Source organism: Nicotiana tabacum, chromosome 24 (assembly GCF_000715075.1).
Source record: "Nicotiana tabacum cultivar K326 chromosome 24, ASM71507v2, whole genome shotgun sequence".
NCBI classification, from domain to species: domain Eukaryota; kingdom Viridiplantae; phylum Streptophyta; class Magnoliopsida; order Solanales; family Solanaceae; genus Nicotiana; species Nicotiana tabacum.
In genome coordinates, this window is record NC_134103.1 from 8,524,728 (window position 1) to 8,596,816 (window position 72,089).

Genomic DNA, 72,089 nt, shown 5'->3' on the forward strand with positions numbered 1-72,089 from the left:
TTATTATGCATGTTAATTCCTGCTTCCCTGCATGTGTTAATTTGCCTCACGTATGTTTAATTGAAATAATGTATTCCACATTTCGATATATAATAACAATTTATCACAACGACAATTCAGGTGGATCCAAGATTTGAACTTTATGAATTCAGATGTGAAATTTTATCACATCACGTCTAGTTTAGTAGGTTTAAACTCTATTTTTTGCACTTATTTAGTTAAAATTTTAATACATATATGTAGTGTTTGTCATGATTTTCTTACTATATTTAGTATTCTTATCTCTTGAAGGAAAGAACAACATATTTATCATAATTGAGTTTTTCTTTTTCTAGAAGGAAAATATAATTCTTCCCAATTTGGATTGTCCCATTTCTTGGAGGAAAATGTTTTGACTTCTATAATTTGAGGATCCTTCTTTCTCATTCGTCAGCATCCACAATGTAGCCATAAGGGATTTGAGTGTCTTGTTTAGGGGGAGAGAACTTTTCAGGACAAGTATTAATGTGTCACTTGTATTTGCCTCTTCATGAGGTTTTCTCTCGATATTTTGTACTCTCTTTTATACAGTTGATCGTTTACCTCCAATGTGGACGTAGTAACTAGTAACTTTTTTATTGGATCCGCCCTGAAGACAACAACCATAATAGTCGTAGAAGGTTTTGCATAAGTAATTCGGAACTTGAATTTACTGACTCTTGAGTTTTGTAAGCTCAAACATAAACACCTCTCCCCCCCCCCCACGAAAAATAGAAGTTGTCCTTAATTTCCCAAACAAAAGAAAAGAGTAGTAAGAAACAACAAAAAAACCTCATGCACAGTAATCGAAATTGAGAGCTTCTCATAGTGTCGAAAAGACAATGAAAAATGACGTTAGTTTTTACTAATATAATCCCTAGTAATCGAAGATGCTTTCCTAAGTAAAATTGGGTGGAACACAAGAAAAAGAATATGGGTTGTACTGTTTATTTTACATTATAAATCATAATTTAATCTATCACTTAATTGGTTTTTGAGCTTTTCCCCATTATAGTTTCTTTTCTTCTTTTTGTCTGGAATCTATTTAACAAAAACAACTCTGGCAATTGGATGCTATAGTCGTCATACACTTTGAAAGGAGAGTTTTAATTTCTTGGAGTTTTAATTATTGGATTAAAATAATTATTAAATTAATAGGTATATTGGAGATTTCACGTGTGAGGAGTTTGACTATTATTTTGATCCATTTGTTTCGGCAAGTAGCGTAAAATTCTAGCAACAACAAAAAGCCAGAGAGAAATATCTACTCTAACAAAATGTGTAAAGTGAGGACTCCCAATGTATGATTCGTTATGAAATTAAATTCTCATGTACAGGTCCCATCAATATTTTTCATCTTTTTTTATTTTCTATATAATGTTCGACATATATTTTATCGCCTTAATTAGTTCAAATTTGCATCGTGTAAGATCAATTAAAGAAAAAAAGAGTTTCAGACCATTAATTTTTTTTTTTTTTAATTTCAGGGTTCAAATCTAAAACATCTTATTAGGATGGAACAAACGTCAAAATCTTATTTCAATTCTCATTTTCTTTTAATAATGCTATTTTCTAGTACTTTAGGGAAGAGTCTTGACAAATATTAGAAATTAATGTAATCAATGTGCGCCCCAGGTAAGGTATATAGACTTCTACGCAAATTAACTCCTCAAAAGCTCTCTTTATCGATCTCAGATTGAAAACCTCAACAAATTCAGGAAATTCTCCAAAATAAACTTATAATCTCTCGAAATTCATGCAAAACATAATTTGCTATTATATTTAATAGAACACAATAAAAATAATGAATTTATATAAGCGCTACCAATTATTTAATTAAAATTTAAATTGTTGTTACACGTATATTGTTGTCGTATTATCCTATCTGCTGTGATTATGCATTTTTGAGTCGATGATCTATCGAAAACAGTCTCTCTATCTCTTTAAGGTAAGGGTAAAGTTTGCGTACACACTATATTCTACATACCTCACTTGTGAAACTGTACTGAGTATATTGTATTGTTGTTGTTGTTATACCTATATTAATTTTTGCCGGGAGTTTTTTTTAGTTTGGTTAGAGAGTAGGATTTGTATAGAGACAAGTATGAGATTTAGAAAATAATCTCTTTAGAAAACTTTAAAATAAATTATTGCGTAATCCAGTGAATGGATCAGACCGTAAAGAGTGTGAAATGAAACTAAAAGAAATGAAATAAAGGATTCATATAACAGTATCTAACTAATTTAAAATTGGGGCATAACTGATAATAGTATTTTGAGAGTGAATTATATAAAAATGAATTTATCTCTGAGTCTAATACTTAATTCCACGTCCAATATCAAAGGGCAAACATTATTTTTAGCCCTCGATTGAATCTATTTATATTCGCTAGCCGCAAAAATATAAAAAATTTATATATATATATTATTTCGAAAGCGGTTACCTAACGTTATTTCTTCAATATTAAAAGCTAAAGTGTGTTTAGACTACTTTTCATGCAAAAGAGAGATAACATCATTAAATTGACCTTTCTAAAAAAGCTATAGTTATGACTAGAGTCTAGCTCAGCATCTTAGCCAATTTTCTTTTGGCTGAATAATTCTATGAATAAGCTGCTCATATTTGAAATTCGTATGTTCTGTGAATATGCTTTTATAACGTTATATCTAGTCTCATGTTTAATAGAACGGCAAATGGCCAAATATACCTCTCTAATTTCGAAAATAGTTTAAGAATATCATTCGTTATACTATTGGGTTATCTATACCCATGCAGTCATACTTTGGGTTCAAATATACCCCTCATTTAAACGGTGGACACGTGTCATCGTTCTGTTTGTCAATTCTAAATATCTCCTAATTAATTAAAAAGATACATTACCCACACCCGAAAAATAATTTTTTAAAGCAATTTTTTTTGTTGTAAAAACTAGAAAAAAACTGAAATTATTTTTACTAAAAACTGAAAAAAACGAAATTTTTTTTCTAGTTTTTACAAAAAAACTGCTTTAAAAACTGAAAAATGTTATAAGAAAAAATCAAATTATGATGGATGTCTACTCTTCCTCCATGATCTTCTCAAATGCTTAATGACATATTCAATGACATATTTCTATGCTTAATGACATATTCAATGACATATTTTTCTTCACTTTTCATGCCTATATAAAGGCCTTGTAATAGATAAGAAAATACACACAATTGAAGAAGAAAATCTCTTCCTTCTCTCTATCTCCATTTCTTGTTCATGTTTTACTAAATTGCTTTTATTTCATATAACAACATGCCTTGTTCATGTTTTACTAAGTTGCTTTTATTTTATAACACGTTATCAGCACGATGCCCTAATCAATTGAGTTACTTACATCTACAAAATTGTCCTACATCATAAAAGGCATGTTCCTGCCGTGCCTAATATTCATCTTGAAGAGATAAGCTTTTCTTTCTCATTTAGCAATTTCAAAAAATGGTATCAAACATAACTGAAGTAACAATAAGGTTGAGGAGATAAGGCATATAATGCTAATTCTAAGATACGATTTCTAATCCTTTTTAATTAATTCATTTTCTTATTCGTTTTTCTCATAGGTTCTTTATTTGTTATGAAAGTTTCCAATGCTAAGTATTTTCTTCTTATAAATCCATTCATATTCTTAAGTGTTTTACTTTATAAACGAAAATACTTAAATGTAAACTAATTACTACTCCATGTTTTACTTATTTTATTTTGTTGCATTATCAATATCCATTTCAATGAACGAGTTTCTAATATTTGTTGTAAGTTTGGTATGATCTTTTTCATCTCGTATCCTGGTTATATAGATCTTATTATAAGAATCAGAAGTATATAATGATGCAACCAAGCGTTACGTACTAAACCAAAGACCAAAAGAAGTACAAGAAATTGGGGAGCTACTATAGCTTTTGCAAAGTCATTTGAGGAACTTTGGTTCCTTAGTTAAAAAAAAAAGGCAAGAACCTTATGTAAAGTTTTCCTTAACTGAACGTTTTCCTATAAAATATATGCTTGACCATCATGCGCTATTCTGACTTTTGAAAAGGTAATGTGAGGTAAGTTTCTCTCGGGTAATCTTAATAGCATAACTAGCATACGTTATTGATAAATAAATATACGATCCAAATGGAAAAATATTTTGAATTACCATTGGCCGATCAAAACTTTTAATTCTCGTATATTGAAAAATTGAGTGAGTTTGTATCTCTGCAACCCAATATTTTATTATTTGTACACGATATTCTTAGTACACTCTATTAAATAAAAAAAAAGGGGTTTAGTTTTCTGTGACTTAAAATACATAACTGCTCCTATTTTATAACTGATGTGGGAGGCAACAAGATGGTAGAGTCATTCCATTATGGACTTTTTCATTAATGTTAAAAATATTGTCAATGATTTTTTCAATTAAAGGTTCTGCTATATCTCTTTGTTTTTCTAGAGAGCATAATACTTAGTTTCCATAAAAGTGCATGGTAACTAGTAGTACTATATTATTTTATTTGATACATTATTTTTCTTTAATGTTCTAGTCATATCACTTTCATCTTGAAGTAAGCTTATTGCAGCAAAGACCACATGTGAATTTTCAATATTATTTTGTATTTTTATATATCTGTTTGACACTAATTACTTAGCTGATTTGAGTAAACAAAAGTCTATTGTTGAGAATTATATCCAAATGACATTATGAATAGTTTAACTCAAGAGGTAAACATTGCCTTCACAATAATAATAATAATAATAGTTCTTCAAAATGTGAAGGCAATGTTTACCATCAAATTGGTATGCAAAATAATAAAGCATGCCGCCGATTATGATACATTCATTGAAGAGAATGTGACTTGTGATAAGCATTGAGAATGCAGACCCATTCCTAAAGGTGAATATTGTAATATGTGATAAAAGTAATGAATAAAGACATACAATGCGTGATTGGATGAATACCACACAACTCACCTCTGAGGGAGGTTTGAGTGAAATAAAGAGAATAAATATTATTGTGTGGTTACATGAATATGTCATTGGTCGCGTACATGTGATACGCCAAAAAATATTTTGTTATGCCTTCTCCATGAAAGAGACATTTACTATATGAATGGTGTGATAAAAGATCTTGTAGTACAAAAGTTGTTTAAGAGCTCCGAAAAAATTAATTTATTACTACCCGGATGAATAAAAGTATTCACGATATTGATATTGTAAAGTTTCAAAAGAAATTTTTTGAGTTTCAAATGTATAAGTCAAAGTGGTTGGCATATTGAGACTATAAATGAAAGGAATATTTAATATTTTCATATTTCTATAATCATAACGGATAAATATGAAAGATTACCCGATTTTTTTTTATTTGTACTACACAAATATAAGCATGATGATCGAATCATATGTCACAAGTAAACTAGAGGTTTACTAAAACAAATATTAGTTGGCATGACCGGCTGACCATCTCGGTTCAATTATAATGCGAAAAATTAATTGAGAATTACATTGACATATATTGAAGAAATATAATATTCTTCAAAAATTCTCTTGTGCTGCTTATTCTCATGATATATCAGTTAAAGTTGGGATTGAATCCTTTGATTTCTGGAACTAATAAAAGGTGATAAATATATGGGCCCAGTCACCTGCCATGTCGACCGTTTACTATTATATAATTTTAATAGATGCATCTATTCTTTGGTCACATGTGTATTTGTTATCAACTTGTACTTTGGCTCTTGCAAGATTGATTGCTCAAATTATTAGAGCATAGTTCCAAAATATAAATTATAATTATTTATCTTGATAATACTGGTTTAAATCCAAGTTGGTTTAGTAGAAATTGTATGCCTCCAATTATATCTAAACCATTGGTTATGAGAACAAAACTGCCAAAATAAAATTTGGTATGTGAGGTATTATTTAATATACAACAACACTTGTACGCATCTAGCCAAGTTATGATAAGTTCTCCCTATCACAATCGGTTCAGGGGTCAAGAACCAAATAATTTCCATCTAGAAATATGAATGTGCTATATGATTTAATTGTTCCACCACAATGCACAAAGATGGATCCCCAAATAAGGCTAGAGACATATGTTGGTGATCCCAACAATAGGGGGAGAAAATGGGCAGCTGAAAAAGTAATGCATATAATGAATTATTATGAGTACATCTAGATCCTCATACGAGAAAATATGAACTTAAAGTTCAAGTGATAATTCATTTGCAAAATATTGCCAGGCGTATTTGCTGACCCAAAGCTAAATGTCATATTCAACTACTAATGCTCCAAATAAAATAAAGTTTATAATAAATAGAGTCTATGGCATGCATTAAGCATAATAGACTAATCGGTTCCAAAGATAAAACTCCTCGAAGAAGGAGAGGAGTAAATGTTCAAGATGGTCATAATAAGGAGGCAAGTGCTCTAGAAGAGCACCACGACATAACACTTCATAAGATCTCATGGGAGAGGCTCAGGTACCTGAAAATAATAAGATAAAGAGATCTCAATATGTTATGTCTTTATTGGGTAATAGTAGAACCGATAAAAAAAAATGATCGTCGACGATATTGTTAATATAATGTAGTGCTCAATATTATTAATATTGACGAGGATCTTGAGCTCAAATCTATCATGAAATTTGAACAGATAAATGATTGGCCAAATGAAAAATACGCAATGAAAATTGATTTCACCTGAAAAATATGAAGTTGGACGGATAGTTCCAACACGTGAAAGTATAAAGCAGTGGAGGTATAAATGTGTTCTTGTGCAAAAAAAAAAAAGGTCAAGTCGATAGACATAAAGATGACTTGTGTCACAAGAAGATTTATAAATATCATGGCATTGATTATATAGAAACATGTTCTCCTGTGGTGGATGTCGCCATTTCAGGTTTTAATCTGGCAATACAAGAAAAATGTGATATGCGTATAATGGAAATCATTGAAGAATTTAAATTGTTCTGAAGCATATTAAGGTTTCCAATAAATTTATTAAATAAAGCTTCAAAAATTCCTATACGGATTGAAACAATCAGGGCACATGTGGTATAATCGCGTGAATGAGTACCTGTTAAAAAAAAGGGTACAAGAATGATTCAATTTGACCTTGTGTCTTTATAAAAAGATCTGAATCTAAATTTATTATAATCACCGTGTATGTTGATGATTTAAATATCATTGGAACTCCTAGAGAGCTTCCTAAAGAAGTAGACTATTTAAAGAAAAAATTTGAAATGAAAGATCTTGGAAAGATAAAATTTTGCGTTGGTCTACAAATTGAGTATATGAAAAATAGAATTTTTGTCCATCAATCAGCATACACTAAAATGATTTTAAAGCGATTCTATATGGATAAAGCACATCCATTCCGGCCTCATAAAAATAATGAAGAGCTTTTTGGTCCCGAAGTACCATATCTTAGTGTAATTGGTGCACTAATGTATCTTTCTAACATTACAAGGTCTGACATAACTTTTTCAGTTAATGTCTTAACAAGATATAGCTCTGCTCCTACAAAGAGACATTGTAATGGAATCAAACACATATTGCGGTATCTAAAAGGGACTACCGATATAGAATTATTTTATGGCAATGATTGCAGTCCCGATCTTGTTGGTTATGCCGATGCTGGGTATTTATATGACTCACACAAGGCTCGATCTCAAATATACTATTTGTTTACATATGAAGGCACTGCCATATCTTGGCGATCGACTAATCAATCAATCGTGGCTACTTCATCTAATCATGTTGAGATAATTGCTATTCATGAAACAAGTCGAGAATGTGTATGGTTGAGGTCTATAATACACCTTATTCAAGATAAATATGGTTTGAAGTATGACAAACTACCCACAATTTTGTATGAAGATAATACAGAATGCATAGCCCAATTGAAGGGAGGATTCATAAAGGGGATAGGACAAAGCAAATTTCACCAAAGTTATTTTTCACACATGATCTTCAAAAGAATGGTGATATCAATGTGCAACGGATCTGTTCAAGTGATAATATGGCTGATCTGTTCACCAAATCTCTACCGACGTCAACCTTCAAGAAACTAGTGTATAAGATTGGGATGCGAAGGCTTAAGGATATAAATTGATGCTCTCATCAGGGGGAGTTAATATGCATTGTACTCTTTTTTTTATTTAATGGAGTGTACTAAGAATATTGTGTACAAATAATAAAAAATTAGGTTGCAACGCGTATTAACTCCCCCTGATGAGAGCATTAATTCACATCCTAGAGCCTTCGCATCCCAATCTTGTACACTAGTTTCTTGAAAGTTGACATCGGTAGAGATTTGGTGAACAAATCAGCCATATTATCACTTGAACAGATCCGTTGCACATTGACGTCACCATTCTTTTGAAGATCCTTGCAAGGTTTTTAACGAGGCAACCAAAAGGCGTATTTCTAAACATGTGTACTCTTTTTCCTTCACTAGAAATTTTTTTTCATAGGGTTTTTTCCTAATAAGGTTTTAGTGATGCACATTATCTATGGACATCTAAGGGGGAGTGTTATAAGAAAAATCAAATTATGGTGGATGTCTACTCTTCCTCCATGATCTTCTCAAATGCTTAATGACATATTTTTCTTCACTTTTCATGCCTATATAAAGGCCTTGTAATAGATAAGAAAATACACACAATTGAAGAAGAAAATCTCTTCCTTCTCTCTATCTCCATTTTCTTGTTCATGTTTTACTAAATTGATTTTATTTCATATAACAACATGTCTTGTTCATGTTTTACTAAGTTGCTTTTATTTTATAACAAAAAATATTTTCTAAAACAATATTTTTGTAAAAACTGAAAAAAGAAAACTGAAAAGCAATTTTTGTAGAATTGACCAACAGGACGATGAAACGTGTCCCTCCGTTTAAATGAGGGTTATATTTGAACCCAAAGTATAACTGCAGGGGTATAGATAACCCAATAGTATAACAATAAGTATTCTTAGACCATTTTCGAAAGTAGAGGGGTATATTTGGCCCTTCGCCGTTAATAGAATTCTACACATGATAACAAAAATTTCTTTTTTCTTCTTTTCTATTCTCAATTGAACTTCTCATCTTACTATGATCAACTTAATTATTACATCACAAAAGGGGAAGGGGAGGAAAATGATCAACTTAACACCATCGGATCATATTTTCAGATGCGGGATAAGCCTTCGTGCTCTACAAAAAAAAAAAAAAAAAATCTCCAGAATTCAAATTTAATTGACTTTTAAGATTTTTAGTTTTAAACTCATTGTACTTTTAAAATTATAAATTCACATCTAATAATTGTTGATATTTGGCAGATTTTGACACATAAATTCATACTCCGTGTCGAAAGTTATGGTTCAGTTAAACTCGTAAACGAAATGCTACATGAGCACTGCATATATCATTCCATAAGTGCTTAATTTCTTTAATGATAATACACATCATCATGCAAATAAAGTACGTGTCAGTGTTTATATTAGTCAAAAAGCAGGATAAGATAATATGATTAGAAGGCATTAAACGTTAAGAAGGTGGTTAATATGTGCTTTTTTTAGTAGGATTCAACTGAATTATCCCCTCTTGCATATATGTACCTTAGGTGGAACCAACTAAAATTATTTCTTCCTTTTTTAATAATAATTATAATAATAATAATTCTTAGACACAAATATTTATTACACATAGGCAAGAAAACGACCTTATAATAAAAAAATTAATTATCATCTCATCATCAATCAACCAACACAAATACATGTTGTAGGGTAGCTCGTAAACTAAGGACCTGTGCTACCTTATTTATGTAATGGTCGACCCATTATGTTGGTAGGTTTTGCCTACACTATTTGTCTATAGACTATGGCATATTGTATAGCATTTACAACCAAAGTTTTGACTTAAATAGTAAAATATGGATGAATTCAAATTATGTCGTGGCTTTAAAAAAAAACTTAATTAGATACCACTCGTTGGATTTTATTACTCCTAACAGATAAATTGAAAAAAAAGGTGAAATTTTATACAGTATAGCATCTTCCTATAAATACTTTTTATAGCGTAAGTACATATTATATATATATATATATATATATATATATATATATATATATATATATATATATATATATGTTATAACGAAGTGCTGTTATAAAGAAATATATTATATTATAGCATAAAAATTTATTCCATTAAAAACTTAACTTTATAGTGAATGTATGTTATATAGCGATGTTGTTATAAAGAGATATGATTGTATATATATATAGTCAAACCTCTCTATAACAACCTCATTTGTTCTAGATTTTTTTGGTTGTTATAGCGAAATGCTGTTATAGAGAAAATATATTATAACACAAAATAAAAATTTGTTCCATTAAAAACTTGACTTTTGTAGTGAATGACTGTTATATAACGATGATGTTATAGAGAGATCTGACTGTATTTATATACACAATCAAACTTTTCTATAACAGCCTCATTTGTTTCAATTTTTTTTAGTTGTTATAGTGAAGTGCTATTATAGAGAAAGTATATTATAACACAACATAAAAATTTGTTCCATTAAAAACTTAACTTTTATAGTAAAAGACTATTGTATACAATGATGTTGTTACGGAAAGATATATATAACTTCATAAGTGTGATTGAATTTGAAAAGTGGATAATACATTATGGGATATGTAGTTTGTATATGTAATTCTACTAGTATAAGTTTTAAATGTTACTTTATTTCACTTGAGGTGGTGGTGTGTGTGTGCGGGTGGTGGGGGTGGGGGTTGTGATGTGGGGTATGGGGTACCAAGTGGAAAGTAGGACCCACAATGGACTGTCTGGTGAGCTATAGGAGAGGCATTGCACATCCTTTGATGCCCACATAGTTGCCTCTTTACTCGACCATTACAAGTTTGGACCACTCCTCAATCTCCCCTATAAGAACTCCTCTTTGCTCTCTCCCTTCTCACATTCAAACTTCAACACAAAATCTCAAAGCTCTAAACCAAGAAAAGCAAAAGAAAATCCAAGAATCTCTTCAAAAGACGCTCAAATTTTCATCATTTCTTGATTTTTATCCTCTCATCACAATTGAGTTAAAGATGAAGATGAGCAGCACAAATATGGGAAGTTCGAAGAGGAGAATTTCAAGCAGAGGAGTTGGAGGAGTACTTAGAGAACAAAGGGCAAAACTTTACATTATTAGAAGATGTGTAGTGATGCTCCTTTGTTGGCATGATTGAAAGAGCAAAAAATAAAACAAGAAAAAAAGGGAATTAATTAAGGGGTTTAACTTTCTCTATATTCTTCCCTATTTTTCTTTTCCCTCTTCTTGGGAGTGTACATATCATGGAGGATATTAGCTAAAAGGGGTTTAACAATTTTGTACTAATTTAGCTTATTAAGGTTTCCTGTATACATATCGGATAGTGTTAATTAAGGAAAATGATTTTGATTATATTGTGTCTAAATTCTCTTCCTTCCTCTTTTCTTAGATCAATGGTACTTCATGACTTCAACTTTCTTCTGTATTAAATTCTAGTATTCCTATGTTAAATTGTGGGGTTTAGTGATCTATGATTTTGTTGATTCTTTCCCTTTTGATCACTTAATCCCTACAAGAAAAAAGGTTCAAATCACAATTCAATTGATGTGAAGTGTTTGAAATTCAAAAAAAATTGCACAATGATATTGATCTTGGGAGTTTTTTCCTTTTTTTCTGTGTGTTATGTGTTTCTGCAATTAGTTGAAAGGAGGATTATCAAATGTAATTTAGACCCACATTCCAAAGAAACATAGTAGGAAATGTGTAATTCTTTCCTTGTTTATTTTCTTCCATTCTTCTCTTCTTTTATTTCTAAGTGTTATATTCTGCGTTTGGTTTAGTTCGGATGATTTGATGGGTTATACGACGAAAGCTTTACGTTTTGTCAATTTTTTTATCTTTATTTTATTATTTTGGAATTTGATATGAGACCGAGATAACTTTATCATTGTTTATCGGAAAAATCGGATAACGTTAGATTTGTGGATGGTTTTAAGGATATGCGATACAATTTGATATAAATCGCGTAGAGAGATGGAAATATGTGTATTGTTGACTGTAAGAACGAAAATAATAAGCAAAAAGAATAAATAAGTAAAACAAGCACAAGGGGATAACTATCAATATAAGAAGTGATCTTTTTTCTCCCCCCTCTCTAGCTTACAAGGATTCCTCTTCTTTTACAGAAGAGAGTCATTACCAAAAAATAATAAAATAAAACATGTAGTCGAAGACCCATGATGACTTGTTTCTTCCTTGATTCCCGCTAAGATTCTCTCTCTTGGTGTGATTGCAACGACTCTTGTCTGTGAGCTCGATACTAGCTCAAACTCGTTACTGGGTTGGGCCCTTCGGTCTTTGATCGAGTTCGACCTTCGAGATAGGCGTCGCGCATTTTCGACCTCGAAGCAGTGCCTTGCGGATCGATTCGGTCACGGGCTCGATAGGATTATAGAGCCGCCTCCTCGAGCGACCTTCGGGCTCGAGGTCCGTTAGTACCGATCTCAGAGCTCACTCCCAAAATCTCATTCTGACTTCTTAATACTCGAACTCGATCGAACATAGGAATGCCGAAATCTATTTCGACCGTATACAGATAGTCCCCTCGTTTCTCGGAAAAGGATGTGGCGAGAAACGATATGATTTCCCAGCAGCTCGATCAGATATACACTGATGTTTTTATCTATCCCGACCATGATGTATGTAATGCTCGATCATCTTATGCGTTTTTATAGTCCCCAACTTTATCGAGGATACCCTAATTTTTTCTTCCCCGGTGGGAATTGCCAGTTACCTTCGGTCTTTGGTGACCGGAGAATATTAATCAGTGTTGAATGCGGAGGGGCTTCTTGTCTTTTCAACGAGGCCCAACATGCTTCGAATCGGATAACTTCTGATGGCGTTTTCGCCGCTTCTGTACAAAATTTTTGTAAATACAAATCTTTCTTCTTCTTTAAAAAAAAAAAAGAGAAATGGCCTTTCAAACTAAATAGACAGTTTGAATTTACATCTTTGTTGCCTTCGGGCCTCGTGGGTAGTCCCCTTTGCTTTATCGGGCTCGAGTGTCCTTCAGCTTAAATAGTCAAGTGTTTGTTTTAATTCAAAAAAATGAGTAGTTTTGCTCGAAATAATGTAGCCCGTAGGCATAATAGTCGAGCGAGTGATGGCCCGAACTCGAAATAAAGGTAGCCCGTAGGCTTAGCAATCGAATGAATGATTCAAACTCGATGCAATGTAGCTCGTAGGCTTAATGGTCGAGTGAGTGATTGCTCGAATTCGAAATAAAGGTAGCCCGTAGGCTTGGCAATCGAGTTAATGATTCGAACTCGATGCAATGTAGCCCGTAGGCTTAATGGTCGAGTGAGTGATTGCTCGAACTCGAAATAAAGGTAGCCCGTAGGCTTGGCAATTGAGTGAATGATTCGAACGCGATGCAATGTAGCTCGTAGGCGTAATGGTCGAGTGAGTGATTGCTCGAACTCGAAATAAAGGTAGCCCGTAAGCTTGTCAATCGAGTGAATGATTCGAACTAGATGCAATGTAGCCCATAGGCGTAATAGTTAAAGTAGCCCGTATGCTTAATGGTCGAGTGAGTGATTGCTCGAACTCGAAATAAAGGTAGCCCGTAAGCTTGGCAATCGAGTGAATGATTCGAACTCGATGTAATGTAGCCCGTAGGCGTAATAGTCAAAGTAGCCTGTAGGCTTAATGGTCGAGTGAGTGATTGCTCGAACTCGAAATAAAGGTAGCCCGTAGGCTTGACAATCGAGTAAATGATTCAAACTCGATGCAATGTATCCCGTAGGCGTAATAGTCAAAGTAGCCTGTAGGCTTAATGGTCGAGTGAGTGATTGCTCGAACTCGAAATAAAGGTAGCCCGTAGGCTTGGCAATCGAGTGAATGATTCAAACTCGATGCAATGTAGCCCGTAGGCGTAATAGTCAAAGTAGCCCGTAGGCTTAATGGTTGAGTGAGTGATTACTCGAACTCGAAATAAAGGTAGCCCGTAGGCTTGGCAATCGAGTGAATGATTCGAACTCGATCCTGTTTGCATAATAAATCTTGAACATAGAATATCCGTAAAGAAGAGAGCTTTCTTTGCACGTCATTACACATGGGTTCATGTTTTGCGTCAGGGCTCGGGCCAGCTATATAAGTATGGTTCGTTTTGACCGTTTGGCCCTTACAACGTTTCCCGTTGAGACACTGTTTGTCATGAAATAACGAAGTAACTTCCTTTGCACCGAACTTGATAATTATCACAGATGCGTTTAATGATAAAGCCCCCCTGTGTACGAGGTTGATTTTAAAGAGGTCTCGGATACTCAGTAGTAGTATCGTTCCCGCTATATGACTGGTATCGATCTCTGGTTGACTTTTGCTTTTTCGTAATGGTCCTAGAAGTCAACTGGTCATCTTCGACTCTTATTTTGGATTGATATCGATTGTGCACATCGGTCCAAGTAATAGCTAGGTACTCGATCAGATTTTGCTTCAGCTGCCGCGAAACCCCCGAGCTCCGCTCATTTAGACCTTGAGTGAAAGCTTGAACAACCCAATCGTCTGTGACTGGTGGCAGATCCATTCGTTTCATTTGAAAACGAGCTACGAACTCCCTTAGCATCTCGTTATCCTTTTGCATTACCTTGAACACGTCCGACTTTCTGGTTTCGACCTTTATGGCTCCGGCATGAGCTTTTACGAAGCAATCTGCAAGCATAGCAAAAGAATCAATGGAGTTAGATGGTAAATTATGATACCATATCATTGCCCCTTTTGACAGGATTTCACCGATTTTTTTTAATAATACAGATTCGATCTCATCATCTTCCAAATTATTTCCCTTGATGGCACACATGTAAGTAGTGATGTGCTCGTTGGGGTTGGTCGTTCCGTTATATTTGGGTATTTCGGGCATACAGAATTTTTTGGGGATTGGTTTTGGGCCTGCACTCGAGGGAAAAGTCTTTTGAATGAATTTTTCCGAATCTAGCCCTTTTATCATTGGTGGAGCCCCCGGGATCTGGTCGACCCTGAAATTATATGTTTCTACTTTTTATCGTTGGGTTCGACTCGTTTTATGAGTTCCTCGAGCAGTTTAGTAATTTCGAGAGTAGTCCCCGATTCTTGCTCATTTGGCTTCTCTATGGCTGGTTCCGTTCTGTGGGTGACTTCTCGAAGCGGATTGGGCTCCGACCTACTTTGTACCTGAGTTTGGCTCTGCAACTGAGCTATCGCTATTTGCTGGGCTTGCAACATCTCGAAGATCATCCGTAAGCTGACTTCGATCTCCTCCACGTTATGGGTGTCTCGAGCTACGGATCGAGTACCATCGTGAATGCTCATTTTCGGTTCGAAACGCTGATTCGCCTCTAGAGCTATTTGTGAATTGACATCCAATGATACTTCGACTCGAATTTCGGGTGCTTCGATTCGAGCCTCAGCTGGCGTGTACTTTAGGTTCGTGGTCAATAGGTGAAGCCATTGCTGATTTGATGTTGCAAGCTGGCATGTACTTTAGGTTCATATCAAACGATCACTGTTACCCTTTGCCCCACCGTGGGCGCCAAACTGTTTACGGGAAAAATCGGATAACGTTAGATTTGTGGATGGTTCTAAGGATATGCGATACAATTTGATATAAATCGCGTAGAGAAATGGAAATATGTGTATTGTTGACTGTAAAAACGAAAATAATAAGCAAAAAAATAAATAAGTAAAACAAGCACGATGGGATAACTGTCAATATAAGAAATGATCTTTTTTCTCCCCTCTCTAACTTACAAGGATTCCCCTTTTATAGAAGAGAGTCATTATCAAAAAATAATAAAATAAAACATGTAGTGGAAGACACATGATGACTTGTCTCTTCCTTGATTCCCGCCAAGATTCTATCTCTTGGTGTGGTTGCAAGGACTCTTGTGTGTGAGCTCGATACTAGCTCGAACTCGTTACTGGGTCGGACCCTTCGGTCTTGGATCGAGTTCGACCTTCGAGATGGGCGTCGCGCATTTCCGACCTCGAAGCAGTGCCTTGCGGATCGATTCGGTCACGGGCTCGATAGGATTATCGAGCCGCCTCCTCGAGCGACCTTCTGGCTCGAGGTCCGTTAGTACCGATCTTAGAGCTCACTCCCAAAATCTCATTCTGACTTCTTAACACTCGAACTCGATCGAACGTAGAAATGCCGAAATCTATTTCGATCGTATACAATCATCTTTGAAGATTAAAGTTTACATCACTAACTATGATTACAGAAAAAATGCATGATCTAAAGCGACTTCTTTTTATGATTACAAGGTTGAATTTAGCACCTAAGATTATGAAGTAGGCCCAAAAATAATTAATCATTTGAAACAATGAATGGTTAGGACTTAGGATCAAATATAAATAAAAGTTTGTCAAACTAATCCCAAAACTTTTTCGGTACTGCTGGAAAGCACGCTTGATAAGTGGTTTTAGCACATAATTTATGTTGTATAAATACGTTGTTGTGACTCCTTTATCATTTCATTAGGGAAAAAGAAAACAGGAATAAAGTAACCAAAAATAGTATGCATATTAAACCAAGCTGAGAGATTTTACCTTGTGTATATCACATAACTAAAGTTAAGGGTGTACATGGACCGAGTTTGTTCGGTTTTTATCAAAACCAAACCAATTATATCGGTATGAATTTGTTCTATTTTGTTGGGTTTTTCGGATTTTTTTGTTACGTGAATATTTTTCAACCTTACTTTGTTAAAGTTATAGATAAAGTTTTGATAAGTGAATATATGTTTAGTAAAAATTAAAAAAATTGACGAACATATGATGTATTAAAATATTTTTATGGAAAAATTTTATTAGTAACACATAATAATTATTTTCTTAGTTATCTAATAATAATTTTTCGTTAATGTACGCTTTCATGATTAATCGAATTTAATAATAAACATAAAAATAAAAATCATAGTCAAATAATGATATATTCTATTTAATTTTAAATTATCGAAATACCATTTCAAATTCGGAAAGATATAAGAAATCTTGATATATGAATACGGAAGAATAAATAGATGATTTGCGCATTTCAGTAACATCTGATAAGAAAGTGATACAACCCATTATTTATGGTAAATAAAAATGAATGAAGTTCATGGTTCTATTAAATATTATATTCAATGAGAGAATCTAAAATATTTTTACATATTTTTTAATGAAAATTTAATATAAAGTCTTAAAAGTATATATAAAAATTATATATTTATATGTCGGTTTGATTCGAGTGTTTTATTCAATACAAAATCGAATCAAATCAAACCTAGTTAGGTTTTTTAATCGGTTTAGTGCGATTTTTTGTTTCGGTATGAACAATCCTAACTAAAGTAATAACATGCCTATCTTTAGGACCTCAAAGTTTTGACTTTTGAGTATTTAATCCAAATGGTGTCTCCACAATTAAATTCTTGAACTCATCTTATATGGCTTTTAATTTTCCTTCAATTCCTATGTGCAATTCGCTAAGGCAAGGTTTATAGAAATTTATTTCGAGTTCCATCGCAAGCAAACTGTTGGCTGTTCCAAAAGACACCTCTATTTTAAAGCAGTGCATTTTACATTAGTATACTCTATCTCTGAGTTCAACTGTCAGCAACCCATGAATCGGTACAAAAAATGTGACGCCCGTGATCGAGGGCGGGTTGATGAGGGCGAGTCAAACAGGACTTCATGCTTTTATAATGGCAAATTTCTGAAGAAGGGATGCCGTGTCACCTTAGGCGAATCTCAAGTCAAAATGAAAGAGAAAACTAAATAGTTTTATAAGGCATGACACAAGGTCACATGGTACGTATATTTTTAGACTCAATTTGGCATAGCCGGAAAGACAAATCCGAAAAAGACCAGGCCCAAAGCGAACAATACGTGTCATGAATTTGAAGCGCAACAAAAAGATACTTTTATTTTAATGCATCCTATCTTACTTACCTTGTAGCATGATACAAATAGTAAGAATTTTCTAAAGTGTGATTTATTTTTTATTACTTTTTCCTTTTTACTGTGGGTTATTTTTCCGAACGCTTTTTACAGTTGTCTTGTAATGATATTCTAAATGTACACATTAACATTGCTTTAACAGAAAATTAGATGATAATATCTTGATTGATTTTCTTGTCGAGAATCAAACAACATCGATTACTGAAATATTGACGGCTTTTAGAAATTAGGAAAGACCTTAGGTCTTCACAAAACCGAATTTCTAAGCATGATTAATTGAATGATTAGCAGTACCCAAAAGGCAAGATATTATGTTGAGGATCTAATAATTTTAATTAATATTGAAAATGTACCAAAAGGCCATTTTTTTCTTCAAAAAAGCAATTTCTTATTTTGTTTTCTTGCCCTTTTCTTTTTGGTGGTCAAGATTACATACAAGATACATAAAAGTGTTCTCAATTAGTCCAATTATTTCTTCACTTTTGCTACTATTGGAAAAGCACTTCTAAAAAGTGTCTTACAGTATTGTCATATGGTCGACCATGCTTAAACTAATTGAATTTTTACATAAATCGTCAATTAGATTCACTGTTAATTTTTTTTTTCCTCGGTTTATATACCTTATACATATATTATATATTTGCTTACAATAACAACATATCCAGTATATTTTTATACTTGGGGTATGAGAATGATAGTGTTTACGCAGACCTTACCCCTACCTAATGAAGGTAGAGAAATTTTTTTCAGTAGACTATATTTGCCTACTATTTTTAATTTAAGTAGTTAAACTTTAGGTTAATTCTTCCAAAATTAATTTAAATTGAATCATAAAAAATGGAGATCCTACAGCTATTAATAGACCTTTCATTAAATTACTACTAGATCGAGCACCAGTGACTCATACTTTGATCATAGTATCTTAAATGATTGATCGAAAAAAACAATCAAATGTTATTTTTCTAGTTTCGAATTTGAGTTGTTCTTACAATTATTATTGAAGGTTGCTACAAACGTAAAACTTCTTTTAACTTACAATTAAGATGATAATGACTTGATATAATATTTGATTGGATTTCTTTGTCCACAACCAAACAACGTGGATGCATTTTTTTCCCTTTAAATTATTAGAGTTGGGAATTTGTCTTTCAACTAGAAAATATACCATAAAAAATGGGCTTCTAACACTTTTGGCCGGCAGATTGAAAATAATTACAATCCAAACCAAATATTCAAAATATTCACTGATTATGCATAAAATATATATATATATATATATATATATATATATATTTTATATAAATACTAATATTTAATATATAAAAATTATATATTTAGCCATCATTATTTTAGAGTGCGACTATACCGTGTAGATTTCCCTAAAAAAAAATGTGTGTTTCTAAGTGGTATAGGCTTATCTTATCTAATGATCTTTTTAGGGTTGATGGTCAAAACTAGTTTTGTGGGCCCATTGGGTTTGGAGTCCAGCCCATATTCACGTGTGCGACGTTTACTGTCAGAAAACGACTTCCACCTAACAATATTATTACTCATTTATTATTTCTTAATTCTTAAGGTTTGAAAAAGTGAAAAAATTTCGAGAAATGAGGGTGAAAATTTATAGCAGGACCACTTATGTTATATTTATTTATATATGTATTAGAAGTACGTGGTGTTCAGTCTGGTACAAGAAGTAAAGTTATTATCAATGACAAATTCTGTAAAGTTTGACTCTTTTTTTATTTTATTTTTTATTTTATAATTTTGACAAATTTTAGAAATTACCATTCAAAATATGCAGTGACGGAGCCACCTTACATGAAGGGGTGCTTCGTGGGAAAAATAACTGTGTAGGTAGGTAAAAAAATTGTATATGTATATATATACTATGTATTGACTCCTCTTAATTTTTCGATATTTCTACTTTTATATATTTTGATGCCTATTAACGAAAATTTTGGCTCCGCCACTGAAAATATGTGTTCTACAATTTCCATTATTCCATATGACAGAAATCGACTGCTCTATTCATTAGAAAAATGAAGGTGTTTGGAATACGGGAGTCAAATATTCTAATTTTAGGTTTCCATTTCTAATTTCAGTTCAAACGTGTATGGAAACGCTTTTCTTGGGCCTAGGATCATCGAAAACAGCCTATCTATCTCATACAAGGTAGGAATAAGATCTGTGTACACTCTATTGGGGTGTTTATCGGTCGTTACGGCACGATATTTAAATATTTCGGTTCGTTATTTTCGGTATTCGATTTCTTAAAATATTATACCAATATTATTCCCCTTCTGGGGTAGGGGTAAAATCTGCGTACACTCTACCATCTCTAGATTCTACTAGTGGGATTTTTACTGGGTTATGTTGTTGTTGTTGTTGTTGTTACTATACCAATATTATACCTAATTAAATTCGGTATGGTTCGGCTTTTTTCCTTTCTGTTTCGATTTATTTGGTCTGGGAACTTCGGTTTGTTCGGCTAGAATATTAACTAGTGCATAAAGCCATGGATTATAATATTTTTATGTAAGGTACTCACAAATACGAAAACAAAAATATTGGAATATAATGGGAAAAAAGATGAAAACCCAAAATGCTAAACCTAGACGGGAGAAAGGTTGAAACGTAATTAAGCAACCAAAACAATTTAGAAAAAAACAAATATAGTGAGAAAAAATGTGGTAAAGTTTAAAGAAAACTATAAAAATAATGGAAAGTAAAATTTTGAACATTAATATTTATGTTATAATCAATAATATATGTATTGTGTAACGTGATATATATTTCGGTACGATATCGGTATTTTAGTATTTTATGTTTAAATGGTGAATACCATACCTACTGCCAATATTTCAAAATAATTAAACCAAATACCATACCAACTACCAAAATATTGAATACCAAATACCAAATTTTTTTTGTCTTTGTATGGTATTTTAGTATTTACCAAATTACTCATAGCTACACTCTATCTCTCACAAGACCCCACTTGTAAAATCGCACGGAATATCTTATTATTGATGTTGTTATAATCTTTTAAAATTTTACAATTATTTTTCAAACGAATAAAGCTTCGTATAAATTTCGAGGTACCAAATCTGTAAATATAGATAAGGAATCCTTTTCTATCAAATATTCCAAGTACCACAATCCATTGAATACTGTCAAAAATAGTCATTTTAACCTATGGCAAGAAAAAGAAAACACAAATGACAAAATCAAAGTAATGTTACATTTCAGGATGGACGTATGATCCAGTTTTTTATGTTTGCTTTTATCTATTTTCCCGATTCTAGACGGCAAGAATTGTGAATAGAGCCAAATTCACAATACAAAGTGCAGACCCTAAAATAAGGAACTAGGACCAAGAAAAATCATAAAATGCACGTGATTAAGAAAATTACTTCCAATTTATTATAACAAATTTTATACAAAAATGAGTATTCGTGATTTTTTAGCTAGTTTTATATCGGAGTAATTTTTTAAAAAAATTCTAAATTATCGCACCTCAAATCGACTAATAGCTAAATGGGATGTACCATTGAAAAAAGTTATCTCACCTTATGCTTACGTCCAATTAATCATTGAAACACAATTCGGAAACGTATTAGTCTATATTTCCTCTAATGTGATCTCCATTACTGATAGGCAAATCTGTTTGAAAACAGAGTTCGACTTTCTTCTGTGTTCGACGAGTCGGTCTCACAATTTGGTAGGCTTCACGAGCACAATTTTAGTTTGAGCCAACTTTCGCACACCTTCATTACTCTTTAGGAGGCATTCACAAAAATAAAGAATATATGTATTTTTTACTCACTCATATACAGTCAAACTTCTCTATAATATCGTCGTTTGTTTACATATTTTTTGGTTGCTATAGTGCTATTATAGAGAATATATATTAAAATATAGAATATATGTCTTTTATATGTATTTTTTTTTTACTTACCCTTATATATATAATTGTGAAAGTTAATTTTTTTAGATTTATATAAATATTAAATATGAATAAATATTTTCTAATTTACACTGTGAAGAGTCCAAATGAAGTGGGGCAAGGGGTGTCAAGTAGCACAGGAGCTGAATCCCCAATCTAATATTCTGTTGTCGGCCATAAATTAAATAACCCAAATTTACAGCCAAACCCGACACTATGTGATCAGTCAAAACGGCAGGCCTTATCCATCCCCACGTGCACTTTCCCCTTCTTATTCAACCCTGGGGTAACCCCCCCCCCCCCTTTTATTGCCTATTATATTGGACCCATAATAAGGCCACCCCCCCCCCTTGTGATTCCACCCCTCCCCCCATACCCCTCATTCATATATATATATATATATATATATATATATATATATAAAATTGGTGGGCATTTGTGTATACGGAGGAGTACACAAGTTATATCCGAGTCGCAAAGGCAGATCTAGGACTTATAGCTTGTTTTGGATGATTGTTACCTATTGTATTGTATCGTATCGTATTGTTATTTTATATATAATATTTATTTTGATTGTTACTTAAATTTTATTGCATCGTATTTTTAAATCCGTCGTTACGTAACGATGAAAAGTGTCATTTTATGTAACGATGATTTAATGTGGCGGCGTCGCTACCTTGTTTTTTTCCTCTCATCTTGACCTTTTTATTATTAAATAATCATATTTTATCTTTTATCTTATTTTTTTATATAATAATTTTACTCTATATCTTTTTTTTTTCTTAGTAATGTTGAAAGTTTATTTTTCATATTGTTAGTGTATGACATCATGAAACGACGATAACTGATATAATTTATCCAAATATTATATTTTTCAAGCAATACAATACAATGCAGTATAGTACATCATGATACATTATAAAAAGACATGTAACAACCATCCAAACAAACTGTTAATATTTATGAATTACTCCAATAATCTCAAATTTATATACATAACAATCGGATTCACAACTTCATGAATATTAACAACATGTAAATGTTTAATGAATTTAATATATAAAAAATATGAATAAAAGCTATTGAGTTTCGATAAACTATTACATAATGCGTTTGATTTGCCCCTGCCGAGCCGTAGGGAAAAATGACCATATTTGCTAGGAGGACTAAGACTTATTGGCGAGAGGAGAGGGTGGAGCGGGAGAGCGAGATACCTAACAGTAGGAGTGTATATAGGTCGAATTGATTCGGATTTTTCAATTACCAAATCAAATTAATGGTGTCGGATTTTTTAAATCTATAAACCAAACCAAACCAACAAAATCGAGTTTTTCAATCTCGATTTTTCTCGTGTTTTTGATTTTTTTCGGGTTTTCGGATTTTTTTCCAGTAAAGTCTTTATAGGTAAAAAATATGTAACTTGTGCTCCAAATATTTCTTCAGTCCTATTAAGATACAACTATATATTGTATTTTCCAAGAAAATAACACAATAATATGAGATAAGTCTTAGCATTATACTAAAATATTCAATAACAAAGATAATAAAATTGCATAAAGCAAAAATTATTAATTAATAAGCCTTAATAAAATTTAACATAATCTAAATATACTATCATGCTAAAATAAGTATAGCTAATAAGTACTATTAATTACATAACTAAGCACTAAAGAAAAAGATAAACTAAGATATGTATTTTCATTATAAACCAATGTAAAACTAAAAAATAGATATCCAACACTATCATCATTCCTAGTGTTGAATTGAGTTATTATTTTGTTAGCATTAGTATTGATTTGAAGCTTGTTTGAGTTACTACATTTATGAGCTATAAATTTATTTATCATTCAAGAATGTTAAGTCCAAACTTAAAATAATACCGTAAAAGATAAAATTGTGAAAAAGTTTAAGAAATATTTATAAATTACATTATAATAAATATTTATATGTATAAAATATTTTTAAAAATTGTATAAATGTACTCTCGGGTTGGTTTGGTTTCGTTTTGACTTTTTTTAGTTAAAACCAAACCAAACCAATTACGGAATAAAAGAAATAATCTTACAAAAATATGTAATGAAAAAGAATAAAGTAACAAAAAAGAATATTATAACGGGACCATAACACTGATCTCCCTTTTAAACCAACATATATGCTCTATAATATTTTACATTGAATATCTCTTTACAATATTTTACAAGTAATTGCCTTAGATAAAAATTTAAAAAAAAATAGAAAGTAGTCGTTGGGCCCCCATAGGCCCTTTTTTGTTCAAACGTATGTAGTCCATATGTAGGCATAGGACCACAAAGGGACAGAGCAAGTTGGATTAGAAGTTGAAGGTGCATACTGCATACTGTAAAGGGAATGTACTTTGGCCTAGTTCAGACCCTCTTTGTTTCTGGGCTAAAATACTCATTTCCTTTTCTATATATGTATTATTATATAATATAGATTCAAAGGTACTGATTAAAGAGGCAATAATTGGTGGATTGAATGGAATTAATAAATAGGGTAAGGTTCAGCAAGTGTTGTTTGCGACCTATCATTACAATATGGTAGCTCCTACTATTTTTTTCACGTGTAGTTGCATCTAGCTATGTCTCTTTCATTTACCATATCACATTCCTATTTCAATTTTAATAATAAGGTGTATATATAACATCAAATAGACCTGCATTTCTCCTAAGAGGCAGACTTGTTTAAAAGTTGTGCAGTCTGTTATTGCCTAGCGGGATCAGGTCACCATTCGGTGACATAGTCTAGGAATGAATATCCGTAACTCTCATTTTTGTATTTAAACTGACAAATGGAATAAATAATTAAGACGTGACTTAAGGTTAATCCCTCAACACTCAGGGTCAGGAACAGGAAAAGGAGAATGAGAGCAGTACTTAGGTAATAATATTGCTTGACACATTTTGCCAAATTAGAATATTGAAGTCTATGAGTCGATCAGAATGCCCTTGTAGCTTATAACATCTCGCGTTTAGAGACAAGATTCAGGATTTAAAATTTATGAGTTTTTATACTAACCTTCAATTAATACTACAATAATAACTGGTTTCATAATAAAAAATTAATAAAAATTTGGTGAATTCCATTATAAAAAAGCATATCCACGCAAAAACTAATGGGTACACGTGAATCTGTAACCAGTACAATATATCCGCCCCTACTCAAGTTATAGTTTCATGATCAGAATCTTATAAAACATGCATGTCTATATATCCTCGTTGTTACAAATGAAAAAAGCTTTAAGTAATATATACTAAACGGTATAAAAATATTTATGTAATCAAATCATTTCAAAATTGACAAGAATCTTATTTAAAGATATACTGAGAAGTATAACAGTTAATGTCTTAAAATATCAGGCGGTGATTAGTAGTTAAGGTTAGGTATGAAAAACAGTTGCATCATATATTCATATGGTTCATAAAATAAATCTAAGTTTTTATTATATACTAAGATTTGATGCTTTAATGAAACCGGATATGCACGAGACAACAATATCGGTTGGTTGGTTCTTGCCTTTCCTCTTTCTCTGATTCAGAAATCACTCCTATGAAAATATGAACTAAAGTATTTTATCCATTTCGCACCATTATTTTGTGACCCCAACTAATCCAACTTTGCGTTACATAAAGTTCATTAAAAGTGAAAACGTTCTCAAGACCTCCGGTTAAGGATGGAGGAATCCTATCCGTCACAACACATTTCATTATGATAACTAGAGTATTTAATACAACTACCCTTTCTTAATTTAGGATCTCTCCAGGGTAAAATAGTAGTTACATGCATATCACTGCATATGGGCACCTGCCACAGATCTTAAGTCAGTATAATATTCTAATATAGTATGCTTATTTTTTACCATCCATGTGATCTTTTTCCAGAAAATTTTATTCCAAATATAAATTTTGATTACAAAAGATAATTGGTGTTGTCATAATCAAGAGTTTACAACTATTATGTTTGACATCTGATAGAATTTCATTTGAAGAACCAAGCTACTTTTGAACTACTACAAAAATATCTTTGGTGAATAAACTTTTAGCAACTTTATAGTAATTTTTTTAGAATACTTCTGTTCTACAACATACTATTTGATGACACAACGGGAAAAGAAAAAAAGTAGTAAAATGTGTTGTTTCTGGTTTTTCATGTATAAAATTGTTTGCAAATTTTTAAAATGTAGTTGTGAAATCTTGGCATGTGTTTAGACTCCAAAAAATGGCCAGAGTGTCAGATACCCTTTGTGTCTATTCTTTCAATACAATACATCATGGCATATGGGAAGAGGGCAATTGCTAGACTTAGGATCAACCTCTAGATATAGCAAACAATGGCCCATTTTTCATTTCTTGTACAAAAGACATTTGGAACATCAGGTTGAATATTACCTTAACTTGTATACACTGAACAGTAACTAAATTATTTTTGTACTATCATGTCATTTAGAACAATCAAGAAGTGAAATTAGTAACCTAAAAAATAAGGCTAGTAACCTTTTACATCATTGATTATGTAAAAATTCATTTATATTGTAGCTACAAGTAAGATCCAGATACGATAAAGGGTCAAATATACCCATGTACTTTCGAAAAAGGTTTAAATATATTCTTCGTTATACTATGAGTCCAAATATACCTCTGCCGCTATACTTTGGGTTTAAATATACCCCTCATTTAAACGGAGGGACACGTGTCATCCTCCTATTGGCCAATTCTAAATATTTCTTAATTAATTAAAAAGACACATATTCATACCCGAAATATTTGTAAAAATTGCTTTTAAAAAACGGATATTATTTTTTGTAAAACTAAAAAAAACAATTCAACAAAATATTTTTTTTTCCAGTTTTTACAAAAATATTGCTCTAAAAAAACTGAAAAAACTGAAAATAGTTTTTTGTTAAAACTGAAAAAAAAGACTTTTTCTAAAGCAGTGGACTACAAGTGCATTAGTTTTAAAAAAAATAATTTTTTTTGTTGAATTTGTTTTTTTATTTTTACAAAAAAAATTCAACAAAATACTTTTTTTCAGTTTTTACAAAAAAGATGCTTTAAAAAAACTGAAAATATTTTTTTGTAAAAACTGAAAAAAAATATTTTGTTGAAATATATTTTTCAGTTTTTACAAAAAAAAAATTTCTTCAGTTTTTTCATTTTTTTAAAGCAATTTTTACAAATATTTCGGGTATGAATATGTGTCTTTTTAATTAATTAGGAGATATTTAGAATTGGCCAATAGAAGGATGACACGTGTCCCTCAGTTTAAATGAAGGGTATATTTGGACTCATAATATAAAGAAAGGTATATTTAAACCTTTTTCGAAAGTACAAGGGTATATTTGGCCCTTTACCGATCCAGATAATGCAAAGTGATGAGTTGGTTATTAGTTTTATATATAGTTTTGAGTTCAAACTATGTGGGCCGGTATTTTTTAATCCTAACCCTAAAAAAAAAGGGTCGTCGGTTCCTGTTATCAGGTCACCAATTTTCTTGACCTTCCAACAACGGGCAGGCGTCAGCCCTCTATATATGATCTTACAACTATGCGGAGACCTGTATTTTTAGTAAAAAGTTGCCCGGTCCTCGTCACTACGGCCCCCTTTGTGAAGAGGCACCCCTTATCCTACCCTAAAACTCACTTTTTCTCAAACATGTTGCCAAGATGCAAGACATAGCTAGGTGACTACTGATATGAGGTATTCAAATTACAATCATGCTTTGAATAAATGAACACTAAATGGCCCCTCCTATAATTTAAAGGCCTATAGATTCAAGACATTTAGTGGCTCTTCAGATGCATGCATACTTAAAGTTATCCAACCTGTGCTTATCTCCTAGTTTCCAACAGAACATGTACATGAAATCAACCATATCTCAGTCCCAACCAATGCTACGAGAAAAGAAATATTATCTTTTATTATTGACTTAGAGCATATGATGCGAGTGTGAGATGGCTCGGGCATGTTAAAAGGAGAAGCATAGACGCCCCAGTCAAGAGGTGTGAGAGGTTGGCCTTGGGAGTAAGAGGAAGGGTAGAGGTAGGCCAAAGAAGTCTTGGAAGAGGTGGCCAGACGAGACATGGCGCAACTTGAGCTGACCAAGGACATGACCCTTGCTAGAAGGTTGTGGAGGTTGAGGATTAGGATAAAAGGTTAGTGGGTAGTCGAGCGTTTCCCTTTGTCTACATTAGTTCAATAGTTTGGTGTTAGTATGGTACCCCTTTTATTCTTAATTTGCTATTATCGCATATCTTGTATTGTTATTACTTGCCGTCAGTACTCCCTTAGTTTGCTATCACTACATACCTTGTATTGTTGTTACTTATTATAAGTACTTCTTTCATATTCTCTATTGCTATCTTGGATTTAGTTTTCTAAATATATTGTCTTGTTATCAGTGCTTCTTCCATCTTTTCTTTAACCGAGGTTCTATCGAAAACAGTATCTCTATCCTTCTAGGGTTAGGAGTAAGGTTGCGAACATCTTACCCTCCCCAGACCCAACTTATAAGATTAACTGGGTTGTTGTTGTTGACTTAGGGCATATGATTGTGCTTGAGAAGAAACAACTTCTTAAATGTAAGTTCTTTGTAGGGAGATTTAGGATTTAAGCTCTGTTGATTCAACCTATAAGGTTCTTAAAATTGACCCCCATTGTATTTTTTATAGATTCATAGCTACTATTTGTTATGATTTTAGTGATTTTTTACACAAACTTATACTTATCATCGAAAGTACTAAATTAATATGAACATACACCGTTATGAGACCCAACATTCAATAAGATGAATGTACTAACAAATTCACACTAAATGTAAGCTCATCGTAAGCAAAGACAAATTCAAGATTTAAGCTCTATGGATTCAACCAATAAGGTTCTTAACATTGAAACCCATTGTATTTTTTTATTGATTTATGTCTACTATTTGTTATGATTTTTGTGAATTTTTACACAAATTTTTGCTCGAAAAGTACTGAATTCATGTGAACATGCGCATCTATGAGACCCAACATTCAGCAAGATACAACAACAACAATAACCCAGTATAATCCCACTAGTGGGGTCTGAGGAGGGTAGTTTGTACGCAGACCTTACCCCTACCCTGGGGTAGAGAGGCTGTTTCCGATAGACCCTCGGCTCCCTTCCTTCAAGAACTCTCCACCTTGCTCTTGGAAGGTGCTCAGTTCGGAATCAGAGTTCTTGGTTAAATGATGAAGCACAATGTAGAAAAGCAGAGTTCTAACAAGCACAAACTAACAAGGCTAAGTTGTGAAGTTGCATAGGAAGTAGATTAATAGACCTAAGATATGCAGTCATAAACATTTATGTACAATGTTAAGCAAGCAAAAAATCCAGATTGGCCAATGAAAAAAGCGTTAGGTCCCTGTGGGGCATGGATTACAAAATAGCAAGTTGCGTCGAGTATTAATTTCCATTAACTTGCAGCAGACATAGTTCAACCACAAGCTTCACAAAAATCTGACAACAATTAGCAGTCTCAACAACTTATCTCAACCACCGTGCTCCCCAGAATCAAAACCAAACTTGCTTCCGCCCCAGGCAATGTAACTGTCCTGTGATCCAAAATCCTACAGAAATTTGATGTCGAATATAAATTAAGGCACATATAAGAATAATAACATAAACAAAGAAGACACAAAGAATTTTATTTTATAAACGTTATGGCAAATACAAGAATAGACTTACAAGTTGACTAAGTCGAAAATCAGGTGGTGTGTCCATGTCTATGTTGGCTGGATCAAGAACCAAATGTTGGCACTCCTCCAAATCCTTCTTCAGATCCTCTGGTCCTAATTGAGCATAATCAGCAAGACTAGGTTTAGAGTTCTCTTTGTCATTTTCATTTCCATCCCTATTTGGAGATTGGCTAGCAAGAAGATCATCACATAAGGATAGCCCTTCTACAAGTTGCTGAGAATCTAGCAAATACTGTGACTCACTATCCCACCATTTCGGGTCATCACCAGTCTCGTTATCAACTTTTGTCCCAGTTTCATCAATTTGGTTCTCTATGATTTGATCTTGATTCTCAGTCTGCTCAGGAAGAGCTCTCATGTCATCTTCTATGTAATCCACGTCATGAAACTGAATACAAAAGCAAGAGGAAACATATTAAGAAAAAACCATTGTACAACAAACTAGTAGTCGGACTTCTTTACTCAAGTAATGTCCTATGAACCGAAAAAGAAAAAGAAGCTACATGATAATGAATAAGAGCACTATTATTAATCATGGGGTTCCGAGGACATGGACCTTTTTTCTGGGATAAATATACCGGTTGAGCTCTCAAGTGGATCTCATAATATCCCACTTACACAGTCGAGAGAAATGTGATGCTTTTATATGCTTGAGTTGATAGACATCCATGTCCTGACCTCAACTTCTCAATCTGAATTAGTATGCATATTCACAAACTTAAGCCCCCAAAAGCCTCCTATTTACTTAGGATGCGGCAGACTCACCTCCGAATTACAGAAGTAGAAAAAGAATGTTAAATAACCTGATATACAATTTTTTTATCAGTGGATAGGTACAAGGGTAAGTCGTTTAACTTTGAACTCATAGATTATAGAATAAAAAGGGCAGCCCGGTGCACTAAGCTCCCGCTATGTGCGGGATCCGGGGAAGGGCCGGAACCACAAGGATCTATTGTACGCAGCCTTACCCTGCATTTCTACAAGACGTTGTTTTCACGTCTTGAACCCGTGACTTCCAGGTCACATGGCATACCACTTACGCCAAGGCTCCCCTTCGTAGTTTATAGAATGATCAACAATATTAAATCCATTCCATCCGGAGGGTGCTTCTTTCTTGATAAGCAGACAAGTGTTTACTGATGTAAACAGAACTAACGAGCTGCTCTCACTGTACAATAAAAAAGCCAAAACCACTGGAAATGTACAGTACAAAAAACAAAATCTCAGCCCCCATTCTGAAGAGAGCTGATAAATTCTAGCATCGTGTCTGCGTCATGTACATCCTCAAAGTTGCACCAAATAACTAATAAAGACCCATACTTCAGTCTAAGTATATTTTCATTGTTCCGGTCTGCAGTATGCTTCTGTTAATTTTGGTGCAAGAATAAACTTTTAGAAAGTGCTATCTTATCTATTTCTTTTTAAATTTCTGGGACAGTGTAGAATGGAGAAACTTACTAAATTGATTTACTCTTATGTAACATTAACATTGACCGGCACCAATGAGAACATTACACATGGTAATACCTGGGTAATGGGATTGATGCCAGAAGCGGCAATTTGCTGTCTTGCATCCATACTTGAAGATAGCCTCTCACCGCAAGGGGGTTCGGGAGTCACAGACTTGGGGGTATGTGGATCAACCTTAGCAACCAGACATTCAGAGTCCTCGGGCAATTCTTCTTCAATTTTTTCACCTTGCTTGACCTGCTGCTGCTGCTGATAAAATACTTTAGACACAACATATTCCCCTTCCCTTTCATCTTCCCCAGTTCCTAGGTGATATTGGTGCATCACCCAATTTGTCTTCTCGGCTTTCCCGCCCTTAATCGGGCTTACATAAAGAACCATAATCTTCTTACACCCTCTTTGAATTCCATCCAAGATAACAGGTTTTGTCCGACCAGTCTTATGCCAACGGACATCACCGAAATTATCACCATGTATTTTCCTACGCTTACGCGTTCCTGTATTATAAGCCTTAACTGCTCGGTGAAAGAAGTGCGAGACACTTCCGTCCTGCTTAACACCTACAAAACTTGTATTCAGCATAAACGAAAAATCCATAATAAACCAAAAACAGAAAGTGCAAGAACAGTCACGGGTCCGGGCCGTGGAAGCAGCCACTAATGCCTGCGCTAGGTAGGTTGTCTACATCACATGCCTTGGGGTGCGGCCCTTTCCCGGACCCTGCATGAATGCGGGATGCTTTGTGCACCGGGCTGCCTTTTTAAAGTGCAAGAACAGGAATAGGATGTCTTTTTTATACCTGGTAAATTTTGAGGGTGTGTATAGCAGATCCCATCATCTTCATCAACAGTTGGAATGAACTCATCAATAAAAGGATGGGAATTCCAATTGCCAACTCCGACTTTTCCAAGTAAGTGCCAAATAATCTCTTGATCAGTTGGATCAAATTTTACACCTCTGGGTAATCCTGGCCAGTCATTGCTGACCTGGAAAGACCAACTTTAACGTATCAGTTAAAGGTACCACGACTATGGATTTCCTTTGTTTCCTTTTCCTTCCGTTCAAAATTTATTTATCTTTTTGCTTTTCATGCAGAGGAAGAAATCTTATTAAACTACATAGCTAGAATATCAACAAATAGAGAGAGAAGTGAAATTCGTGTGACAAGACTCTTACATCGTTATTATCAATGATAAACTGGCAGTTAGGGCAAGCTTTTGTGGGGTTGCTCTTCCAATTCACCGCTCCAGGATCACCTGATGCACTCTTAATTTTTGTTGCAATTCTCTTACTGTCAACTAACCATGACGGCCTGCAATGCATAAACCATAACTATGATCTTGAAGCGCTCTCTTAGTTTCAATAAAGAACTACATCATTAAAACATGGATAACCTTCTAAATCTATAGCACATATGATGGAATTAGAAAAAAGATCTCCCCCTCGGAAATTACTAACTTTACTTATTCCAAGCATGAGAAGTAAGATGAAATAGCAACCTCTTCCATTTTTGTAGAAAATGCAGAGAATCTCTAGAGTTGAAAATCCCAAGTGCAATCCCTCGAGCTTGGGATTAAGCCCTTGAAGCTAAGCTGTTGTTGTTGTATTTGATTCAACTATTTAGGGTGAATTCATTTTCCTAATTTAGCATACATCAAACTGGAAAATTCATCTTGTTTGCCACAATAAGCATGGGAATTTCCCTTTGCTTCCAGCATACTAAATATCCTTACAGAGAATATGACTTATTATTAAAACCGAAGAGAGGAAAGTAGATAACAAACAAGCACTCTTCCCTTTACTTCGAAATCAACATCAACAACATACCACAAGTGGGGTCTGGGGAGGGTAGTGTAGCGTTAAATCAAAGAAACAAATCCACTAGATTCTTTTGAACAGACAAGCACATTGAAGTGTAAATGAATAACACATTGATAATTCCACGTAATCAGGTGTCACAATCATACTCCAAAAAGACTATCTTTGACATAGCCTAGTTGTCAAAGTGAAGATGATTTAAATCTAAAATTCAGAACTTGAGACTCCCAGATTAGTACATACTGAGAAATTTGTGTGGATGGAAGAATTTTGGTAGGTTATTACATTAGCCCAATCATCTGGAAAAAATAGTAACATCGCATAGTATTACTACATGAAAGAAAACCAAAAATTAACATCCTGCAAATGCTAAACAAAAGCAGAAACATGACAACCAAGCTTTTCCAGAAAGTACCATAACATTTGTATCCAATTACTAAGTAATCATCTATGCCTCAATCCCAAAAAAAAAACTTGTTTTAATAACCAAGAATGCCAAAGTACCAATAGCGCATGGTTCAAATCTCAGTGGATAATGGGCCTGCCTTTCTACCCTTCTCCACTTGAATACTAGGGGTTCAAACTCATGACGTGCATCTAAACCACACATCACGCTCTTAACACTAGACCAAAGCCCGGGGGCAATCCCAAATTAATTGGGAACAATATTTATGATCATTGAAAAGCTCTTTAGACAAGTACCAAATTTACCTCATAGAACAATTAGTTCGATTCATGCATAAATTATTTCCAACTGGGAGTATGAAGTAGAAAGTTCGGAGCTAAATCAAGAAAACAACATCAAAATACACTAGTACTATCAAACAAATTTTTTGCTTAAAACCCCCAAAACCTGGAAAAAGAAGAGTAACAAGCATCTAAGTAACAAGCTCAAATGATTCAATCTATCTCTTTTATAAGCTCCATCACTGAAAAAACTGCGAATATAATTGGTTCTTACGTGCTCAGCCCTCTTTGGGTATTCCACTAAGAACCAATAACACAACATAAAGATGTCAACCTCATTCAACCAAGGAAACCCCTTTAAACTGATGCATGGAAGAAGATAAAAACATTAGAACCTACTACCACTCTTAGAGCAACACTAATTGTTCGGTTAGTTTTTAAACAAAAAGACTCCAAATCAAGCCAAAGTATCTGCTAGTACTCAATAGACAAATACAACTTTACTCGTTCATCAAAATCATATCTTTAAGTCATTCCTTGACTTCAAGAACCCAATAACAAGTAAGGAGCCAGACCTCATGCGACCAACGAAACCCATTCACCGAAAGGAACCATCAAAACATATTACAATTCTTAAAGTATCACTCATTGGTCAATTTTGAGTTTTTGGCCAAAGTATCTGCTCAGAAAAAACTCAATAGACAAATACAACTTTACCTATTCATCAAAATCACAACTTTAAGTCATCCCTCGACTTAAAATACCTAGCAGCAGGTCAAGAATATAGTCTTTCTAGTAAACTCAACATCGCCCCCCCCCCCCCCAAACCCCCACAAAAAGCTCGATACACAAAATACGACTTCACCCATTACCCAAAATCACTACTTGAGTCGTCCTTAAACTTCAAGAATCAACATACATTAGTAAAAATCCAGTCTTTTTCATATCAGTCTACTGATTATGTAAATAGAAATTGAATTTTCAGAAACTATACCCCCCCCCCCAAAACCAACCCAACAAAAACAAATAAAAACTCAATACAGAAAATACAACATGACCCATTATCCAAAATCAGTACTTGAGTCAATCCATGACTTCAACATACAATAGTAAAAATCCAATCTTTCTCATATCAGTTTACTGATTATGTAAATATAAATTGAAACTTTAGCAGCCATAAGTCAAGCATATAGTTATTTAAATAAAAGATACAAGAGGGTGTCAAAGTAAAAGGGAATCTGCATACCGAGCCATTGAAGAATGATGTGATCAAGAGCATGAAAAACCCTTTGTTGGTTTTTTTCTACTTTTGGGGTTATCTTGGAATGTCCCAAAAAGTACACTCCTAGTGGTTTCTTTGTAGCTTCCCATCTTTTTATAATTATTTTTTCAGGTATTTTTGAAGTTTAAAAACGTGTTTCTTTTGTACGATGTGACGACTAAAGACTGACATAAAAAAGACCACAGGTGCACAAGAGGTGAAAGAAAAAGGGGATATTTCTCTTTTGTCCCTCAAACAATTGCAGATTTTGTTTTGGTCCCTATTGTATTTGACAAAGGGCCAAATGTCCCTCCATTTAAATGAGGGGTATATTTGAACCCAAAGTATGACTGCAGGATATAGATAACCCAATAGTATAACGAGGGGTATTCTTAGACCATTTTCGAAAATAGAGAAGTATATTTGGCTCTTTGCCGTATTGTATTTGATTAAAATTTAAACATACACTTTTGATCCCTCTACTTGTAAATCTTCAGCATTACACCATTTTAATTCTCAATGCATTATGTTAAGTTTATATTATTCCTCATTATTCGACACTAATGTAATTTTAAAAAGAGTTTCAATACAATGTGTTTCCTATATAAAGGACTAAAAATATACATTTTTATTAATTAAAAATTAAATACATTGAGTTATATATCACAAGGATCAAAATTAAAATTTATTACTAATTAGGGGATCAAAAATGCTACTTATTTTACATTCAAAAATATGGCATAGTGGTCAATAAAGTGGGTTAAGACCGTAAAGTTTCAAGTTCTAATTCCAACGGACGCAAAAATATTATTTTATCCGTTTTAATTTATGTGAATTTATTCGTCTGTAATACGGAGTTTAAGAAAAAAAAATTTAAACTTGTGGTATAAAATAAATAAATTATTGTATAAAAATAAATTATTTTTAAATATAAAAATAAATTATTCTTTATTGGTACGGAATAAAAAAAATATATTCATATAAATGAAAACGACAGTACGTGCTTCTTTCTCGTGTGTTTTAAGTTTAAATAGAGGTAACAGACTAATTATTGGTCAAGATACGCGCAAGAAATGTTGAAAATGTTATTGTCCCAAAGAGAAACCAGATTCGAGGAATTTACATGATTAGTGACATTAGAGTTTAGAAAAGTGACATTGACCCTTAGGATTGAAACAAATGCAAACTATCCCTTATTGAAGTGGCCAAGAACTTTCATTTGGTCTGAAATAAAAGAGACCAGATCACTTGGAATTTTAGAAAGTACACCAGAAACATATAACAAAGTGATAAGCATAGTACATATTGTATGGTCCAAAATTTAGATCTAGGTTTAGGAGTGGGTATTCGGACAGTTTGGATTGAATATGAAAATTTCGATTTGAATTTTTGATTTTTGGATTAAAGAAATGACAATTCAAATCCAATCCAAATTAGCTCGGATTGGATCGGACTTTTAAGTTCGATTTCAGATTAATCGGTTTGGATATTTTGGATTTTCGATTTTGAGCTTATAAGTTGAGATATTTCTTCTTTTATACAAAAATGAATATCCAAATAAATTGCCTGAAAAGTTTCGCATTCTCACCACAATCTTCCAAATAAAGTATTAAAGTAATAGCATTATTATCAAGAAAATGCAACAGAGTCATTAATATGGCTGATAAGAAGTAGCTATAGCAAAATCATATCCAAATAGGAAAGTATTATGACAACAAACAATAACAACCCAGTAAAATCCCACTAATGGGGTCTAGGGAGGGTAGTGTGTACGCAGACCTTACCCCTACCCCGAAGGAGTAGAGAGGCTGTTTCCGAAAGACCCTCGGCTCAAGAAAACAAAAAGACAAAAGGACAAAAGGAGACAATATTAGTATCACCACAGCAATCATGAGAAAAATAAGAACACCAATAAAATCCAGAATAAATATGCAAAGCAAAAGCGATAGCTAGTAAATAGGTTCTGCACTGAAAAGCGAAATAGTAAGACACAACATTGCAACTAGCTATCTTAGACAAAAATTCTACCTGGCTATTCCCACAATTGTACGAAGTAAGGCAAGACTCAACTATCTCCTAACCTACAACCCCAATACTTGACCTCCACGTCTTCCTATCAAGTGTCATGTCCTCGGAAATCTGGAACCTCGCTATATCCTGCCTGATCACCTCTCCTCAGCCCTCTACCTCTTTTCGTTCCCTCCATAACCAACCGCTCACACCTCCGTACCGGAGCATCTGGGCTTCTCCTCTGAACATGTCCGAACCATCTAAGCCTCGCTTCCCGCATCTTATCATCAATGGGAGTCACGTGCACCTTCTCCCGAATATCATCATTCCTAATCTTATTTATTCTAGTGTGCCCGCACATCCACCTCAACATCCTCATTTCTACTACTTTTATCTTCTGGATATGTGAGTTCTTAACGGGCCAACACTCAGCCTCGTACATCATGCCGGTCTAACCACCGCTTTATAGAACTTACTTTTGAGTATCGGTGGCACTCTCTTGTCATACAGGACTCTAGATGCTAATCTCCACTTCATCCATCCTACCCCAATACGGTGTGTGCCATCCTCGTAGATCTTTCATCCCTCATGGGTAGCCGAAACAAGGTAATTGAAGCTGCCTCTACTCGGGATGACTTGTGATTCAAGCCTCACATCCACGCCTACTTCCACCGGCTCAGCGTTGAACTTATACTCCAGGTATTCCATCTTCGTCCTGCTCAGCTTGAAACCCTTAGACTCAAGAGGTTGTCTCTAAACCTCCAGCCTCTCGTTAACACCGGCTAGCGACTCATCAATCAGAACTATGTCATCAGCGAATAGCATGCACCATGGCACCTCCCCTTGAATATGGTGCGTCAACGCGTCCATCACTAGGGAGAATAAGAACGGACTGAGCGCAGAAGATTGGTATAACCCTATTACAACCGGAAAATGCTCAGAGTCGCCTCCTACTATTCTAACTCGAGTCTTAGCCCCATCATACATGTCCTTAATCACCATAATGTAGGGAACCGACATATCTTTTGCCTCCAGACATCTCCAGAGAACTTCTCTAGGTACCTTGTCATACGCTTTCTCTAGGTCAATAAATACCATGTGCGGATCCTTCTTCTTCTCTCTGTACAGTTCTACCAACCTCCTAACAAGGTATATAGCTTCTGTAGTCGAACGACCTGGCATGAACCCGAACTAGTTGTCGGATACATACATTATCATCCTCATCCTCGCTTCAACCACCCACTTTCACACTTTTATGGTATGACTCAGTAATTTGATACCCTTATATTATGACAATAACTTAGTAATTAATCTTGAATATATGAGATAATATCTAATGGGTAGGGTGTTGAACTTATTACTACTAGCATATGGATAATAAACTAAATATAAAGAATAAAAAGTTCAGATTTTCGGATATCCAAAATTCTGAAGTACCAAATTCATTATCCAATCCAAAATCCAAAATTTTTAAAAATCAAATCCAAAATCCAATTTGTAATCCAAAAACCAAACCAAAAATCCAAAAAAAAATCGAATTTGAATTTGGATTTCGGGTTTGCCCAAACTATGCCAGAGAGCAATAAATAATAATAAATGGCATTCAAGTAAATAAATGAATAGAGGTCACCCGACAAAGGTGTTATTCCCCAATAATTCCTCTGACAGTGATGGAAAATGATGAGCCTTTGAATATTCCAATTCCTCCTGGATCGGGGAAGAAAAGATAGATAAAGATGTAAAAAATGATTTTTGTATGTATGTGATAAAGAGAAAATCTTTAGAGAATGTCAATACATTGTTCTTTACAAAAACTGTTAAATCCTCCTCTATAACGACATGCCTTTTTTTTTATAAGAGTACATAAGTCACAAAACCCTAGAAAATACAACCAGAAGGAATATTCACTGGAATATTCTCTAGAGAATAGTAATCCTAGAACTACCCGTTACTGTTTTCTGAAGATGAGTACTCACCCTCGTCCTTGTCTTCTATCGAGTCACTTCGACCTTGTCGACGGCCTGTTATCTCCTTGTGATGTCGACCCTCTGAAGTCAGGTCATCGTATCTTTTTGCCAACACGTGGCAGCCTCCCAAAGCTTCATTCATGTCGACTTGGTCAATATATAGCATGAAACCCATACAAATATAATCTTCCTTACAGACACAATGGTTCTTAACTAAAAAAGTTTTAGAGAGTCAAATAACACTATTCTTATTTTGTTTAAATAAAAGAAATATAAAAGAAAAATATCAACAATGAATTGTTTGAAATTTTGGAGGTACAATAAACTAATTTATATTAAATTCGTAACAATAATAACTCTTCTTTACAGTAAAATGATGCTCGACCAAGAAAAGCAACAACAAAAAAACTGAAAACGTATAAAACTGAAAATAGAGGAAAAGATATTGTTAAATGGGAGTAAACTTAAGTTCTTTGACTTCCGTCGGAACCAATAAAAAGTACATATATTTTGTTGATTTGCATTCCCTAATAATTTGAATCATTTTCTCCAAATATTTCTTATTAGTACAGTAGTAATAGATTATATAGGTTGATTTTGCATTACATATTTGAATAATATTGTCTAAATAGAGGCGTATCAAGAATTTTACGAGCATGAGTGCACCACTATCCTTAGATAAATGTATGATTTGATAATATAATTTTTTTTACAATAACATAAGTTGACGAGCAAACTCTAATTGATATTATTAGTATTATTTATGTCCAATGAGTTTTCATACTTTGAAAACTATCAATAATAAAATCATTACTTACCCTTTTAAGTATCTTACGTTATTTATAGCAAAAAAATCATTAAAAAATTCTTCATCCATCCGATACATAGATCATTTTATGTACTTCTATTTCCCTATAGATATGTGATTTATATTATTAATTTTTTATTATAGTGGGAGTTTAAGATTTATTAATTTTTTTATCTTTTCTTGGTACTTCATTTCATGACAAAATGTAATTTTTTTTAAGAGATTAACCTTACAATTTTAAAGTTCTCTTTTTCTACGAATACTTACAACGTACTATTATCAGTGATAGTCTTCAAGAGAAAAAGATAGGATCATAATATCACTTTTCATAAAATACTTTAGTGAAAGCTTTCTATTTAAAGAATAACTTAAGGCTGAATAACCAAGAAACAACAAAGAAACAGAAGCATGTTTAATTAGAAAGTCCAAGAAAGCAAGCAGGAATTGAACCCCTGATGGGTTCACACATGCTTATTTAAAAACAAAATAAAAATAATACAAGTACTATATAGCCGCTACAGTGGAGAGAGAAGATCTAGAGAAACTTTGAGCGACCAAAGAATTTTGAGCTTCAATGGCCGCTATGGTCGGCGGCCAGCCCACTGTTCTGGCTGGTCTGCCCTCCCTCTCTATCGCCACAGCCCATACTACAACAAACACCAATACCCAACCATTAGATTACAACCATATACTAAAACCAGGAGCATTAAATAGTTTCATGCACGCGACGTCCTCAAGCTCGATAATTGTCGCGCCAATCCCCATAAAATCTATTACGTATCTTCATGGACAACCATTAATCAAGTGCACAGAAGCAGAAGTTGAAAGAATGAACATCATCGAGGGATTACAATATGTAGTGCTGGGAAAATTTTCCTATGGTTGGCCAGACTTGCAAGAGATACGTTGAATCCTTCCTGCTCAATGTGGAATAAAATGTGAATGTAATAATGGTTTGCTTAGGAATCATCATATTTTAATCAGATTAACATTGCTTGAGGATTATGCTAATCTTACTTCTAAAGGTGCGTACTATTTGAAAGTGAAGGATGGTTATGAATATCAAATACGACCTTTAATCTATGATATTAAGTTTAAACTTGGTGAAGAAACTCCTAAAGTAATGACATGGATCTCCTTTCCAAATTTATTACCTACATTCTTTGTCAATGAGTGATTGTTTTCTTTAGCATCAGTTGTGGGCACACCGTTACATTTAGATATGGCTACTGTTAATAAGACCAGGCCAAGTTGTGCAAGGGTTAAAGTTCAGGTGGATCTGCTAGATGAGTTGCCCAAAAGAGTTAGAATGGATATCGAAGATGAAATTACTGGCAGTGTTCGAACTGAATGGGTGAAAGTTCAGTATGATTATATTCCTAAGTACTGCACGGAGTGCAAGCTACAAGGTCATAATGAGGAAACATATTGGAAATTGCATCCAGAATTATTTGTGGAGAATGATAAAGAGAAGCAAAATACTACTACTAAGGGGGATGCTAACAATAATGCAAAGGCTCCAATTATGATCCTATCTAGTAAAAAAGTGGTTGAAAATGTTGGAGAACAGTGAAAAGAAGTTAAGGATAATCGTATGAAGAATGGTGCAAAATAGGCTGTTGTGAAAGGTCAAACTGGAAAAGAAATTATTCCAGTTGGTTCTGGTAATGTTCAGCAAGATCAAGGTACTTCAGGAAAAGAGATTGTTCCAACTGGTATTGTTACTGCTCAACAAATTCAAAATGCCAATAAGTTTGTTGTACTGGAGAATGATGAAGGTGAGATAGATGATAATAACCAGCTAGCTTTAGTGAACACCGACAATCCTCAGAAAAATCCAAATCCTACTCCTAAAGAAATTGAGAGAAGCTTAAACCCTGCAACACCTATGTTTAATCCTTGTTCACCTGGGATTATGGAAGTTAAGGAGATTAGTAATATAAAGGAAGGCAACCAAAATAAGGAGAAAGAACAGGAAATAATGAAAGAAATCACAATTCAATGGGTGAATCGAGCTTTTGCCGGCAACAAAGTCATTATGAATCAGTCATACCAAGAAATATCATCACAATTACTTGATACAGATGCCATTGTTGAGCATGAATATTTGAAGAAAAAAATTATTTTTTTAGATGGAAGACTTTGGTGTGATCGGATGGAGGATGACTCAGATGAAGGAGATCTATCGGAAGGATGTGAGGATGAAGATAATGCCATATTTGATGATGATGATGATGATGATGATGATGATGATGATGATGAGACACAAGGAGAAAAGATCAGTGTTAATAAAAATAATAACAAAGATGTTGTGCAGACAGGTGATAAGGAGCCAAAAAGGACTGATGCTTCAGCTAAGTTTGCAGGTTCAATTCAGAACCCAACCAATAGTCCTAATCCTAATTCCTCTGCTATACATAAAACACCGGTTACTGAACCTATTGATCCTGGAAATACTGGTGGAGATGAGAAGCGAAAAATTGCAGATAAGTTGAATAGAAATCCAAATCAGGGGAATTTGGAATTGACAGGGAATGTTGAAGTCAGTTCAAATATCCCAGGTGTTGTTGAATATATGATCAAGGAGAATGCAGCCAAAATTTTGATTCCTAAGCCAACAAAGAATCAGATTGCAGCAGCTGAGCAGCAGAAGAAAATGGAGGACAATACTGGAGGTAAAGGAAGAGATTTGGGTGTAGAATCAATAGCTCAAAATTCATGAATGTTGTTAGGCAAGGGGATTTATCTCCTAGACATATATACAAAGGTAACTCAGCTGGTCGAGGCAGAAAAAAGCAAGTGAAGGAGATTCCTAACGTACAACCAACTGGAGTCCAAACAAGGAGGACTGTATCTAAATCCATTATTTAGAAATGAATGCTCTTATTTGGAATATTAGATCAGTGAATACGCAAAGAGCTTCTAAAAGGCTCATCACAATGAGTAGACAACATCATTTCCAATTTATTTGGATTATCGAACCAATGCAACAATCAAAGAAGATAGAGAGATACAGAAGGCAGATTGGATTTGCACATGCAATTGTGAACACTTCAAATAAAATCTGGGCTTTCATTGATGAGAGATTTGATGTAACAATGATGGTAGATATGGTACAACATCTAACATTGAAGCTTTATGATACTGAGGAGCACAAAGAATTCATTCTCACCCTTGTTTATGCGAAGTGTGATCATATTGAGAGAATTGAATTATGGGATTCTTTACACTATCTAGCTCGAGATATGAATACACTTTGGTTGGTAGGGGGGATTTCAATGTGATTTGGGATGAAGAAGAGAAATTTGGAGGGCTGCCAGTTTCCTTAAATGAGGTTGATGACTTCATGCATTGTATGAACACTTGCAATCTGACAGATATTGGCTTCAAAGGGAGTATATACACCTGGTGGAATAGACGGGCAGAAGAAGATTATATTTTCAAGAGATTAGATAGAGCAGGGCAACATATGGTAACATCTTCCAAAATATTTCGAGTCTAGAAGAGGTGATACGAGTTCATAAAGCACAATTTGAGCTCAATCCTACGTTGCAAAACAGAGAAAGATTACAGAAAGTACATGCAGAGATGTTTAGATATCTAGCATTGGAGGAACAGTTTTGGAAGCAAAAATCTGGAATGACTTGGTTTAATGAGGGTGACAAGATTACCAAATTCTTTCATGCACATATTAATGGGAAAAGGAAGAGATTACAGCTGAGGAGAATCCAAAACAGTTAAGGCAGCTAGATCGAAGATACTGATGCAATAGTTGAGGAACTAGTGAAATTTTTTCAAGCTCAATTTCATGACGACAATGTTCCTACAGATTTTGGAATAATTAATCATGTACTTCAACTGGTCACTAGGGAGCAGAATAAAAAATTAACAAAAATACCTACCACAGAGGAAGTAAAACAGGCAGTTTTAGGGCTTAATAGGGACAGTGATGGGGGTCCAGATGGATTCAATGGCAACTTCTTTCATGCATGCTGGGATATAGTAGGTGAAGATGTGGTGAAAATGATGAAGGAATTTGTTGCTGGGCAGGAATTACCTAGGTTCATCACCCATACAAACCTAGCGTTATTACCTAAGAAAAAGGAGATTAGCACCTTCTTAGATATGAGACCTATAAGCCTAAGTAACTTCATAAACAAAGTCTTCTCCAGAGTCATACATGAGAGATTAGTTGGTCTTCTTCCCAATCTTATTTCTAATAAACATCCAGGCTTTGTCAAAGGTCAAAGTATTGTTGAGAATGTCGTGTTAACTCAGGAGATTGTCAAAGCTTGTCACGACCCAAAATCTAACCATGGTTGTGATAGCGCTTATCGTGTTACTAGGCAAGCCTATTTTCCAAAATATTACTACTAAATCAATTATAAGAATTTAATAAAACAATACCAACATTTGAATTTCTCATAAACTAAATCAACTCTAAATATAATATATAAAATAAGGAAACGAGCCCCAAATATCGAGGTGTCACTAAGTCATGAGCATCTAAAACTATAAACTAAGATATATAAGCTGTCTAACTGTCCAAAAGAAGAAATGACAAGAGGAGTAACAAGGTCCTGCGGACGCTAACAACTACCTTGCAGTCTCCAAAGATAGCCGGTATGAACTCAACGATCACCGCCTTCTAATTCACTTGAATCTGCACATAAAGTGCAGGGTATAGTATGAGTACAACCGACTCAGTAGTAACAGAAATAACTAAAGAACTAAGCAGTAGTGACAAGCTAAGCAGAATAATCCAATTATTATCTCCACCATTTAAGTACAAACAGGAGTAGATACGTAATTTCATAAATCAGTAAGACTACAAGGAAAATTAACAGGTAAATACAACAACAACAAAAATAAATGCAACCTCACAGCAATGTCACTCCATCACTCGTACTCAGCACTCAACGCTCAACACTCTGCGCTCACTGGGGTGTGTACAGACTCCGGAGGAGCTCCCAAAGCCCAAGCGCTAAGCACGGACAACTCACATGCCATCATATCAATACCTGAATCCGCACAGCCAACTCACGTACTACGCGGACAACTCACACGCTATGGTATCAATACATGGACCCACACGGTCAACTCACGTGCTACGCGGACAACTCACGTGCTATGGTATTAATATCCTCACACCTAGGCCCTCGGCCTCACTCAATCATGTACCTCACTAGCTTCACCATCATCAACAAATAAGGGAATACAGTCCACATCAAGTATCATAACATATTAGCAAATAATAGAGACTGAGGTAAACATGTACAATAATTTCTATGACTGAGTACAAATAATGTGAGCATGAATAAAGCCTAAGCATGATCTGTAACATGAAGGCAGACAAGTTCAACAACAAGTAACTACGTAAACACAGATGATGGCCATGAGGCCTCACGGGACGGACCAAGTCTCAATCCCTCGAGGTATACACCCACATGCCCACCACCTAGTGTGGGTATCACCTCCAAACAGTTACACGATATCAAATTCTCTGGGTTTATACCCTCAAAGCTAGAGTTAAAACTGTTACTTACCTTAACAATATAAAATCCTACTCCGGGATGCCCTCATCTCTGGACTCGGTCCAAAAGCTCCGAATCTAATCAAAAATCAGAATACTACTATCAACATAGTCTAAAGAATCGAATTCCACAATAAAACTACATAAATATGCAAAAAATCCGAAATCGGCCAAAACCCGACTCAGGGGCCCATGTCTCGAAATCAGTCAAAAATGGCAGAATAATAAACCTCGTTCTCTTCCGAGTCTAACCATATAAAATTCATCAAAATCGGACTCAGTTTGGTCCCTCAAATCCTCACTTAAACTCTCCAAAGCTCAAACCCTAACTCCCTCAATTTCACTTTGAAATCATCAATCAAATCCCAAAAACAAAGATGGATTCATAAAATATAACCAAAACTAAGTAGAGAATACTTACCCCAATTCTTATGGTGAAAATCGCCCCCAAAATCGCCCAAATCCGAGTTTCCCAACTCAAAATATGACCGAATGAACAAACTCTCATTTTATATATTTTTTTGCCAGCTATTCTGCCTCGTTTCTCATGTCAAATGATGCCGAAACTCACTTTTATGCTTCCAATAGATTCCTTGTAAAATTTCAGTCAAATTAGGCTTTTTAATCACTCATTTTGACCTTATAATGAAGGAGATATATAAGTTTTAATATTTGCAAATAGTGCAGATTTTTAAATACGAATTCAGTGGTAATTTTGTAAAATGACTATAAATTCCTCATACGATATCCAAATTCGACGATTCTTTTTGCTATGGCTCTGTAATTACGATATAGATCTAATACTTCAATCAAAACAAAAATCAGAGCTCATTTGCTTAATGTGGTACCATTTATGCTGGAAGAAACGACGTCGAAACATAAGAAAGACGAGCACAATGCAGCCCAAACCTATCTGAAACTCACCCGAGCTCCTCGGGACCCCGTACGAACATACTAAAAAGTCCCATAACATAGCACAGACCAACTCAAGGCCTCAAATCATGCATAACAATATTTAAACGACGAAACGCGCCTCAAAACAAACTAAATGAACTTTTGAACTTTCGACTTCCAAAAACTTGCGCCAAAACATATCAAATCAACTCGGAATTAACTCATATTTTGCACACACGTCACAAATGACACTACGAACCTACTCCAACTTCCGGAATTCCATTCCGACCCGATGCCTAATTTTCCACTGCCGACCAAAATGGCCAAATTTCTATCTTTCGCCAATTCAAGCCTAATTCTACCACGGACCTCCAAATTATATTCCGGACACACTTCTAAGTCTAAAATCACCCAACGAAGCTAACCGAATCATAAAAATCCCAATCCGAATTTGTTTACTCATAGGTCAACTTCCAGTTGACTTTTTTTCTAACTTAGCTTTCTAACTAAGAGTCTAAGTGCCTCATTTCACTCCAAAACTACTCCGAACCCAAACTACCAATTCAAAATAACTCAACACAGCTGAACAACACACAACTAAGCAGAAATGGGGGAACGAGGCTATAACTCTCGAAATGACAAGCTGGGTCGTTACATCCTCCCCCTCTTAAACAAACGTTCGTCCTCAAACGAGCCAAGAGTTGTTCTCAAAACCATCAAACCACCACAAAACCTTACCTTGCACATACCCGGGGGTGATCCCATGCCACCCCTATCCAATGTAGGTCCGATAACACAACATAAGTGAAATTTCTCAATTCAACCAAACCCACCAGCCTTGGAATCAAATTTTTTTTTTACTCATATGAAATTTCTTATAAAAAATGTGAATCCTGCAACCTACACACTGTAGAACTCATTACCTCATACACACCCAAAGAACTAATCATACCCATTATCATGCCGATCCAACTTACTACCAAGATGTCCTATCTATCCGAGTCTCTTTTGAATTACCTTTAAATTGATACTTCGCCCCGCCATAACACCACAATCCTCAACCTAGACTCACCACACGAGACCCAAGCATAAAATCACACCTCCCTAAGGCTCATAAGCCGCTGAATACTCTCTTAAATATCCCCAAAAGTACCACAAGCACGCGCTCACACAATCAACACCTCAGTGCTCAAGCTATAGTCAAACCCCGGCCTCGAGTCCTCCAGACTGGCCCAACATCAACACAAAGAAATCACATATCGCACCTCATCCAGGGAATCACAAGCCATCGAGGCACAACTGATACTGAGCGCTCATGTGCGCATACAAATGCGTGGAAGAAATTCAAAGAGTTACACTTCAAGTTGAATCAATACCGCACGATAAGAATCCAAGAATATGAAATTTTCTAAGAGTTCTGCAGCCTCTCGAAGATAAGTACAAACGTCTCCGTACCGATCCGCAAGACTCTATTAAACCTGCTCATAACTCGTGAGACCTATGTAACCTAGGCTCTAATACCAACTTGTCACGACCCAAAATCTAACCATGGTCATGATGGCGCCTATCGTGTTACAAGGCAATCCTATTTCCCAAAATATTATTACTAAATCGATTATAAATATTTAATAAAACAATACCAATATTTGAATTTCTCATAAACTAAATCAACTCTAAATATAATATAGAAAATATGAAAATGAGCCCCAAACATCAGGGTGTCACTAAGTCATGAGCATCTAAAACTATGAACTAAGATATATAAGTTGTCTAACTGTCCAAAAGAAGAAATGACAAGAGGAGTAACAAGGTCTTGCGGACGCTAACAGCTACCTTGCAGTCTCCAAAGATAGCCGGCCTGAACTCAACGATCGCCGCCTTCTAACTCACCTGGATCTGCACATAAAGTGCAGGGTGTAGTATGAGTACAACCGACTTAGTAGTAACAGAAATAACTAAAGAACTGAGCAATAGTGACGAGCTAAGAAGAATAATCCAATTATTATTTCCACCATTAAGTACAAACAGAAGTAGATACGTAATTTCATAAATCAGTAAGACTACAAGAAACATTAACCGGTAAATGCAACAACAGCAAAAGTAAATGCAGCCTCACAACAATGTCACTCCATCACTTGCACTCAACACTCAACACTCTGCGCTCACTGGGGTGTGTACAGACTCCGGAGGGGATCCCAAAGCCCAAGCGTTAATCACGGACAACTCACGTGCCATCATATCAATACCTGGATCCGCACAGTCAACTCACGTGCTATACGGACAACTCACGCGCTAAGGTATCAATACCTGGACCCGCACGGTCAACTCACGTGCTACGCGGACAACTCACGCGCTATGGTATTAATATCCTCACAACCAGGCCCTCGGCCTCACTCAATCATGTACCTCACTAGCCTCACCATCATCAACAAATAAGGGAACATAGCCCACATCAAGTATCACAACATATTAGCAAATAATAAAGACTGAGGTAAACATGTACAATAATTTCTATGACTGAGTACAAATAATGTGAGCATGAATAAAGCCTAAGCATGATCTGTAACATGAAGGCAGACAAATTCAACAACAAGTAACTACGTAAACACAGATGATGGCCATGAGACCTCACAGGACGGACCAAGTCTCAATCCCTCGAGGTATACACCCATACGCCTGTCACCTAGCGTGGGTATTACCTCCAAACAATCACACGATATCAAATTCTCTGGGTTTATACCCCCAAAGCTAGAGTTAAAACTGTTACTTACCTTAACAGCTTAAAATCCTACTCCGGGATGCCCTCGTCTCTGAACTCGGTCTCCAAAAGCTCCGAATCTAACAAAAAATCAGAATACTACTATCAACATAGTCTAAAGAATCGAATTCTACAATAAAAATTACATAAATATGCTAAAAATTCGAAATCGGCCAAAACCCGCCCCCCGAGCCCACGTCTCGAAATCAGTCAAAAATAGTAGAATTATAAACCTTGTTCTCTTCCGAGTCTAACCATATAAAATTCATCAAAATCGGACTCTGTTTGATCCCTCAAATCCTCACTTAAACTCTCCAAAACTCAAACCCTAACTCCCTCAATTTCACTTTAAAATCATCAATCAGATCCAAAAAACGAAGATGGATTCATGAAATATAACCAAAACTGAGTAGAGAACACTTACCCCAATCCTTATGGTGAAAATTTCCCTCAAAATCGCCCAAATCCGAGCTCCCCAACTCAAAATATGACCAAATGAACAAACCCTCGTTTTATATACTTTTCTGCCAGTTATTCTGCCTCGTTTCTCATGCCAAACAATCCCGAAACTCGCTTTTTATGCCTCCAATGGATTGATTGTGAAATTTTAGTCAAGTTAGGCTTTTGAATCACTCAATATAATGAAGGATATATATATATATGTTTTAATATTTGCAAATAGTGCAGATTTTTAAATAAGAATTCAGTGGAAATTTCGTAATTAATCTGAAAAATCTAGCAACCCATTTCTTTTTGTAAAATGACCATAAATTCCCCATACGATGCCCAAATTCGACGATTCTTTTTGTCATGGCTCCGTAATTACAATATGGATCTAATGATTCAATCAAAATAGAAATAGGATCTAATTTGCTTAATGTGGTACCATTTATGCTAGAAGAAATGACGTCGAAACATAAGAAAGACGAGCACAGCGCAGCCCAAACCTATCCGAAATTCACTCGAGCTCCTCGGGACCCCGTACGAACATACTAACAAGTCCCATAACATAACACAGATCAACTCAAGGCCTCAAATCATGCATAACAATATTTAAACGACGAAACGCGCCTCAAATCAAACTAAATGAACTTTCGACTTCCAAAAACTCACGCCGAAACATACCAAATCAACTCGGAATTAACTTAAATTTTTCACACACGTTACAAATGACAATACGAACCTACTCCAACTTCCGAAATTCTATTCCGACCCTGATACCTAATTTTCCACTGCCGACCAAAATTGCCAAATTTCTAACTTTCGCCAATTCAAGCCTAATTCTACCACGGACCTCCAAATTACATTCAGGACACACTTCTCAGTTTAAAATCACCCAACGAAGCTAACCGAATCATAAAAATCCCAATCCGAATTCGTTTACTCATAGGTCAACTTTCGGTTGACTTTTTAAGCTTTCTAACTAAGAGTCTAAGTGCCTCATTTCACTCCAAAACTACTCCGAACCCAAACTACCAATCCAAAGCAACTCAACACAGTTGAACAACACATAAATAAGCAGAAATGGGAGAAATGGGGCTATAACTCTCGAAACGACAGGCCGGGTCATTACAAAGATATTAGGTTGAGAACTAAGACAGGACCTAATGTGGTTATCAAGCTAGATATGACAAAGGCATATGATAGATTGTCATGGATATTTTTGGCACAAGTGCGGAGAAGGATTGACTTTAATGAGAGGTTTATTGGCCTAGTGTTTGGAACTATTTTGAATAATTGGTATTCAGTACTTATAAATGGGCAGCCTCATGGATTTTTCTAGTCGACAAGGGGAGTCAAGCAGGGTGATCCACTATCACCTGCTTTGTTCATCATTGCAGCAGAAACATTATCAAGAGGATTGAATGCTCTCCGTTTAAACTTATACTTTTGTGGTTATGGTTTGCCTAAATGGAACCCCAAGATCAATTATTTGGCTTATGCAGATGACACAATCATCTTCTCCTCTTCTGATGAAACTTCTCTAATTTTGATAATGGATGTATTGGCAGCTTATGAGGCAGCATCTGGTTAGTTGATAAACAAATCTAAATCAGTAGTGTATATGCATCACCTTACTGATGATTCTGTGATAAGGAAGGTAGAAAGAGTGACTAGAATAGGGAGGCAAGAATTTCCATTCACCTACTTGGGATTTATAATCTTTTATGTTAGATGAAAGTTAGACTATTATCAAGGACTAATCAATAAAGTACTCGATAAGATACAGTCGTGGAAGGGGAAACTATTGCCTATAGGAGGTCGAGCAATGTTAATCTCTCATGTTTTACAAAGTATGCCCATACACCTGCTCTCTATGGCTAGATTTTTTTGGAGTAATTCAGTAGATGAGAGGAGTAGACATTGGGCTTCTTGGGATACTCTATGCTTGCCATATGAAGAAGGGGGAATAGATTTTAGATCTCTACATGATGTGTCTAAAGCCTTATTTTGCAAGATATGGTGGAATTTTAGAACAAAACCTTCCTTGTGGAGTTCATTCATGAGTCAAAAATATTATAAGAAGTTGAATGCTATGGTAGTTTTTTAGAGGGGTGGATCATATGTGTGGAGGAAAATTCTAGAATGTAGGGACTATATAGAGCATCAGATTGCATGGCAACCAAAAATGGGTTCATCTCTATTTCGACTGCATATAGGAATATTTGGGTGAAGGGACTGCCATTCAAAATATCATTATTCATGTGGAAGGTGTGGAAGAATAAGTTGCCACTAGATGATTTCTTCAAGAGACTGGGATATTTAATGGCATCAAGGTGCTGGTGTTGTGTGCAACCACAAGAAGAAACAATGTCACACTTATTTTTCACATCATATGCTGCCCGAAAAGTGTGGCATTATTTTCTAGCATGTGCAGGAATTACTATGGAATGATTGACATTCCACCAAGCTGTGGTAAAATGCTGGACAGTACAGGTTATTTCAAGATTGCAACCAATTCTTAAAGCTTTACCTTCGATCATTGTTTGGGAATTATGGAAAAGGAGAAACTGTTACAAGTATGGGGATGCAGTATCTGTGAATATAGTCATATACCAGGTCTCTACTACTCTTCAAGCACTGGTGAAATTCAAAAAATCAAGTACGCAGAATGTTCCACATAAATTGCCAGATTTAGTACACATGATGGAACAATATACTCCCAAGTCGAAGTACACCAAAGTGCTATGAGAATTTCCTAAGCAGAGCAGGATAAAAGTCAATACATATGGGGCGTCGAGTGGCAACCCAGGAAGGAGCTCAATTGGTTATGTCTTGAGGAATGAGAAAGGGGGTGTAGTATATGCATGTGGCAAGGAGATTCAGGAAGTAACAAATTCAGAAGCTGAAGTGAGGGCCATTTTAGAAGCTTTGAAATATTGTGTGGATAATGATTATATTTTCATTGATTTACATACAGACTTGATGATGATCAAGAATGTGATACAAGGGCTGTGGTATATACCTTGGTCAGTTGCAACAGAAGTTGAAGAGATAAAGGAGTTAATGGAGAGATGTAATTTGAAACTCTCACACATACTCAAAGAAGGCAACCAACTAGCAGACCACATTGCTAACTATGCTCTAGATACAGGACTAATGCAATGCCACTTTATTGGGGATCTAGATGTCAAAGGGAGAAGGATTGTGAATAGTGATAAGATGCAATACCCATACATAAGAGTAAAAGTTGCATGAAGCTAGGAGGTGAGGAGGTAAGGAGCAACAACATTGGGAAGAAATGTGACAGTACACTTGGTCATCATACTCAAGTCCTCATGGAGGAGAGTATGGTGATCATATTTTCTACTAAAATAATTTTCTTTTTTTGCAGGAGACTTTACTGTAATCATGCCCAAGTCCTTGAAAAACTACCATCTGGTGGTATTTGTACAATGTACTCATTCCAATGAGAGGGAAGCAGGGGTAGGCACAAACATGATACTGAAAACTAAGGTGAACAACTGGATTGTTATGACTTAAATGGAGAACTTTGGTAAGTGAATCTATGTGAACATAATTATATTAGATCAGGTAACGTAACCAACCTAGCAAAAAATTGCAAAAGACAAGCTGCCCAGATTTCTAGGGACGAGGCAGTGTATTTCGAAGGATTACACAGGTTACATAAGCTGGACAACAAATAGCAGCTTTTCACCAAAAACACTAATGATATGTAAGGAAGATGTTCTGGTAGGGAATTCACACTTAAGGGCAAGAAATGCATGGTCACAAGGCACGCAACAGGGATATGCTAATAGAAGATGTGAAATGTCAACTGTGGGGGTCGTGTTTGACAACTACTATAGATGGAGAACTAACAGAAGTTTAGAATTCACTAGGAGAGTGGAGCAGTACAATGTGATAACACTATTCGTTCAACTCATGCAAAGGAAAAGGCAGGTATCTATTCAATTCCCAAGTGTTATAAGATCAAAGGAACATCAACTCCTCTTTCCAAGAAGAATGAAAGGGAACAAAAAAGACCCTCCATCAGATTTATATGAAAGATTATTATATACATGGAGGAACACACATATCATGGAATACTTTTACGGAATAATGGAAAGAATGTTGTGGCATGCGCATTGGAGAAGGCGATGGCTAGTTTGGGAACGAGAAAAGTCCAGGAAGAAAAGACACACTAAGCCATTTTTTGACATTTCAAAATGTATACTACCGGATCATACACATCATGAGGAATAAATAATCACATGGGATTGAGCTGGCAGAAACACGGTCGTACATGACATGAAGCTGGAAATTCAAAAATATGGCAAAACAAAAACACGGTCGTACATGACATGAAGCTGGAAATTCAAAAACATGGCAAAACAGTAGACTTTGCGACAGGAAATGATATTGTTTTTTGGAAATGCTCAGATACAGATACAAGATGGGAAAATAAATATGAGGATACACAACTGGATTCATCATGGTTATTTTTGGAACAACAAAGGAAAGATGGCCAAAATTGCAACAAACGAAGATTACATAAGGGCCTCAATTGCGATGACTTAGCATGGATACTTTTTATAACTCATTTTAGTTGTTTTATTAGTTTGCAAATTGTAATATCAATGTTGAGCACCACACACAACATTAAGGAATTATGTACTCGTCAAAGTTTATTTCTTTTATCGTGTAACCATTCCCGATACTTTATTATTTTTGTTCTCCTATATATATATATATATATATATATATATATATATATATATATATATATTTGCAACAAATAATAAAACCACTTTCAACGCGACTCTTTTTATTTTAACCCACCCCTCCCATATAGACCCGCTCATGTGTCTAAATATCTCTTACTACAAGATTACATTACTTTATTTTTCCCTTTCATCGAACACTTTCACTAAATTTTGAGGACATAAATCCAAAACAACTGTGGTGCTGAATCCCTGGTGACGATTCGAGTAGTGGAAACAACTACTAATACTTGCATTAGGTTTGATTGTCTACATCATATCCCAAAGGATACGATTTTTCCCCGAACCCTACGTGAATGCGGAATAATTTGTGCACCGAAATACTCTAACTGTAATGCTGAATTAGTGTATATAAGTGAAGGGTTGGTAGGATTTCTTTTCTGATTTTAGTCGTTGTGATATGGAGCAGTGTTTTAAAAGGTTTTTCTGGGGTTCGCCCCTGGGCGGGGCACTATCAAAACACCTTGAGACTCATGTGTGGGGCTTAGTTCTGTGAGGCTTATACCCCTAAACGTCTGATTGTGCGCCCTAAATACGCCTAACGATCAAGACTTGCCCAACAGTTCCTATGCAAATCATGTGTTGAATTCACTAATTTGCATTGTTGACTCTCAAAATTCTTTAACAAATAAATAATTAAAGTTCTTTTTATCTATAGGAATATAAAAATTGTGAATAACTCAAATAACGAACCATAGTATTGCATATTTACTAATTAAAAACATCTTAAGGGTGAATATCATTTGAATATTTCTTCAAAAAATAGATGATCAAAATTTATATCTTTACTTGATAGATCTTCACGTCTTAGTTCTATGTCTCTCAAAATTATTATATATTTATTATTTTACTATTAAAAAATAATTTTATATTTACTCATGAAGGAGTAATATTTTAAATTACAGTGTTGATAAAATTTATTGAGTATTTACTTTTAAGAGGAAAAAATATGCAATTTGATAATAAGTTATAAGAAATTATGATTTTTAATTGTTTTAAAGTTAAGATGTTGTAGTTAATTTATATTTCATCGTAACTTTAATAGTATTGCATTATTTATACTTATAAAACATGTTAGATATTTTATTTTATATGAGTTTCTTTAATTCTTTTTAGTTTTCTTGAACTTTTAATGTATTTTTTTTATATATTTTTGTGTTATAATGCTATATTATTAATTTATAAATTTTAAAATTAAAGATCTGCGGGGCTTACACCTCATGTCTCAAGGCTTTCGTCTCGTCCCGTATTAAAAAAAATATCCCGCCTCATGCTCTCGCCTTTTAAAACACTGGTAGAGTATATTTTTGGTAATGAAAGTTATTAATAATAATTATTATAATATGTATCATAACAAAAACAAAAGGTTGGGTCGCTGAGGAGTATTAGAGTTAATTCCTAGACCGTAGACTGAAATTGTCAAACAAAAATAGTTTCTAATTTAACAACAATAAGGTGAATATTCTAGTTACACTATTATGCATGCCACGAATTTATTGGAGAGGGCAACAACATATAATTATTAAGAAATAAATCAACATTCACATAAATGGAAACCTCCAAAGTCTGAAGATTGCAGTCGAGCAAGAGTTCTCTCATCTGGGGCTATTTAAAACCGAACCGAACCAATGGCTTATTGGCTTATTGGTATCGGATTATCGGGGTAATAGATGGTGAACGAATTGAGATTTTATAATTAACGGCTTAACGATTTGAGGACGGATTACTTAATTTTCTTATCGGATAAACCGTTAATCCGTTAAGAATATTTGTATTTACACTTTCCTGTGAATCTTGAAGTAGCAAGAACTCCTAGTACTCCACATCCATTCCAATTTATAACTTTCCCACCATAATTTTCAATTCTATCCAGCTCATCAGGTTTGTTAGGATGCGAGTCAGTCAACAAAATCACCCATAAAAAAGAATCTATTTCAATATTATACCAAAATATTTCTATTTGGTTTAGCCGATAAACTGCCCGATAATCGTTAATCCAATACCAATCCGCCCGTTATATTATTGAATAGCTAGTGGATTACTTATATTTATAATCCGATAATCGATAAACCGAACCGTTAAGCATAATTATCCGCCCGATCAACCTGATAAGCACCCTTACTCTCATCTAGAAATTTTATGTGGAGTACTTCAAGTAGATAATAAATTTATTTGATAATCATAATAACGCAGGTAGGTTGTTGATGTGGTATATATATGTTTTGGTAGAAAATTGTGCATTTGGTAAAAAGTGTACACACACGTAGTCGGTTTGAGAGTCACCACGTGGCAAGTATTTTTTAGTCAGATTTTCTAGTCAACGCCAAGTCTTCCAGAGTCACTAAGCTTGAAGACCGAAAACCAAGAAGCTGGTTCGAGGATCGTCAGTGTTTACCCGTAAAATGGTATAATTGAATTTATATGTGATTTATAAACAAATGAATTAATTTGATTCTGAAATAATAGATGAATCATATAAAAATATAATACTTAGCCTTGAGATGGAGATAAAATAGCAGAAATAGAAATTCCGAGAGTAGGGCTTCTGGGCACAACATCAACGATATCAGTAAACAAGAAGATAAAATTATATTGAGCTTTGAATAGAGTGTAGCGTATGCGTGCCAGAAAATTCGTGTCATTTACAATGATAATAGAGCTCACTATTTATAGTTGCACCTAGGAAACGAGGTCCTAGGATCAAGCCCCTCTTTAATGTCAATTATGAGGACCATTGAAGAATGTGTAACGGCATGCAGTGAATGCCATATTCCTTGTCGTATAATATTTCTCATTAAATGCTACTAGGTGACAGGCATTTACTTTATCTTTATGAGTATCATTCTCTCTGGTAACAGACGGGATCGTTGCCTTCAGATTCAACTATCTTCTGTCTTCGGCTCCACGTGTCATTTTCTCATGCGATCATTTAATACAAATATATTTTACCCTATACAGATAGTCCCCCTACTTTCCGGTGGCATAACTTTATGTCATCGGCAAGTTGGTAGAAACACCCTTTTTGGCGGGAAATTCACTGACTGATGCGGTGAGGCTGCTGCATGAGGCCTTTACACAGACACGTGTCTTTGGGCCTGCTTCTGGTGCGAGTGCTTCTTCTCGGAGTCTCCGTCCGGAGAACAAACAACCAAAGAGAAGATGTTCTTCCATGACTAGGGGTAAGAATAAGAGGGCGCAGAATGCTGCTACCGAGTCGTCTCTAGAAGTTGTGGTGACGAGCCCTCCGTCCGGGCCGGCCATAGACACCGCGATGATTGACGATGATGGGGAAGCATGTAAGGAGGTGGCTTTCCTGCATAGAAGACGACAACCTTCCTCAGCTCAACAGACTTCTCAATCTGTTGAATTAGTTACACCAACCGAGGACGATGCCTCAGCGCTTTGTGGGAGTTGAGATAGTGAAAAATGCCAACTCCCACTTTCGGATCCTAGTCGCTGCTCCCGGTACCGTGAGGCTGAGTACCTGGTCCCTGTCATCTTTGGTTGACGAGCAACCAATGACCAGCATTGTGCTTGCCGCAGCCACTTCTCATTCGTCAACGACATCAACTCCATCTCCTTATTCACCAAATCTTTCCTTACCACCATCAACTGCTACATCATCTCCACCGGCCGCCTCTGTCCGAGAAGAGGACATTCCTCTCCCCCAATCCCTAGTTCATAGGAACTTGGGGCAAAATTACGCCGCCCCCTCAGAAGATCGACAAAGGAAAAGGAGCGTTACTCTCTTGGTCTCTACCGGATACAATAATCTATCCCGGCCGGACTATCTGAAGCCTTTGGCTTCAGAAAAAGATAGTGAAAAGATACAAGCCCTCCCGGGAGAGTGTTTGTTGAACAATGCTATGCACAACGTCGTAGCGGTATATTCCTCGTTTCCTTCGTTATCTTTTCTATCTTTGATATAGTAGTATTTTGAGTTTGCATTTTTGTTTCGCAGGCCAATTTTCTTGCTTCCGAGGGCCTCCAAAGGTTGATTCGAGATAAAGAGGAACTTACCTCCGAGCGGGATCAACTTTTGGCCGAGCGTGACCAAACTACTGCTTGCCTCTCAGAACTGGAAGCTAAAGCTGTTGAGGCTATTGTGTTGGAGGCTCGGTTGCAGCAAAGCGAGCAAGAAGTAGAGTCCCGTAGCCAAGATATAGCTCCAATGAGAATTCAATTTGACTGCATCCGATCGTGAGGCTGCTTCCGCTGAAACATTAAATAATTTTGAGGTGACCTTGAACTCCAAAACTGAAGAGCTTGCTGCTACCGAGTGAAATATGCACAATTAGAGGAGACGTATAAGAAGACCATTGAGTGGAATAGACTTTTCAGCTCCACTGTCCGTGATCTCAATGTTAGCCTCCGGTCCGTTAAATCTGCGCGGGAAAATCTCTCTGCCGAGGTTGACCAACTTAAAGAAAAATTCAAGCTTCGAGTGGCTTCCCTCGTTGTTGAAAAAACATATGTTATGTACATCATGAGGAGAAAAATCTTGGAAGAGGCCAAAGCGGGTGTCATTGACTTTGATGCCAAAATACCTAAAGCATGTGAGCTGGAGTCAACTGCTAAAAGGGGTCTTCCGACGAGGCCTGATGCTACCGATTCTTCTAGTTTTGGTTGCGAATTCTCGGGAACTGAAGAAGAATCGGAAGGCGGTGATGCTGAAGGTCAAAATGATGAAGGCCAAGACATCGAGCTGGCGGCGGATCCTAGGGGTGTGGATGATTCTCTTTATCCGGGTTCCGGAGATGCAACAACTTAGCTTTTGATTTCATTTTCCAACTTTTATATTTGTGCCGTTTGGCACATTCGTTGTAAATAAAAACACTTTTTGCTCAAGTATTGCATGAGTGTTTTTTTCGTTTTAATGTTTTGCGCAAGTTTTTACTGTTTGCGTCTGATCATGCAAGACTTTGGGTCTATTTTCCCCCGAAAGCGTTTGGATTTGGGGCACAAGTTCTTCCGAAATCAACCCTTTATCATGAGGGTTTTAATAAGAGAGGGCCCTTTTATGTTTACGGTGCTCTTGAAGAGCACGTTTCCTGTTTATTACGACATTAGCATTTGAAGTACTTGTTTAACTTTCAAATGACAAAATCAATTCATCGTTCAGACAAGAAACAAGAGAGAAATAAAAGGACTTTACTTTATTCCTTCCATTTTCAAAATTCCATAAACATTTGTTGTACTAAAAAGAAATTGCCATTTCTTGTGGCTAACATGTACAATTTGTTTCTATGGGGCTGGCCGCGCACTTCCCGGTCCCAATGATATAACTATGCTTTCGGGTTTTGTATTCCGGTCGAAGCGGCAGTCGTTGTTGCCGTATTCTCATATTATTCCCCCCCAGTGTTTGAATGCGAAGAATGCGTGTTTGAACGCTGGAAGTTTTACACCTTCGAGGATTCTACTAATGAATTGCTAGATAATCTTCAGTTCGGTGACAAACTTCACTTCCCCTTGGAATTTATGCTATCGAGCCAAATATTATCTAACAATTCCTTAGTTGTTTGCAGTTGTGAACAGTCGGATAATCTTTGTTCAATAGCAAACTTAACTTCCCGGTAGAAACTTTACTACCGAGCAAAAGATTATCTAATCGCTCCCGAGTGGTTCTTAGCTTGTGTGCCTTGTCATTAAAAGGTCTTATTGCTGCTGTTGAAACTTCCTTCGTAGTATGCTTTCCGTTGTTGCCTCATTAAAAACTTTGTGAGAAAAACCCAATTGGAACAAAAACTGGTCGAAGGGAAAAAGAGTGCAGCACATACTTTCAGTACAGGTGAAGTTCATTAGCAGTAGTATCTCTTGAGGTGCGCCTTGTTCCAGTTGCTTGGAAACTTTTTTCCATCTTGATTCTCCAACTCGTATGATCCTTTCCTGTTGATAGCTGAAACCCGATAGGGCCCTTCCCATGTTAGACCTAGCTTTCCTGCATTGAGTTCCCAGGTGTTTTGAGTTACTTTCCTTAAAACCAAGTCTCTCACTTTAAAATAACGGAAGCTGAATCTTCGATTGTAATATCTTTCTATTCTCTACTTTTGAGCTACCATCCTTATATGCAACAAGTCCTTGCATTCATCTAGCATCTCCAAATTGACCAATATTGATTCATTGTTTTCTTTTTCATTTGCCTGGAAGTATCTCAAGGGAGGCTCCCCTACTTCCACCGAGATCAGGGCTTCTGCTCCGTACACAAGGGATAAAGAAGTTTATCCCATGCTCGATTTGGCTATTGTTCGGTACGCCCATAATACATCGGGAAGCTCCTCGGGCCATTTGCCTTTAGATGCTTCCAATCTCTTTTTGAGATTTTGTATAATCACTTTGTTCGTTGATTCCGCTTGACCATTTGCGCTCGGATGATAGGGCGAAGATGTGATCCTTTTGATTTTCAAGTCTTCAAGGAACTTTGTGACCGTTGCGCCTATAAATTATGGCCCGTTGTCGCAGGCTATCTCTTTTGGTATCCGAAATTTGCAAATTATGTTTTCCCACAAAAAATCCACCACTTCACGTTCATCGATCTTCTGATAAGGATTTGCTTCAACCTTACCTTACCAGGGGCCGACGACAGTGGTCCGACGATATTCATTCCCCACTTCATGAATGGCCAAAGAGAAAAACCTGAGTGCACTGGTTCTGCTGGTTGATATACTAATGGCGCGTAGTGTTGACACTTATCGCATTTTTGAACAAAAGCTTTGGCATCTTGTTCCATTCGGGACCAATAGTATCTTGCCCTTACCAATTTTAGTACCAAGGAATACGCGCCTGAATGATTTCCATATATCCCTTCGTGGACTTATCGCATAACATAATTAGCTTCGGAGGCTCCCAAACATCGGGCCAGCGAGCCTTGGAATGATTTCCTATACAAATGGCCTCTTTTGAAACTATACCGCGCTGCTTTAGTGCGCAACACCCGGGATGCCTTCGGATCTTCAGGCAACTTTTCGAACTCGAGGTAATCAATGATCTCATTCCTACAGTCCCAGACCAAATTAGTCGCGTTTACCTCGTAGTAGTTATCTGCGTCCAGAACCGAGTGCATAAGCTGTACTATCGTACCAGAATCTGATCCCTTCATTTCCGTTGATGAGCCAAGGTTAGCTAATGTGCCCACTTCTGCATTTTCTTCCCTCAGGATATGCGTAATTGACCACTACTGGAACCCAGCAAGAAGAGCCTAAACCTTCACTATGTATTATTGTATGTGTTCCTCTTTGGCTTCGAAGATCCCGTAGACCTGATTTACCACTGATGGTAGGCTATAATTACATGTTTTAGTCGCTTATTAAACCTGATTTACCTCTAATCTAATACACTTTAATTGCTAGTGTTTTGCACTAATTATGTGTTTTATAAATTGTCAGAGTAATTCCGAGCTATGTAGATATTATGGAATGAATTCAAGCTGTTCTGGAGCTTTGAAGTCTGAGTAAAAGCCCAAGGATATAGTTGGGATCGTGTTCGGGGATCAACGTACAATAGTGCACTTAACGAGAGAAACGAAGCATTGAGCAGGAGGCCACCCCAGGTGCGTGATCGTACACTCGACACACAAGTAGAGCAGTACACTAGTCAAGGTGTGCAGCCATATGCGCGAGCACACCTCCAGGTGCGCGGCCGCGCACGTTCAACTTCGGAAACTCCTTCCCATGCCTATTTTTGTAATTTTAGAGATGACTCTTTTGGATCTATATGAAGCCCGGCTTGCCTAAAAATAGGGTATCTGAACTTTTATGGGAGAATTTTGGATCTAGAGTGGCTAAATAGGAATTGGAAGAACACAAGCACAAGGAATCCATTATTCCATTCCTAACTCAAGATCCGGGTTTGGATTGAATTTATGTTTTTTTATACTTTACTTCCAATTGTGAAGAACTTCTCCATGTCTATGGAGTATATCCTTTTGGGTTTTGACTAGATTTTGTGTATTGATGATTGTTTGTGGATCATAACTCTATTTTTATGTATTTGAATTATTTTTAGAAGATTTAATTATTTCATCTATATTCACTTGTTCTTGTAATCAAAAGAGGCATAACTTGTGATATCTTTGCATTATATTATTGGTTGAGTTCATAGATTCTTCTAAATAATCGAAAGAGGCTGGTTGAATCATCGATTAAACATAGTTAGGAAAATAATCGAAAGAGGTTTTCCTAAAGACCGATCCACTACGCATTCTTGCATATCTTCACAATGCTTAAATTGGTTCATCTCCTGAGGTTAAGACTTAATCGAGGAAGGAGTTCTTATCGAACGTTTGAACTAATAATAGAGTGAATTCGATAGACTCACTTGATCATTGAAAGTGAATTATTTAGAGTTAGATCCCAAATAATTATCTTGCACCTATCTTGTCAAGACACTATTTTCTCCCACTAATAACCTTAATTTCTTATTCCATGTTTCGATAGTCACTAGTCAATAGCTGTATATTTTTTATTCTTAGTTAAATTTTATTATTAATCATATAAATCTCAACGGTTGATCCTCCTAGATAGCAATCAAGCTAGAAACTACGAGAATACTATTTAAATTCAATCCTTATGGTTGATCCTCCTAGATAGCAATCAAGCTAGAAACTACGAGAATACTATTTAAATTCAATCCTTGTGGACACGATATTTTACTATACTATCTTTGACTAGCGAGCACAATTTGACTGTATGTTTTGCGCTCGTCAAATTTTGGCGCCGTTGCCGGGGATTGGAAATCAATAGTGTTTGAATAGTTTGTAGTGCTAATTCAAGAATTTATATTATTTTTACTTTTATTTTGTTCTACATGAGTTTCTCATCCATGTGCAGGCAACAAGATAAGTTTGTGGTGTATGACACGATATTCTTGTAAAGAAGTAATACCCTACAACCTGAAATTGGAAAAACACTTGCGACAACTGAGGAAGGATAAAGAGTTCACTGTAAAGTTCTTGGGGCAATCTCCAACCCAAGAACACATGGTTGATAACGATGAAAATGAGGTAGAGGCAGCTGCAAGAGAGGCAACGTAGCATAGAGAAGAAGGTGCAAGGATAGCAGCTGAGGTAGCATAGCATATAGAAGAAATTGCCGAAGACAATATGTGTTGAAGATTCATTCTAATCGACCCTTGATTGAAGACCAGTTCGAGAATACGGTACCCAGGTCTGGTAGAGCAATGGGTGACTATGACAGACCAGTCTACAATAAAGGATTGTCAAGTGTTAGACCACCTCTAATTGCAGCAAATAATTTCGAGTTGAAGCAAGGTTTGCTTCAAACCATTCAAAACGGTTGCATTTTCATAGGGAAGATGAACGAAGATCCAAACACGCATTTGATGGACTTCGAGGAGATTATGAACACCTTTACAATGGGTTGTCACAAGATGCAATATATTTAAGGGCATTCCCCTTTTAACTTAAAGATGATGCAAAACAGTAGTTTCGAAGTTTGCCAAATGGATCAATTAGAACATGGGAGAAAATGACCAAATATTTCTTGATAAATATTTCTCCTCCGCTTAGACGGGCAAGTTTAGAAGAGAAATCCATAACTTCTGCTAGAAAGAGAATGAAACTGTTTTTAAAAGCATGGGAGAGGTTTAACGAGATAGTTAGAAGGTGTCAACATAGCAAAATTGAACTATGGATGCAACTCCCGGATTTTTGGGATAGATTGACACCGGCCTCGCATAGAACATGGAGTAATGCACGTGGATGCCCTTTTATGAAGAAGACTCCAGAGGAGATAGTTACAATTCTTGATGAGTTATCCGAAGATGCTAATCAGTGGCCCTCTGGGAGTGTGGAAAGAAGAAAATCAACTGGTGTTCACCAAGTTGATCCTACTACATATGTGCAAGTACAACTTGATGTTATGGCTAAAGAAATATGAAAGCTAATTGTAGCTTCGATGCAAAATGTACACCGCGCAGCTTGTGATATATGTGGAAGAGGACACCCTACTCATGAGTGTCAAGCCTCAACTGAGGAAGTGAATGTTGTAGGAAACTAAATTTTAATGTAATGGGTCAGAGGCACCCCAGATTTTCATGGAGTTCACCTGGGGGTACTACAAATGCATGGCAACAAAACAACCCCAGATTTTAGTAACAAGGAGCTCTAGGTTTTCAAAATCAGCAGAGGTAGCAGTATCAGTCTCTTTAGTCGAATCAATCCAGGATGGAAGGTCTTATGAAGACCTTCATTATCAAGATAGATGAGAGGCTTGATGCCCACGATGCAGCTATCAAAGAATTGGGTACATCTTTTTGAAGCCTAGAAAAATAGGTTGGGTACTTAGCTACTCTAATGTCTGAGAGAGCCCCAAGAACACTTCTGGCTGATACAGAAAAAATCCCAAAGAAACAGTAAATGCTATAACTTTGAGAAGCGAGCAAGAGTTGAAAGATCTTACCCAATCCAAAAATATATGAGACATGAAAAAGAAAGCGGGGAGCAGCTGATGAATAGTGAGCAAGCATATGCATGCGCTGCCTTTTCCCTAAAAGTTAAGTACAGAAAAGCTGGACAAGCAGTTTGAAAGATTTCTAGATATGCTGGAACAAGTTCATGTAAACCTACCATTCACAGAAATGCTCTCACAAATGCCGGCTTATGCCAAGTTCTTGAAGGAGATCCAGACAAAGAAGAGAAAAATAGAAGAGACCTCAGTGGTCAATCTCACAGAGCATTACAATGCAATATTGCAAGACAAACTCCCACAAAAGTGTGGAGATCCAGGGAGTTTTACCATACCTTGCTCTTTAGGCACTACTAATTTTGATAAGTCTCTATGTGATTCTGGTGCCTCAATTAATCTAATGCCTTTATCTATTTACAGGAAATTGGAGAAGGAGATTGGAGAGATAAGGTCTGCACCAATATCTTTGCAGTTGGCATACCAAACGACTCTAATACCTGAGGGAGTAGTTGAAGATGTCTTAGTTCAGGTAGATAAGTTTATATTTCCTGTAGATTTTATAGTGGTAAAGATGGAGGAAAACAAGGAGGCCCCCCTCATCCTAGGAAGACCACTCCTAGCAACGGGTAGAGTAATATTAGATATACATGAGAGAAACCTCATGCTTAGAGTGGGTGAGGAGACTGTGACTTTTGAGATGAATGTAGAAACGGGCGTGAAAGAGACGGTTGCAGTGAGTGAGAAGGATAAGTGTGGACGAGTGCAAAACACACACTTAAATTGTGCTCGCTAGTCAAAAATAGTATAGTATAATATCGTGTCCACATGGATTGGATTTAAATAGTATTCTTGTAGCTTATAGCTTGATTTTTATCTAGGAGGATCAATAGTTGAGATTTATGTGGTTAATACTAAAATTAATTAAGAATCTAAAGCTATTGACTAATGACAATCACAACAAAGGTAAGCAAGGAAATTATCAATGACATAGGATAGGGTTTTGACAAAATAAGTGCAAGACAATTGTTCGGGATCTAACTCTAGATAATTCACTTTTAATGTTCAAGTGAGTCTCTCGAATTCACTCTATTATTAGTTCAAACATTCAGCAAAACCCTTTCTCTCGATTAAGTCTTAACCTCACGAGATGAACCAATTTAAGCACTGTGAAGATATGCAAGAATGCGTAGTGGATCGCTCTTTAGGAAAACCTCTTTCGATTATTCTCCTAATTAGGTTTAATCAATAATTCAACTAGCCTCTTTCGATTACTTAGAAGAATCTATGAACTCAACCAACAATATAATGCAAAGATATCACAAGTTATGCCTCTTTCGTTTACAAGAACAAGTGAATATAGATGCAACAATTAAATCTTCCAAAAACGATTCAAATACATAAAAATAAAGTGATAATCCACAAACAATCATCAATACACCAAATCCATCAAAACCTCAAAAGGATCTACTTCATAGACATAGAGAAGTTCTTCACAAATGTAACTAAAGTATAGAAAAACATAAATTCAATCCAAACCCGGATCTTGAGGGAGGAAGGAATGATGAAATCCTTGTGCTTGTGTTCTTCCAACTCCTCCTTTTCCTCCTTGGCCTCCTTAGGTCTAGATTATATCAAAAAGTCCGAAAATGGTATTTTTTCTATGTATTTAAGCCACCTCCCAATAAACCCCAGACGAAAATACCTCTTTTTAGCTGAAATGGGAACATACTTTAACATTTTTACACTACTGTGCCGCATGCGACGCGCTTGTTGCAATTTCCCGAACAAATTGCAAATAACTTTCTATGCATATATTACACAGCTGCGCCGCCCCATGTGGCGTGATAATGTAATTTTCTTTAGAGTAATTCGTTTCTCCAAATTTTGACATCCGGACGTGGTCCTTGACCCCCAAACCCGATCCCGATTTAATCCCTTGGGCTTCTACTCATACTTCAAAGTTCCAATTAGCTCGAATTTGCTCCACAACATTTAAATAATTTGGAATCACTCCTACATGGCATAAAACACACAATAAGTGCAACACACTACTAATTAAAGCTCAACATAAGTAAAGTGCAGTGAATAGAGTGAAATAAGCTACTAAAATACGGAATTATAATCTACCATCAACACCCCACACTTAAACCATTGCTCATCCTCGAGAAATCAAATTACACTTCACATAGACACGACCTTTTTAAACAATTATCCTAACTTATCACACTAAGAATAATCAAAACATATTAAGCACAATACTGTAATATCCTTGCCTCAAGATTTGACTCAAAAGCATCACGCATTTTTCACAACCTGCTCACTTACTCCAATACAGAGGTCAATGACATTACCTTTACTTCATGAATCTAGTGCCCTCACACAACAATAGAGAGTAGTTCCACACACAATAAAATTCAAGAACACATAGGAACTCAGGATAGAAAGAATTAACTCACTCTCAGAAATGAAATTCATACGCTATAAACAATGTACCATACGCTTGCCCATAGTGTAATACTCTACTAATTGAGGTCATTCAGTCAAGGATCAAGTAGGACTTTATTTGGTTGTAATGTAAGTTGCGGGACGGGTAGGATACATTTGGATATATTGACTACATCTCCCTAAGCACTTTAATACATATAATTGACCGTTCAAAATCCCACACTTTTGTCAAACCATAACTCCACCCTTACTTCAATATACATTAACTCCCAACTTCTTAAAGCATAATTACATCAAGAGTTACCACTATCATGGAATATTTTACACAATCATACAATTAACTTTTCTTTTCTTTTCTTATTCAATTCAAGTGGCTCATACTTCTTCAAAACAATGCACCTTTCTCCTAATTCAATGGTTCCACTCAAAAGCCAAACCAACACCCCACACTTTAACTTTTACAAAGTTCATAACAATTTCAAGTGCTCATGAGAGGTAAAAAGGTTCAAATAGATGGTCAATTCAAACAAATATACAAGGCTTGTAATGTGGTTGCCAAAGAAACAGGATTACAGTCTCAACGGAGTTTACTAAGATACATAACAATTGGGTGGATATAACTGGCTCAACAAAAAAATGCATATATCACTTCCAAGACTAAATAAAACTACTATTTCACTTTGCAAACACACGGGGCAGGTTCTAGACATCAAATACAATGCACAGAATACACAAAATCTCACACACATGGCACATAACTCACTCATGTTCGGAATCATCAAGACACTCTAATCAAAGTAGTTAAGCAAAGTTAAGATCAAATAATTTAAGGTGCTTTTACAACAGTCAAATACTGAGCATAAGCGTCACAACTAAAGCACTTACTATTCTCAAGGTATAATACAGTCAAGAGATATTGCTTTCACTTCAAATCATAGCACAATGTTTCCTACTCCTAAAAAAATAAAAACTAACTACACTCGGTTCAAACAAAACCCTTGAACAAGAACTGCGGTACAAATAAAAACCAAGGGAAATTATTATACTACCTAACGAAAATAATATTTTTTTTTACTTTAAAAATATCAATAAAAAGAAACGAAAACAAAACACATTTACATATTTACACATTTACATCCTCACCCCACACTTTAAATTGTGGCATGTCCCCATGGCACACAAATAAAAAGCGAGAGGTAAAAAAAACTCCCTTGGACTTCTTTTTTCGTTTCCGAGAACTTGTGGACTCCTCCCCGAATTCTGAATTCATTTTTTGTTTTCGCTTCTTGGGATTCTATATGGAGCTCATCAGGCCAAAGCCATTTAGGGATATTTGAAAGACCCGCTCTTTTCTTTCTTTCTTGGTCTCATTTTGAGCGGTGGATTGTTCTTGTAGGATTAACTTCAACATATTTCTGTATTCATTCACAAGATCAATCCCTGCATATTCATGTAAATCTCCAAAAATAAAATCCACATGAACAAGGTTAGAATAAGAAATTGAAGAAGAAAGGTCATGTGAGTACTCCTCTGGTAAGTCCAATACCATTTGTTCTTCTACTAAAAGTTGCAATTGTGGGTAGATGGATGGGGGTTTGAACTCTTAGTGTATTGCTTCATGATTAACCAAAGCCTTATTTTCAATCATTTCAGTTGAAACATAGTCCTCTTGCAGAGTGGAAAACTCTCTCTGTAGATGTACATCATCTCGTGTAGGCTCATTCTCATCGGGTATCTCCTCCATATATTCACCATCACAATGGAATGAGATTTATGAAAGTGTACTTATTATTTGACTCACTTGCATTGTTAGGTTGTTAATGGCTTCATCATCTTGTGTAAATCTCTTTTCCACCTTATTTATGAAATTATACATAAGCTCTTCTAAACTACTATTCTTCTCTTGAGGTGGTTGTCTCACTTTGCTTTCATTCCAGTTATAATAAGTGTATTCATCTCAACCAGAGTCAAAATTGTACCCATATAAATCCTCATACCTGTATGGACTAGAGACAAAGTGTGAGTGTTCAAAAGATGAACCATAGGAAGAATACCTACCTGCTTGACAATCAACCTATAGATGATTTCCACCGCATTTAAAACACATAGCAGACCGCTGCCAATGTTCAGCTGCTAACTCTTCAACCGTTTTCTTAGGCTGGTTGTGCTCCATCTTCACATCATTTAGAGTTCAATAACAAGAATATGCCCTTCAAGATTTCTTCAACAAAAATAATCTCGAAGAGAAGTTAACCAAACAAAACTTAAAAATAAATGAAAAAATTAGAAGCTAATTCCTGAATTAGCACTACAAACTACTTCAAAAACCATAGATTGCCAATCCCCGGCAACGACGCCAAAATTTGATGAGCGCAAAATACACACTTAAATTGTGCTCGCTAGTCAAAGATAGTATAGTATAATCGTGTCCACGTGGATTGGATTTAAATAGTATTTTTGTAGCTTATAGCTTGATTTTTATCTAGGAGGATCAATAGTTGAGATTTATGTGGTTAATACTAAAATTAATTAAGAATCTAAAGCTATTGACTAATGACAATCGCAACAAAGGTAAGCAAGGAAATTATCAATGAAAGAGGATAGGGTTTTGACAAAATAAGTGCAAGACAATTGTTCGGGATCTAACTCTAGATAATTCACTTCTAATGTTCAAGTGAGTCTCTCAAATTCACTCTATTATTAGTTCAAATATTCAGCAAAACCCCCTCTCTCGATTAAGTCTTAACCTCACGAGATGAACCAATTTAATCACTATGAAGATATGCAAGAATGTGTAGTGGATCGGTCTTTAGGAAAACCTCTTTCGATTATTCTCCTAACTAGATTTAATCAATGATTCAACTAGCCTCTTTCGATTACTTAGAAGAGTCTATGAACACAACCAACAATATAATGCAAAGATATCACAAGTTATGCCTCTTTCGATTACAAGAACAAGTGAATATAGATGCAATAATTAAATCTTCCAAAAATAATTCAAATACATAAAAATAGAGTTATAATCCACAAACAATCATCAATACACCAAATCCATCAAAACCCCAAAAGGATCTACTCCATAGACATGGAGAAGTTCTTGACAAATGTAACCTTGTGCTTGTGTTCTTCCAACTCCTCTTTTGCCTCCTTAGGTCGAAATTGTATCAAAAGTCCGAAAATGGTGTTTTTCCTATGTATTTAAGCCACCCCCCAATAAACCCCGGACAAAAATACCTTTTTTAGCGGAAATGGGAACATACTCTAACATTTTTGCACTACCGCACCGCATGCTGCGCCGCATGCGACGCGCTTGTGGCAATTTCCAGAACAAATTGTAAATAACTTTATGTGCATATATTACATAGCCGTCGTTCCCCATGCGGCGCATCAATGTAGTTTTCTTAGAGTAATTCGTTTTTCTAAATTTTGACATCCGGACGTGGTTCTTGACCCCCGAACGCGATCCCGGTTTAATTCCTTAGGCTTCTACTTAGATTTCAAAGCTCCAATTAGCTCAAAATTTCTCCGCAATATCTAAATAACTCAGAATAAATGCAAAATACTACTAATTAAAACTCAACATAAGTAAAGTACAGTGAATTAAAGTGCAATAAGCGACTAAAATACGGTATTATCGTCTACCATCAGCTGCCTTTTACCCAAAAGCTAAGTAAAGAAAAGTTGGACAAGCAGTTCGAGAGATATCCAGATGTGCTGAAACAGGTTCATATAAACCTACCATTCACAGAAGTGCTCTCACAAATGCCGGCTTATGCCAAGTTCTTGAAGAAGATCCTGACAAAGAAGAGGAAAATAGAAGAGACCTCAGTGGTCAGGCTCACAGAGCATTGCGGTGCAATATTGCAAAATAAACTCCCACAAAAGTGTGAAGATCCAAGGAGTTTTACCATACATTGCTCTTTAGGCACTACTAATTTTGATAAGTCTCTATGTGATTCCGGTGCCTTAATTAATATAATGCCTTTATTTATTTATAGGAAATTGGAGAAGGAGATTGGAGAGATAAGGTCTACACCAATATCTTTGCAGCTTGCAGACCAAACGACTCTAATACCCGAGGGAGTAGTTGAACATGTCTTAGTTCGGGTATACAAGTTTATATTTCCTGTAGATTTTATAGTGGTAAAGATGGAGGAGAACAAGGAGATCCCCCTCATCCTAGGCAGACCATTCCTAGCAATGGGTAGAGCAATATTAGATATACATGAGAGAAAACCCATGCTTAGAGTGGGTGAGGAGACTGTGACTTTTGAGATGAATGTAGAAACAAGCATGAAAGAGAAGGTTGCAGTGAGTGAGAAAGATAAGTGTGGGGTATACCCCAAGAAAGCTGAGAAAAAGCTATTTGCATGGATGTGTGTACTAGTTCGGGCGCGAACGCTAGAGCCCAACTTCGACTCAAACCCCGACTAGATGTTCAGGGAAGTCTCTTTACCTCTTGCTTTTTATTTGTGTGTCATAGAGACATGTCACGATTTAAAGTGTGGGGTGGAGATGTATATATGTATATAATGTATAGATGTATATGTGTTCTTGTGTAATTCATTTGATTGGAAATTTTGATAATTTTGACTTTTTCCGACGATGGATTTCCTCGGTTGTCTTCTTGAGGGATTTAAGTTGAAAAAAATCCCCCTTGGTTTTCTTTTGCCACGGTTCTTTTCCAAGGATTTTGTTTGAACCAGGTGTAGTTAGTTTTAATTTTTTTTAGGAGCATGAGATATTGTGCTATGATTTGAAATGAAAGCAATATCTCTTAAATATATTATGCCTTGAGAATAATAAGTGTTTTAGTTGTAACGTTTAGGCTCAGTTTTTTACTTTTGTATAAGCACACCTTAAATTGTATGATCTTAACTTTGCTTAACTACTTTGACTAGAGTGTCTTGATGAGTCCGATCCTAAGTGAGTTATGTGCCATGTGTGTGTGAGGTTTTGGGTATTTTGTGCATTGCATTTGATGTCTAGAACTTGCCTCGTGTGTTTGCAAAGCGAAATAGTAGTTTTATTCAGTCTTGGAAGTGATATAGGCATTTCTTTGTTGAGCCA

At 35.4% G+C, this 72,089-nt stretch overlaps 1 protein-coding gene across 4 annotated transcripts; it reads right to left on the bottom strand.

Moving 5' to 3' along the window:
• Positions 1-29,271: 29,271 nt before the first annotated feature.
• On the bottom strand, positions 29,272-35,100 carry LOC107760509 (SUPPRESSOR OF GAMMA RESPONSE 1). 4 transcript variants are annotated; one of them, XM_016578566.2, is made up of 6 exons: positions 34,944-35,100; positions 32,369-32,504; positions 31,992-32,178; positions 31,250-31,752; positions 29,712-30,110; positions 29,272-29,593 (listed from the first exon to the last, which is right to left on the bottom strand). In XM_016578566.2, the coding sequence occupies exons 1-6, from the start codon at positions 34,949-34,951 to the stop codon at positions 29,516-29,518; spliced, it is 1,311 nt and encodes a 436-aa protein (XP_016434052.1). In that variant the 5' UTR covers positions 34,952-35,100; the 3' UTR covers positions 29,272-29,515. The 4 variants fall into 4 exon arrangements, with proteins under 4 accessions (XP_016434052.1, XP_075103394.1, XP_016434051.1 ...); XM_075247293.1 differs by lacking the exon at positions 34,944-35,100 and adding an exon at positions 34,415-34,437; XM_016578565.2 differs by lacking the exon at positions 34,944-35,100 and adding an exon at positions 32,587-34,405.
• Between the last annotated feature and the right edge of the window lie 36,989 nt (positions 35,101-72,089).

Bases quoted from the DNA above. Each gene is read 5' to 3' on its own strand.
- LOC107760509 (XM_016578565.2), bottom strand. From the start codon at position 32,606: ATGTGCTATAGATTTAGAAG. The intron at 31,753-31,991 runs GTATAAAAAAGA...CAAGTTTTGTAG, and splicing joins ACACCCTCAAAATTTACCAG to GTGTTAAGCAGGACGGAAGT. The intron at 29,594-29,711 runs GTAAGTCTATTC...AAATTTCTGTAG, and splicing joins ATTTTCGACTTAGTCAACTT to GATTTTGGATCACAGGACAG.